This window comes from Hydractinia symbiolongicarpus, chromosome 15, assembly GCF_029227915.1.
Source record: "Hydractinia symbiolongicarpus strain clone_291-10 chromosome 15, HSymV2.1, whole genome shotgun sequence".
In the NCBI taxonomy this organism is placed as follows: Eukaryota; Metazoa; Cnidaria; class Hydrozoa; order Anthoathecata; family Hydractiniidae; genus Hydractinia; species Hydractinia symbiolongicarpus.
In genome coordinates this window covers 8,685,781-8,757,869 of record NC_079889.1, presented here as the reverse complement: position 1 = coordinate 8,757,869, position 72,089 = coordinate 8,685,781, and the positions used below count along the sequence as shown (strand labels likewise).

Sequence of the window (72,089 nt, the reverse complement as noted above, 5' to 3'; positions counted from 1 at the left end):
TTATCAACCAAAATGGCTCCCGCTGTATTTAAATAGCTAATTCCTTTCCTTTCCACTTAATTTGAAACTGCTTTTGGAGGATTATATATTCCTGCTATAAACAAATCCATATGATAACAAATATTTTTTGCATTACAGATTTGGGTACCATTTTGAGTAAATTAATTAATAGCATCTTGATTAAAATAAACTATTTAATTTTACGCTAGTATTATTGATGGTAAAAAATCAGCTTTGACCATCCCTACTAATTCCATTTTCTAAGACAAACAAGGTATCCGAAGTAGCACTTCGTTATTATAAAAATAGATAATTTCTGTCACAATCATTATTTTATTTTTTTTAAAAATCCCCCATTTTTCTTAAATTCAGTGTGTTTTTAATAACATGTCCTTTTTATCAAAACGGCGCTGGAGATTTCTTCGATTAGTCTCGATTATCATTGTTGTTTAGAACTTTCATTAACACATGTCATGTTTTTGTTTATCAGCTCAAACAGCTTTTTCAGTGATTTCCGTATCATCTATAGAGTTGAGTATAAACTGGGTGAAACTGAGTATAAACTAAGGACTGAGTATTGCGCACCTAAGTTATCCTATGAACCAAAATTTCATCGCTAAAAGATGTTTAAATTTTACATGGCACGAAGCTTTGTCCTTTTAATCAAATAAAGTCCTTTTAATGAAACATTTTTGTCCAATACATATCGATAAACAAGATTATAAAGCTAAAGTACTGTCTTTTCAGAAGGAAGTGGCTTTTAAATTAACTCGTTATTATTTTTTTATAAAACTATAGGAAACATATTCTGTTTAATAACTCTTAAACAAAATAAACAAGAAGGCGTCTTCAACAAATTATTGATTTGTGATAGAAAAATGTGTTTACGAAACTTTAGCAAATTGGGCACAAAGTTGACAAACCGATTTTCATCAACGCAGAAAATCTCAAGAATAAAATGATTGAACGTACCCGAGTACATGTTTTCCCTTGTTTATATCAGCCATTAAAATCTGATTAAAGGTAAATAAAGACAGTTTTGTAAAAAAAGGCTTGAATAGCAGTAATCACCATTTCCGTAAAAATAAGCCTCTTGAAAAAATTTAGTCACCTTATTGCACAGTCAATAAATTTTATTGACAAATACTTGGGCTCAAATTTCTCTCTGTTTGAAATTAAAAATGCATAACAAGGAAATCTCCTTTTACGGAAAAATCTCAATTCAAAATGTAGACTGACAATTTTAGTATTCTTTCTTAGTCAATGCAGTTACGAAAGGGGGTGAAAAATTAAGTAAAAAGAACTTTATCGACAAAAAAAGAAAATAAAATCAGTAAAAGTTAGTCGAAAGAAAATTCACTAAAATATTTCATTAAGATTATCACTGAGACAAAATTTAGTCACTGTTTTGCGACTATTTTTACCAAAACGGTAAAAAAAATCTAATTCGCTTTCGATCTTTTACATAATCTAACATCTTATTCAAAGATATTCAGACAAAAGCAGTGTTTTGTCATTTCTCAAATATAAACAAACATGTCTAACGTTCAATACTCAGCAGCCAGCAGCATGCAAAGTCGCTATTTTTGAACACACGAGGTCAGGTAGACGTTGAAAAGATGCTAGTCCTAGTACGTCTGCAGGACGAAATAATCTACGTCGAAATAACCTAAGATGCGAAGTCTTAACTCCACTCTGAACATTGATAGGTACAAAATTCGTGACTCTGATACAAAAATAGCCTATGCGTCTTGTCTCAACATATTTTGACTAAGATTGTAAAGCAAAACACAAACACATGCAAACATACTGTTGCATGTTCTAATTTACCGAACGTTTTGGAGATAGGATCATGAAATACACACGGCACTCTGGAACAGAAATTATTTTCACTGGTAAAACATCAGAAAAAGTTAAGAACAGTCCAGGCTTTATATGGTGTCTGTCAGAAGAAATGTTTAAAAACATAAAAAGGTTAATCACACAATTGCCTTTTCGTCTCGCTTAAGAACGTCTTCTTAGACGTATAAGTTTAAGAAAACTGCAAGGCTTAGTTTCTTATAAAACATTGGCAGCAATCATGTAAGTAGTCAGACAGGAGTTACTTAGTAATTGACAATAGTTCGAGATATTGTTGTTTTCAAACTTATCGAGTTGTTGACATTATAAACAGAGTAATCACCGCTATAAAAAATATGATGTGAAAACAAAGCTGGCAAAAAGGATTATTGTGACGTAAAGGACATTTTTCTTCGATAATTATAGCACTCGGTAAAATCTATAGTGACGCAGCCACAACTTATTTAAGAAGCAACCAAAATACCTTTCCAGCAGATAATTATCGAATAGATGGTATCAATTCGTAAAGAAGCTATTTGCTGCATAATTTATACTTCTGCATCTGCGGGTTTTCACATCAGTATCCAGGCTTTTCTTTCTAACCCTATTCGTTTTTAGGGTAGGAAAGGGAAATTGGGGAAATGGGGGAGTGGGAACTGTTTCACCCGTGCCACTTTTATTCAATTCAATTAGTACGAATAGGGTTCAGACAAACTAAGTCATGTATGAGGAGGCAACAAAAGAAATGTCGTGAAAATGCGACGATACCTCTCACGAGTACAAATAGCACTTAGATTTATAGAAATCATATTTCATGAACGTACGGCTGCACAGGTTAATAAAAATCACTTGGCACTGAATGAACATAAAGCAGTATTCGACAAAATCTAATGATACATCGAGTTTAATATCAATAATGCGCCGAATAACGGTTTTATCGTAATTTCAATTCCACGTGTTTTTATAACATAGTGATAAGAACATTTAGCCTGAGAAATTAAGAACACCATTAACCAAACTTAGAAAATCTCACAAAAAAAAGTGATCTTTATGTTTAATTTTGTCTCTGATAATAACATATTGACAAATCGAAGTTAACACATAAGTTACTGCTGTGGCTGGATCAAAAAAACGTGAATGAACGAACGTCGCGTGTTCTCCTTAGATAGTGAATGTATAATGCTTCGATCGTAGATATCATCTCTAGTTTCGTTTGTTTTTCTACCTCCTAATGCATGAGAGACACTACGTCACAATTCCTGCTACAATTTAAAATCTCTATTTAAACGTTCCGTAGTTAGGCGCATTAAGAACAACATTTACAAGGTTATAGTTTTTTAAAGGCGGGAGGCAATCATTTGAAATAAGTTTTCAAGGATTAATAAAAGTGCTCAGAAAGTTAAAAATTGCTCAACAGTGAAGCCATGCCTGACAAAAAATTTACCCATATCATCTTTTGCCATAAAACTCCGTTTTCCGTCATTGTCACGGCACTTTTGTGCAAGACAGTTCGAGTTCAATCTCGTCTCAATAATAACTCTTTAGCGTTGCCATGGCGTCACATACCTTCGCTGTATAATCACGTTTTTTTTCTTCTTGACCTCTTACGCAATCGTTGAGTTACATATATGTACCGTACGTACGCAGAAGATTGGGATCAAATACGACTTACGTGTTAACATTTTCAACTCATTCTACAGATCCTACCAGCTTCTTGTCTACAGACAAAATGGCGCAGAAAAAAACATAAAAGCTTGATAAAAGAACAGTGAATGACTACCTTATTAATTAAGTTTGAAGATTCAAAGCTTGAGTATAGAAAATGAATGGTTTATTGTAAATCACTAAAAACGCTTCATTTTTGATTTGCTTGTTTGAAGCTCGGAACAATTGCAAGGTACAGGTCCGGCATATTCTAGTGCCACTATTATTCCAGAAGATAAAAAAAACATGTAGCAGCAATTTCGGAGTCTTTTAAAATATAAGATTTTAGATGTACGTATGCTTAAATGTTTAAATTCAAATAAAAGATGGACTCTGAGACATGATGACGCTATTGCAGGAGTTGAAAGTTAGGGTCGCGCGTTGCAGTACTAAACAGACACTGTCAAATAAAATTTGTTCATTATTACTTCTTTCACCCAAATACTAAGATAATAGACAAAGCAGTTGATTAAATTGATGATAGTGGTAATGGAATCTAAAAGTTAATTCAAAACAGAACAGTGTGTTGTAAGCGAAAGAGCACACACACAGACAGAACTCACTAACGTAAAGAAACTTCAATTTGCCCGTCCTTACCATTTTATTACAAGCAATGCATATCTGTTGATTCTCCTCCATCGTTCTAACAAAACACTGTCTGTCTGACCTTCACTTTTTCTCGATTGTTCCTAGGTTTGCTTTTAAGTGTAACTCATCCCCTGTTCTACTTTATCTCTTCAAGAATCCTAAATGTCTTTTTATATCACATTACAAAAAGCCAAACAACGTTAATATCACACAACGTCACAAAAAACACACCTTCCCCGTTTCAACTTGAAAAATAACAATCATTATATTGATAAATGTAATAAATATTTAACAAAATATCTGCGGAGAAGAGTCGTCTTACGCGTTGGCTTCAATTAAGGTTTTTAATGGGATTATGGCATATAAAGTGTGTTACGGCATAATTTTTATAACTCCTACCCATTGATAAAAAAAATGCTTTATAGAACCTTTTTTAAAATGTCTTCGTTAAATATTCGTTTTTTATCATATTCGCTGTCTTTCTTTTCCCATCATCCCACTTGCATTTTTTATTCGAATAAAACATGAGTTAATCTGATTTTTTGCGAACACTGGCCGGCGCACAAGTTACTTCCCTGTACTGCTTTCCTGTTCATTTCTGAAACCGTGAGTGTTTCACTAAGAAATGAAACGTTGCAGACTGTAACATACAAATAAATACTAATTAATTTTACAGTTTATATATAACCTAGAATGTCCTTCACTCCCTCAAAATTTTGTTGCATTAAAAATCTATAATCTTTTGACTTATTCTCATAAAAATAATGTGTCAGCGATCCGATAAATATGTTGTTATAAAAACCATTTTCATTTAGTTTCGGTTATAGCAAGCTGATTGAATTGCCAAGAAAGTTCGAAAGTTAAAAGACTAATCTTGAGTATGAGGCTTAAATCTCACATGAACGATTTCTCAACTGTTATGAGCAAAACAAACACTTTTGTACCACTTTATTGTCAGATGGATATATTTAGTTAGTTGTTGACAATAAAAATTTTGTTCATAAACAAGGCAGGAAATGTTAAAACATATTTCTCCGTGTGTACCCACTCCTCTACCATCGACAACGTTAGATAAAATACAAATTATGTTTTCATTAGATTCTTTATGGAGTTAGACTTCGTAACGCTGGGCACGTCAGTTCTACATGTAAACAATTCCGTTTTACTTTAATTGTACATTTATTCTGTATCGCATCACTTATTCCATGCAGGGACGATTGCAGTGTCCGAATAGTATCATTTACCGTTACCTTAAAACAGTATATAAAAACGTTTATCGTCAGACGATGAACGCCATCACGAATTTTCAACATTATCATAATTTGTAAAAACTGAGTCATTATACGGTTCACCACCAAACTTCATAAATGTAAGGAGCTGCAATATACATAAAAGGTCTTGTACAAGGATTTCCGGGATTACCTCTGACGCAGCAAAAAGAACAAATTAAACATTATTGTCTCAATGATAATTTATCAAAAAAATGTCTTCCTTCATTTTAATAACTTGTCATGTTAACTTTCGATATGATTTACAAAAAAGTGAAATCGTGGTGATAATATCCTGAGGATTTTTAAGCAATGATTTTCTCAGTTTTTTTGCCCGTTTAAATTTTAAGGGTTGCATTTATCATTTGTTTTGATTTTACACTAATTTCTGATTTGCCTAGCTACATGAAAATTATTTTTACGTCTTGGTTTCCGAAAGGTTTTTTTTGTTTAATTTAGTCGATGCGACTTCAGTTCAAGCTCCTTCTAGAGACTTTTATCGCTAAGAGCCTGATTATATAAGGCGAGTTGGCCTTTTAAAAAAATTACATACATACATTTATACATACATAGGTTTATATGGAAAAAGTCAACCCAGGTCAAGACCTACAGTGCTGCAAGTTAAAAAAAAGCGTGTAATTTCTTAAAAATGGCGGATGTCAGATGTAAACAAGCAAGCGAAATTAAATCAAAATCATAATTAAGTATTTTGGTCGCCAAGGTGTTCTGTATTTGTCATTGCTTCGAAGAAATGGCATAAAACAGAACATATTGACATATTTTTTACAAAACAAAAAAAAAACTCTTAAAACAACAGGAAAATCCAGGTAAACTACTCCATAAGTTCTGAAGTTCATTTAAACCTCTTGTCTGCTGCCATTATTATTTTTTTTCTGTTTTGGATCGCAATACGCAAGCTCTTCTTTTTCAACCCGTACCTGGCTCGTCAAAGTGATATTATATGAACCGAGCCAACCCAACTAACCAACCCGTCCCGGGTAATAAAAACGGGCCATCTCGCCTACAATCGTGGACAAAAATATTGAGACTAAAGCAGTTTTTCACTCATTATTCAAATATGGACAAAAGAGTCAAATAGTCAATACTTTCTATTTGTAAAAAATATGTCAATATGTTCTGTTTTATGCCATTTCTTCGAAGCAATGACAAATACAGATAAGTCGCTACTTTTGCACACAAGTAAGTCAGGCCAAGAGCGTTGAAAAAGTTGCTAGTCACATTCTTTAGCACGCCCGCACATCTAAATAATTCACGTCGGGGACCACAAAGGCCCCAAAATTCGTGATTTATGGCCTTGCTGACGTCAGCAACAATTGGCACATTTTATAAATTTCGTATTTACCAAGTAACCAAACATTGACAAGTTCAGGATGTGTGAATCTAATATAGAATGAGCCTACGCAATTACTTGAGGTGGCGAACTTCGAAATTCGTTGTCTTGTCACAACATATTGTGACCACGGTTGTAGGCGGGTTGACTCACCTCATATAATGTCAAATACTTTTAGTAGAACTCTGCCATTATGCTAAGCTGTTTAATTTTCTCATGCTGAGCATGTGGCGAGCCAGCACTGAGCCAACTAGCCTCATATAATCAGGCTCTAACTCATCGCAACTCGTTGATAGCTCATAGTAAACTCGTATCGCTCACTTTCAGAGCATTAAACAGTGACAATCAGATTAAATTATATCCACATTTTATGCATTAGACGACTGGCTGGTAATCATTACACAAGTTTACTGACAATGTTTATCAAGTTAAAAAAAAATTTTGCTCGAATCGTATTTACTAAATAAGGGACACGAGGATCGAATTCTTTAAAAACAAAACAACAGCCAGCCCCAAGTGATTAAAAAAAAAAAAATGACAGAAAGAACAAAAGAAGCAAAGGTTACGGAAACTGTCTTTGTTATAAAAATATTTAGGTTTCCTACGACAACAAACAAAATTTAAAAGCAACAGTTGGGCTAAATTATAGAAACTTATACAACATTAAGCTCCAGTTTATAATTCTGTGTTGATCAATAAAAAAGTTTCTTTACATCTATGGTCTGTAAATACTTATACTAATATTTGCTGACACGGCATTATCTGTTTGCGCAAAATTACTGTTTCTGTTTGTGGTACTACTTTGAATTAGAAAAAGGCCCCAGAGAAGTCAATGAGCATAATATTTTTTGCCTAAAAATGTTATATTTTCAATCTATTTTGTTGTATGTTGGTATATACGATTTTCCATGGTTCGAACATATACGTAGTAACTGTTTTAATCCTTTTTTAAAAAATTATTTGCTAGTGGGATGGGGGTTTGGAGATTATTTTTGAGGCGGGGAACGTCTATTGGTGCCTTGTAATTTATTGGAAGAAACTTCTACCCTTTCGCGAATTGTGAAATTTTTGTGATTAACTTTTACATATTTTTGAAATCAGAATCTATTCTGAACATGTAGAAAGTAAAAGAGAAACAACAATTCAATTTTTATTCTTGGATGTAGCTAATGGGATTTTCCAAGAATATCTTTAAGATTCTTATGAATTACACTATTTATGAGTTTTACGAGTTTTACGAGATATTAAGTTTGATTTGTTTGATTTATAAATGTGCATACCCAGGAACGAAAAAAAACCCTAAAAAACACGAAGAAAAGTCAAAAAGTTGTATTATTAGGTTTAACTTGTGAAAAGCGGGGCGCAAATTAGTGTTTGTAGCAAGGGCGTAATATAGTTGAGCTATTCCTAGCGTATAAACGTCAAAGAAAGAACTTTAATGAAGAAAATCACTAACATATCAAGAAATGTAAAAAATATGAGATATAAGTTTGGTAAAGCTACCTGCTTGAAATTTTAACTTTTATACAATAAAGTTTTGAAAGTAAGGAATTTTAGAAAAATTATTCTTTAGGAACAATATGGTTAATTAGCTTTGACGTTTTTATCATAAAAGTTTTTTAAAAAAAACTTATTGTACAAGCTCAAAGGAAAGACAATCACTTGACTAGCCTTTTTCTTACCAACACATCCAGTAAGCGTGTGAGCACATAAAGATATTATAAATTCGCATATATGCCTCCAAAGTGAAAGGCGTTTAACCAAAAAAGAAATCCGTGTATTTTAATCATGATCGATAGGTCAAAAGGAAGTCCTTAAGAAAACACGAAATTTATTAATTTATTAATTGAGATTCTTTATACACTTATTCAAGGTTCATATTGGAGATTTTACGTCAGAACTTTTCAGCATAGTGAATTTTATTGTTGATTATGGCAAATGTATTTTTGTCAATGGTACATATATAAATACTGAGTTGTAATGAAACCCGGATTATGTAGAAGCATTTTTTTTATGTGTGAATGCGGTATTAGACTGGCAATAAAATTAAATTTTTATTTCGCTGCAGTAATAAAGCGTCATTTAAGCCCCAATTCCACCCTGAATATTATATTCACAAGTTCAAATTGTTTAAATCAAATATAAAACATTCTATGTAATTACTTCTGACAAACGAGTTTCCAAATTAACAGTCTTGTCTCAACACGTTTTAACCAGAATTGTGGGCAGCTGGGTAATTTAACTAGAACTCGCATGAGTGTAGTCATTCTAAGAAAATAATATATAAATAAGAAAATGGTTCAAAAGAAAAAGTATTCCTTTTCTAGCTATTCATAATTTTTCTACAATGAACACAGCTCTTGTGGTTTTGTGAAATTAGTTCAGGAATTACGACAGACACTTCATAATATACTATGTACTATAAGAATATTGTTATTACAAAATTTCTCACCACTACTTTTGTCAAGAAAATCTTTTGTTTGTTTAACTCTTTAAAAATGAAACCTAAAGAATAACAAAGTAAAATAAGAATGAACAAACGAGAAAGGGTTCGTAAAGATATATTAGTCCTAAGAAGAGTGATCTTTATAAGTAGCCTTTTTGTTAATTTTACTGTGTGTTGATCCACGTTAAATATACGTAGAAACAAGCACAAGTATGTAGAAATACAAGAAACGTATAAGAACTAAACCATCTTGTAGCTCTAAAATAAAAATAGGGAAATCAGAAAGTGTTTCCAGAATAGCAATTTTTAGCCGCCTGGTTAACATTCTTTAATTATGTTTAACTACCTGTATTGTTTTTCTTTTAACGTTTTTTTTTCTTATCCCCTATGCAAGAAGACCGGTGTTTTTTTAACGGTAGTGTTTTGAGGACTGAAGTGGCTCTCAGTTATATAAAAACAAACGCAGGAGTAGTTCTGTAAGAGAACAATATTGGTGAGTGTCAATACAATGACACATCAATCGTTAACATAGGAATATGCTTTACCTAAAAGGATTCACCATAGCATTCCGGTTGTGTAAAAGACAATTGAGCCAAATCGACCTCTTTATCCATGATCTTTACAATACTTTAGAAGTTTACCAGTACCAGTGCTACAATCTGACTAAATCATGTACCGTTGTTTCTATAATAAAGGGTACTAATGACCGGACACTGTTGGGCGAATGCATCCCTGGCTTAAGAACTTTGGAGAAACTGATGTGAGGGAGGGGGTTGATACTTCATTTCCGGCAAGGGAAATAAACGCCTCGCTCTCGTACTATATCCCAGAAACGAGTATCCTTGCCTCTCCTACAGCGTATGAAGAGATAGCATGGGAGCGATAATTCAGAAAGACCAATTGCATAACAAGCGAGAGATTGTAAGTTTACTTTCCACTGTTTACCAGCTTTCCACTAGCTTTGCACCACCTAAAAGCCAGTTTGTGCTTGTTTACTAGTTTTAAATGCAGTGTTATTAGCTGATAGGATAGGGTATTCCCATGTCATGATGCATAATAACAAAACAGTCGCTGGCGAAAAAGAAGAGGAGAGGTTACCAATGTTTGTTAACCGTCTGAATTTTGTTAGCAACCAAACTGGTTTTCAGGTATTCTGATTGACTTAGCACGCTTGATGACAGCATTGCCCACCGTCAAGAAACGTGGTAGCTTAAAATTTTAAGTATGAAAATTAAATTTTAAAAAGCATTGAAAATACTTAACTTTTAAAATACATTGACCTGTCATAACATCATCTTGCGAAAGAACAACAACAAATCATGTTTTACTGTTGAAATACTCAGAGACAGCTTCAATATTATGTATAAATCTTTTCGACATTTTTGCTAGCCGGAAAGTTAAATTCAATACTCGCCGTGGCCAAATGTTTCCACATTCAACTTAACACATTCGCCTGTTTAAAAGTACCGAACTTTTGATCATAACAATGTTTTGTTTACATAGATTTATGTTTGTAGTGGCTTTTGATTTTTGCATTACATTGCATCTGAATTGTTGCATTGTGTGTTTACGAAAGTAGTGAGCCACATTGTTGTAAAAACACTGAACTGAACATTTAATTCCTTCTTTTATCTCTAATCACCGTGAAGTATCAAATATATTGCATTTGGTAATTTACACCAACCCCGCCAGTTCAGTCGACACCGATATTTTGCGGTATAACCCGGGGTAGTCGGCTACTAACTTATTAAAGTAACAGGAAGATTCTCTCCAATATTATACTTATATTATTTATTATCTCACTTGCTTTTTCACTTTAAAGTTGCAAATAATGGCGGAAAGTGAAGCTTTGTTTTATTAAATAACCACAATTGTTTGATTAGCGTTCACTACTGCGAAGTGACCTACTTAGAGACGCAACTAAAAACATTAATGATATTTTCTGAATTTATTTCAATATCTATTACCTGCACCTTAAATTCGTACAAAGGGATGTGGCTTATAAAAGGGTAAAGTTGTATAGAACGATATAACGACCTTGGCGCATTTACTGCTCTTGTGCAAGCCACTAACGAAGAGTTTGAGGATAAGATAGTGATCTATTACAATTACCTCACAGAACCGTGGCAGAGGTGGTGTCAGTCTGAAGTTGGGTTTTCTGCTGCTTAGGAGATTAGAGGATGCTGATTGTGAATGTGTGAAAACTTTAGTCTTGGATGTCAAAATGGTGATAAGAAAATGTCATTTTAAATAAAAATGTGTAGCACAAAAAACAAAAGGCTAGCTTGACTTTCATATCGTAGTTAAAGGTTTAGGGAGTTCAGCAAGAAAAATATTCCCAAATTTAGATTTCACATAAGTAATAAATATGTGTAACTTAACACATTTTCTTTACTTTCTTCTTATAAACAAACTTTTGCTGAAAATGCTGTAGTTGTGTCAAGCTACTGTTAATATAAGTTACTAGTCGATAAGACCCGTAGAGAAGACCACTTAGCAGGAGGACTATGTAAAAATTGGTTTTTTTAGACCTTTTGCTGATGTCAGCAGTGCATATGCGAGAACAAGTTGACGAAATTCAGTTTATCCGTTGTCTCTATTGTGTAGAGCTCGACACGCTTATGAAGAGAATGTATGTGATCATGTGATTTTGATGAACGGTTAATGATATATAAGGGTTTAGAAATTATGCTGACAATGGTCCGTCAAAACTTAAAAATTTTTTTCTAGAAATTTGTATACCTGCTGCCTTTATCGTATAGATCTTGAAACGCTTATTGAGAAAATGTATATCCTATACTTTTTCTCAATGTACTACATGTACTTTTGGTAAACGATTGCAGAGATATTAGGGTTTGAAGGTTTTTTGATGACGTCATCAACCCGTCCATTCCGAAACGGATTCGGGGGCCCAGGTTTGGGAAACTTACTCAAATTGGTCCCAGGTGGTCCTTAGTTACTCAGTGAAAAATCATTGACGTCACCACCTTGTTTCCAAGTTATTTGACCTCAAAGTTTTAAATACACTGTAAAGGCTTAATTAACTTAATATAAGATATTGACGTTAAAGTATTGTTATTGACGTCGTGTCGTAACGTCACAAGATTTAACATTTGAGGCATAACTTTTTCGGCTACATCAAAGGAAAATGAACTTATCCACTTTGCCTGTTACAAACAGACAGACACAGTCTCTGTATTATTATAAGAGGTAAAGAAGTCAATACGAATGTTTTCTCTGCCAATATGTGTATTTATAGTTCTAGCAGTGTATCAAACACTCGTGCGCCGGCCTAACTGAAACAGAGGCACAAACAAAATAAGATTTCTTACATTCACAAAAAATTCAGATGCTAAATAAAGTTATATTTTTTCTTACAAGTCTCAGTTAAAACTCCGGGAAAAAAGTAGCGGAAATATTTCTCCATCTAAAGATAACAGTTGTGAATCTCCGAAATAACCGACATTTATCTCCACAATTTAGAGCTGACCTTGTGCAGAAATGGTAGCGCAGCTGAATACAAGACTTTGGATCAAACTGTTGTGACCATGTTTGAGCGCTCGATAAGACATTACAATTATTGACCTAGAATGTTTTTACCTTTACATTTATGGGTCTGTTTTTTCAGAACAAAACGTAAAGTTTGTGCTTGAAAGGAAATCTTTTATACTTAAAGACTTTTTCGTTTAAAATTTTATGTCATTTTGTGAAGTTTTATGGCAAAGAATAAAATACTAAAGAGGGATGTCCTAAGTAAACCGCAGGGCACAACATGGTTTTTAATAGAACTTTGGATAAGGTTTAATCCATTTGTTTTTATTTTATTTTTATACAGCTATCTACAAAAACTATATATTTTTTAAAAATAGTAAAGGAAAATTACATGTGTATACAGAATATAAAAAATGTGTAGAACACGTTAACTATGCCTTTCAAATATAAATAAAAATATATATGGCACTTACAAAGAGTGATAAAATTATTGTAACATTGCTAATTTTTACATCTATAGTTGTATACATATCTGTTAAAATCTAATTATATTTTATTCAATTTAAGATGCTTGCTAAATTTGCTTTTTAATCCTCAAAATTTTGCAAAGGAAATATTTTTTTTTAAGACAAATAGAGTATATTCCAGCTGTAGGTGTTGAAATTTATTTTACAACGAACTGAAAATGATTGCTCAATCCCTGTCTGTGGTAGTATTACTGTTTTTTGTGCATAACACTAGTAAGTAATCCTTTTGTTATATCTATTGTTGTTACAATTGGTACGAGCCTCTTTCCTACAGGTTAATCAGTATCAGGGGGAAGAGCTTAGATGTTACTAATATTATTTAACTCGCAAAGTACTATAAAAGAATTAAATTAGATTTTCAAAACAAATCCCAGCCACATGTATTACATGTTTTTTTGTGTTTGTCCAGTAATGAATGATTTATCTTTCGTTCAGAAAGAACATAACATAACAACACATTGTACTTCCTTTTGATCACAAAAGGAGCCTTAAAAAGGATGGGTGTAGACTTGGGCGTACTGACGTGATTCACAAATAGCTAAAATACCCTTAGTATTAAAACTAATTTGTGCTTTATATCAGAGGTATACCAGATAAAATAGATAAAAGCACAAAGCATAAGATCCCATTGACATAAAAATAATAACAACAGAATGTTGACATAACAACACAATATTACAAGCTTACCATATTTAGATACCTTACCATGCTCTGACAAATTCAATGCAACTGGAGAATCGTCATCAAGTTATTTGCAGCCTTTATCGTCACATGACACTGCCATTTTAAACCAGTCGGGTGATTTTTATCCCGACAGATGGTTTAAACGTTATCAAACACTGCTGTGGAAAAAACTTTTTCAAAATATCACAAAAGAGGCTGTCGTTGTAAGTTTATTTATTAAAGTTCTTTTATTTTATTTCTTCACATGAGAGCAAGTTTTTACTCTATTCATGCTAGGCTTTTTATGCGCCTTATAAATAGAGGGACTTTTTAACTTCTGATCATAAATGTATTTGCAAAAGACTGCTGCAGTCATCAATTTTAAAATTTACGTCAAAAATTTAACGAATTTTGTTTGACCTATTAAATTAATTCTTAGCATAATATATGTCACATTTGTAAAGTGATTAAGCCCTATTTGGTCCGAGATTAGGGGAGAGGGAGGGGGAGGTATTCCGCATGGTTTTTTTTAAATAACTCCTTAATGCTACGTTGCATGGCTAGGATACTTACTGAGTTTCATTATTTATTTATTGGACACCTGCATGACAAGTTTTTAGGCCCCATACCGTTTAGAGGCTTTGATATTGGCTATTACACAAAACTATCCCTAAAAATGAAACGCTTATAATGGGGAAAATATAATAACTCTTGTTAGGATTATCTTAAAACTTGAAACTTACAACATATCTTTGTTTCATTAAGTAGAATTATTTAGCAAGTTCTACACATTTGGTAATCCGATTTCCCGATTTTTTCGGATTTTACCCAAAAATAGGAAAAAAGCCCGGATTTTCAGGCAATTTTTGGCAGTTTTTTATGTGGTTTGTGTCAAAACCGGAATATATGTTAAGTAACTTTTATTTAGATTTTAGAAACTTCAAACAGTCTAGAACTAAAGTAATTGAATTTTAAGCAGAGGGGGCATTTTGAACAAATTTCAAGCTTTTGATGACGTCACAGAAAATGTAGTTACGCAATCAAATATTTATTGCTGTCATTTTGTTCTTTCTGTGACGTTCTATAAGTATTAAGTTTGATTCAGTTTGGACAATCCTATGAAAAGTTATTGAGGAGATGGGGAAGGGGGATTAATATGTTCCAAACAACCCGGACCGAATAACTTTAAAATCCAAGGATATCTAGCAGAGATATAATTTCATTTTAATCCTGCTACCATCTATTAACAATATCCCTTGACCGAAAAAGGGAATTATAAGTCAATTTGAAATTATAAAAAAACTTTTTCACTCAAATATGTAAGTATACAAATATTATTAATAAAACCTTTAAGTAAGATGATAAGACCTAACTCGCTAAATATCTCATATTTTTCAAGAAGTATGGAAAAATGAGACAGCCTGCCTTTCTTTGTGTGACGCAACCTAATAATTACTTGAAAGAAAAAGAAAATAAAAATAAATAGAATTGACCCTTCAAGACTTCAATATAGTTCTATTTACGCTACTTTAATTGAAGAAAATTTCGCGGTTTCAAAAATGCGCAAGAGCTTTTTGAAGTTGATCATACTGTAGTTGAATTTTAAGCCTAATCTGAAAAATAAGATTGTAGCATTGAATACGTTATCGTTGTAAAAATTCGATTATGGAGAGGAGCATATATATACCATGGTTCTTAACCCTGCTTGCAAAGGTCACATCCCCAGTAATCGGGTGCAATAAAAGTCGAATAATCCTCATGTGACCAAATGGTGCACCAATTGCAGCTTACCCAATTCTCGCTAGCTTGTCTACTACTCCATAAAACCCCAATACACTTCACATTTCTAACTATCATTGTCATTTTCGTAATTTGGTATTGATGTCTTTTTCTTCGGGAGACTTTTTTTTTTTTTTTTTTTTTCGATAAGCTTTTGTACAACACTGCTACTATTTTTTCTTTCTTTTGTTTTGGCTGCTTTTGTAACTTTTTTGTTCTTCTCTGTTCTGCTTTCATTCTGCTCTCGCAGTATTTCTTCTATGGCGAGCCTGGTAAAATTTCGGATTGTCCCCCTTCCCTCTTGCTTTGTTTAGCTTTTACTTAAGGAACTGGAAAGATGTTAGAGAGACTGTGTTATTTGCTCATCTGGTTTACCTGCATACTTGGCATAATTAACTAAACATCGTTTGCAGTTGATGAATACGACGTTGGCGGTCTCAAACGAAGCAGACTTCATGAATGCTTGGCAGAAAGTTTACCGACTTTGTCGATGAAATCCTACGAGCTGGATGTCTTTTTAACCAATCAGAGCATGCATTCAGTTTGTATGTGACTTATACCCTTCCAATATTAACAAACTTGGTTTTTAGATCTACAATGTGTATGTTTCACTGATATATTCCATGAAAAAATCACCGTCAACCCAACCACTACCTAAACATTTTCCTAAGGTTCCTGCTGGAGCATGGTCAATTAGTTTTATCCTTCATCCTTTTTCGTTTAAAAAATCACCATAGGAGGCACGTAAAAACCTGTAGCTTTAACAGCTAATAAAATGGTAGCTGTCTGATCTCTCTCAGCACTGGTTACAGTCAAAATATCGGCAAACGCCATTTCTGTTCAGATCAAATTAACGATTCAAGGAAACTGCTTTTGGTTTTCGTATTGATAAGATGCCTTGTTGCTTCATAAATCCTGCCACGAAACCTCGACCTAATGTTTTTATTTTGTCAAAGCAGGGATTGATTTTTTTCGCAATAATCAAACACAACTCCCTGTAGTTCTGTAATTGTCATACCATACCATGAATTGTCCATTTTAACAATATAGTCAGCTAGTTCGTTTTCTTGATTATCACTCAGTACTTTACGATATGCACCTAGTAAATTTATGATAGATATATCAGTCGGTATGGCTTTTAACTTGTTTGTAACACGTCTATGTAACGCGTCTTTCGGTACATCAAAAGAGTTTGAGGCTTTCTGGATTTCTGGATTCTCTCTGGATTATTTTTTACTGCTTTAATGGCAATTTCCATACTTTTACATCCCATGATGCTCTGTTTGTTTTCTTAACATAACCATCTATACAGAAAAAAACAAATAAAAGTATAAATGTATCGCCTATCTTTCCAGTTTCACCACAAAAATGTTAGGCACCACTGGTCACTTTTTTCTCTCATCTTCCCGCATTCACTTCGTGTAATTAACCGAAAAACTCAACTTAATAGACCTCTAACTTTTATATGATATATCACAGATTAATTAGAGAAAGAAAGTGTCTCATCTTCCCCGCTGTCTCGATTTGCCCCGAATTACAACGCAACTCAGGTTGCATCACTATTTTCTTACGAACGTTCCTTCTATACTTCTTAATAGTAACATAATTTTTAAGAAATCATCTTAACTCGAGATTAACCTGAACAAAATAGGATTGACATCATCCATTTTTCTAGAAGAAACCGTATAGACAGGCAAAAGATTCTATGCCACTCAGTCAGTCTTAACATCATTTTTTTTAGTAATTACATCAATTTACAGGGAAGGGGTGTTCTGGTCGTCTGAACGGTACGAATAGAATTGACTTATGAGCAAAAGGGATGAAAAGTTGTATTCAAGCACTATCAGGCGCATACGTATCTTTCCTGGATTACTACGATAATAATTTACATGTTGTTCTATGTCACATTTTCTTATTTATCATAGAAGAAGAACAGTTCTCCTTTTTTTCAATACCTTTGACGATCTTGTTGAGATTTCCTGCAATCGAATGTTGATTGAAATTATTAATGCTATTTAGTCCGAAATTCTACAACTTTTGAAAGGACTTCAACATTGAATCAAACTTGCAGCACTAATTACGTTATAAAAGGAACAATTTTTCTGTGACGTCATCAAAGATTTGTTGAAAATACCACTAGCTTTTTAAAATTCAATTACTGTAGTTCTTTAACGAATTTTTTCGCAGTCTGTGTAAAGTCCTTGAAGGGACTCTTTTCTGGATTTTACATCGTATCAAAGTCGTATAAAAGAATAGAAAGAATCGCCCGCCAAACCGATTTTTAGGTAAAGTAAAAAAAACCCAGAAAATCCGCAGAATCTTCCCATTGATGAAATAAAGTTGTGTTGTAAGTTTCAACTTCTAAGTATAATCCTAAAAAAGTCATTATATTTTCCCGATTAGGAAATATTCAGGGGGTAGTTTCGGTTAATGACCAATATTTTAGGCTGACAGGTATGGGACCTGAAAATTTAACAAGCAGGTGGCTAATACATCAATAGAAAAGTTCAGTGAGTATCGTAATCAGGCAGCATAGCAAAAATAAGTTATTAAAATAAACATCGTAATTCGTCCTTAAACGTAAAAATTATTTTTTAGATTCATATCTTTGGATTGCGTCACAACAGTAATGTAAATTCGAGAGCAAGAATTCATGACGTAAAGATACAGAATGTTACCTTTAACGAGACGTGCGATCCCTCCGTTCTGTCCTCAATGAATAAAGATATTCAGGATAATTTTTTCGATAAACATTTTACAGCGGATAGCGTAAAAAAAGTAAAATACAAAATGAAAGATGATATCTTCACGTTGAATGAATTCGATATCACTTTTGCCATAAATGATCAAATCAGTTATATTGTCACATCTCCTTGTAACTTCGTCACAGGATCAGGTGGGAGTTTGCAGTTATCTGTAGTTGGTTATGTCAATTACTGCCCCTTTGAACTAGTCTGTGGAAAAGTGAAGAAATACGTCAGACTAGAACATACGAAATGTCAACAAAGACCAGGTAAGGTTTAAAATTTGTTTCTGTTTTTTTTTTCATTTGTGTTAATGATGACTGTCAGTAACTTTTTATTTTATTTTCGAATTTGTGTAACTTCATGATAGATTTTTATTCTTCTTTTGTAAATATTAAAAATAATGTTAAATTTAATAATTAAATAAACATTTTAGCTATTTTGACTTTTGGGGCGCCAATGTAAAATATTATTCACATTTTGAGGGGATTTATTACTTGTTTTTTTTTTACTTCCAAGATAGGTCGATGTTCACATTTTCCATTTACAGCTTTCAGTAACATAAATATCTAGGGTTTAAATTTCAAACAATATATTTATGAGGTGCCATAATCGCTAAAACATTTTCCTTTTTAAAATTGTATACAAAAAATCATGCGAAAAAGGGCATAAGTGGACGTTCCCTAAATACAAAAGATAACGCCCTCGAGCGCCAAAGGGCGGTAAAAGCAAAGGGCGCAAGTTATTTGAACATCTTTAGACATATAAACCTAAATAATAACATTTTAAGTTCTTTATAATATCCATATACCAAAATGTTAAGAATAATTGGAACACCGCTTATAAAAATGGGCGTGGTACACCACCTGCTGCAAATTTTTGGAATTTTTTAATTTTATATTTCTGATCCAAAATGATAAAAAGTCAACTACTGGAAGTTTCAGGGTAATACCATTTATGGTTCCAGAGTTATTAACGAAAGTACGCCAGTATGTCGTATATAAGTTTTATTTTTTGAGAAAAACATAATTAAAATTGAAAAACCAATCATAGCGCGACGATAATTGTTTATTAGCAGCCAATCAGAGCGCCGTGTGTCAAATTTTAAATAACTATGCGCGGGAACTGACAAACTTCAAAATTATATAAACAAAAAAATATATAATAATTTTTAGATCGCAATTAATTACGTTACTCTTTCTATTATTTTTAGTACTTTATCCAACGGAAGGAGAAGAAGACAGACTTAAACAAAAAAAACATACGTTATCATTACCTTTCTTAATGTTTTCAAAACCCTCGGATCATATATTCGTAAGCAAAATATTATCTCTTTGCTTTCTAATAATGTAGAAAGAGTTTTAATATACAAAAGCCTAAACATTTTTGTTCTAAAGGTTAATAGAAACGGTGTAATATCAGTGTCCTCTATATCCGTTGGTAAACCATCCATAAATGGCAAGGATACAGTGATGGCTGTTTATAACATGGAAACACCATTCAAAGACGGAATCATAAATTCATACCATATGAATCAATCTCATCTTTTAAAAGCAGCAAATAAGGACATATCACGATACTCTCTCAAATCATTTTTTGCCAATCAAATCATTGTTGTAAACTATATTGGTGTGAAGTATCAGTCAAAAGCACACACGTTCCAAGCTGTCTTTGCAACAGATGGAAATCAAACTTATGTTATATTGAACTACTACCGACTTGAAAGTAATGGTGCAACCGTTGGATTTTCCGAACGCGCATGTGGGCACCGTTTGTATTATAATAGTACTAAAAGTAAGTCATTAGCTCATACGTCAAACGTTGGAATGCCCGGAAGACACGTCCTGTTATTGACAACTCGCTGTGCAAAAGCAGGTATGGTATGAAGATATTGTTAAAAAATATTTTTTTACTTCAACCAATGTTGTGGTTTGTTATAACAAAAATAAATTTGGTTGAGTTTACATAAGTATAAAATGTAGTACTTCTTTAAGTAACTCTAAATAGAGAGGACATGTAAATAGATCTGGGAGGACGCCTAACAAAATATTTCTATTTGGTGCAGACAATTTATTTCTTGATGTTCGTTTCCGTGTAAAAGTTATAATACGTGATTCTATTCCCTGTTTTTCGTCTCATGTTTTGTAAAAAACATGCACTTATTTTTGATTTTTCAACTCTCACACGTGACTAGCTCATTATGTAATTTAGGGATTCCTATTAGACACTAACAAGCTGAGATCATCATGTCTTTATAGCAGTGCATATTTTATTTAATTTAAAGATAAGACACTGTATTGAAACGAATAGGCTTTCGTATCAGGAAACAGATTTTGCTATTTAAATGTCTATCTCTATTTTTCTGTTTAGAACTATATCCCTATGGAAATTCTTCTGGCGATGTAATGCTGGAAAAATGTGAATCTTGCATACGTACTGTTCCTTTCCGCCAGCCATCTCTCTTTAACAACATGTTAGTTTTTACCCAAACAGTAAGTGATAAATTCAATAATTACCTCCAAGAATATTGCCAATAACTATGTTTTCGGTATCCAATCAAACACAAGTGTAGCTGTACACAACAAAACGTTCCTTAGAAAACACAATCTTGCGAAATACGTTTCAAAATTTCAGTGGAATCCTTAACTTTAAAATATCCTAGCTATTTATTAAAAATTGAAATTTCGTGTTAAATCTTCGCACCCGACAAAAAGTGTGCTTCACTGCAAGACGTCTTTAAAACTGTTTAACAAAGACGTCCACCAAACGTCTAAATCTAGTCCATTTTGTTTTTAGACGAGTTAAGTACGTCTATTACAACACGTTTAAAAAAAGTTTAATCAAGATGTCTAACAAACGTCTTTTAGTCGACGTCTAACAGACCTTTTGCGAAAGACGTCTTAAAAGCGGACAAAATAGACCAGATTTAGACGTTTTTTAGACGTCGTCGCATGCGTCTTTTAGACATTCTTAAGACGTCTTTGTGCCGGCTGGGAAAGGTCCACGGATTTAAATAAAATGGCTAAGCTATCGTTAGCAACAATTATCAATCTAGGATCTAGCCAAATAACCTAAGATCCTATGTCTTAAGGCCGCTTTAAACATTGACAAGTTAAAATTGCGTGTACCTTGTATAAAATGACCTACGTAATTAATTGCGCAGAAAGCTTTCCCAACTTTTTTTAATATATCTCGTGTATGGTTGTAACTGAAACATTTAAAAAATTTACCTTCATAACATGCTGCCACCTGTACTGTGTAAATATGTTGCGCCTACTCTTTTTGAAATTCGTGTAAATGCTCAGAAATAACTGACTGTTTTTCTTTGTGTTGCCAGCATTACACCAAGAAGACTCTTTAAACATATATTAGTATATTCATTATAGTAGTATGCTCATTATAATTCATTAGTGCATCCAGTTTTTATGTTTGTTTTGTTTTTATTTCTCTAACTTCTATGCTATAGTGAACACATTTTTTGCCTTAGAGTGGATTTGCTGTGCAACTGTTACACCGAGATGGTTCAAACATTTTCATCTTCCCTTTTTACAATTTCGATTCCATATCAGTTTCAATTGCTGATAGCATTTACTACAGAGAAACAAACGAAACAACGCTAATTTCAGAAATAAATTCTGACATAAAGCTGGTTTACGCGCATGCGCCAAATATGAGCCGCGCAATCATTATAACATTTAAGGACGTACACGTTAATACATTTCCTACTCATAACAGCACATATCAAATAGTAATCGCTCATGACGGGTTAAAACAAAGTTACCTATTTCTAACATACGATTATTTAAACACGTTTGGGGAAATTTCCGAAGCTGCAATCCTTCTGCAATGCTCTGTGATAAATGTTAAGTTACTTTACAACTACGGAAATGCAGTGTATCTAATGAGTAACACGAATATGAACAAGCTTGGTAGATATATATTTCATTCCAGTGGAAGAGACGAATGCAAAGCAGGTGAGTTTTTATGTTATTGCTGCGATGTGGTAATGCCTGCAAGAGGCATTGCTTTTATCATTTTTGCAAAATTAATTTGATATCTCTATTTTCCCGGAAACAGGTAAAAAATAGCGAATATAAACTTGGAATAATTATTCTCATGTACTGGCTCAAATGTCATCCTTCTCTTCTTTTCTTTGTTTATTTTATTTTTGTCATTATGTTAACTTTTTTTGTGTTTAATATCTTAGGATGCTCTCCTGTACACGGGGCGGCCAACTTGTTTATGTTAAAAGACGTCGACTTGCAGAGATTTGCAAGACTGAAAAATTTTGAAGAAGATATAAAAATGCAAATTCTGGGAAAAGTTTACGGAAACATTACTGAGAAACTTTACGTATGTAATTTAAAATGTTTCTGACCTGTCACTTTGGTTCTGCGTTTAACATTGTTGTGCAGAATGTGTTGCGGTCAATAAAAATTGCAAAATATCTCTCACTTTGCCATATTAGATTTTGCATTTGATTAAAAACATGAAAATTCACTTTAAAATATATAGTCTCCTTTTACCGACAGTATCAATTAAAACGTTTTATTTGGTCCATACCTTTTTTAACCGATTCGCGATTGCGCGTCCTTCTTTCATGCATAAACTCCAACAAATATATTTTTTTTAAAAAGTTACAGAAAAGAAACTTTGTGAAACCGCTTAATTACATGAATATATTCATTTGCTTTAGATAACGATTTTTGGAAATTTACCAAATCGGCATCAAGGTTTCAAACGTTTTTACAATCTCACTGTAACAAAAATGGCATACACTGAAAGTTGTAACCTGAATCAACTTTATGTTATTAAAGATGCAATTAATACTATCCAAAACAACGCTGATTTCCAACCTACAAAGTTTGTATTGGTTTCGTATAATATACAGAAGATTTGGTCTCCCCTTGATGTCATTTTTGCATTGCATGGCCATTTCACTATTGTTTTGATACATCAATGCCCCAAAACGAATGTAACTATTAATACCGTTGGGTATTTCAAAAGTTGTTCCTTCTTATTGGCATGTTTTAATGAAAGCAGTCATCCGTTTGCAATCTTAGACCATTCCACATGTGCACGAAAAGATCTTAGTAAGACTTGTTTCTCAACTTTAATTTCTCAGTTCGACGTCTCTAAATTGTCAAGTAGCTGTAAAATAAGTGTAGCTGTGAAATAAGTGTAGCTGTAAAATAAATGCAGCTAAAAAAATTTAGTTTGTGTTAGTTTCCTTCTATTTTTTGATATTATTGCATTATTTCTCTTCAAGTTAAAAGTCTTTAGGAAATTTGAGTAAATAATTAATACCGTGGGATTGGTACCAAAAAATGGCTTTCATGTGTTTTTCTTAAAAAATGAAGTTTTAAGCAGAATTTTGCCGAAAGAAGGTTTCGATCAATTGATGAATATTTTTTGTCGTCATTCTATTTTATGATGTCGACTTTCGTTTGGTGCAAAAAGTGTCGTCCGTCGTAATATCCAGCCTCCCCTAGATTCCACTGGCAAAATTCACTCCTGATTATATTTTATTCATCAGTTAAATAAATCAATTGCTATAATAAAGTTAAATGATGCAGTTGACATGTATTCAATATTTTTATACAGTATTGTATCCTTATGACACAAGAACGTACCAAGACGACAAAAATCAAGCAGAAGTGAAATTTGCGTGGCACAAACCTTTTTTGTTGTTTTCAACACCTGCTAAAAGTATGATAGTAAGTTAAATTGATTAAAACTATCTGATGTTAACGTATTTGGACTAATATTTGTACTAATAATGGGCTTTCTTTGCCTTCTTGATCGTTCATTTTCTGTACAGGCTGCAGCAAAGGTTCTATACTATCTTTTTACGAGGTATAAACGGACAGGCTGCAAGAAGGGTAAAATAGCGATATATATAATTTGTGGGAAAATGTTTTTTCGCTCTTTGTAACAAACAGCAATGCTTGTTTAAAAGCAAGAATGTTTAATTAGTAGGTAGAAGCAAACCTTCTGCCCACTGAACAACAGCTTGATACGAAAACAGGTATTAATATTCATTATTGATTTAGATTGGAGATGGATATTTGGAGATACGTTCAAAAAGCAAATCTCGACCGACATCTGAGAAGAGAATATTAGATGTTTATCGTTTACGTGACTTGCAAATGAATAACTTATCTGACGATTTTATTGAAAAAAAGAAGATCATTTACGAGTACTCCATTAAACCTAATTTATTGTCAGCTGCTAGCAAAGACATTTCTAGCTATTCGTCAGAAAGCTTTTCAGCTAAACATCTTCTTATAGTAACATTTGCTGTTCTTAAAAAAGTCGACGGCAGCCAGTTTACTTTTCAAGCAGTAATTGCATCAGATGAAAGGGAAACGTATGCAATCTTGAATTATAAAGAGCTCGGTGGTCGCGCCATTTCTGTCGGTTATGAGGAGCCCCTTTGTGGAAAAGGAAGGTTCTCTAAAGCAGAATTCAGTCAAGCGTTAGTTAATACATCAAATATAGGAATCCCAGGAAGACATGTGTTTCCCTTGACTTCGTTTAATTGCACAAGAGCAGGTAGGGATTTTTAGATAACAAGTCCACGATGAAGGATAGTAATGTGTAACATTTGTTCTTCTGCACTCACATGTTGAAAAAATGTTCAACGAAATACTTCTTCGATTGCACCCTTGATGTTAATGTACTGAGATAGAATATTGTCTAGGTCACTGTTTTTGTTTGCTTCAATTATTAATCGCTTAAACCAAGATTTATAAAACGACCCAACATCCTTCAGACCTTGAACTTGAAGTAATAAAGAATCTTAAACTAACTGATAAAGAAAACAAAAGCTAACGTTTTCATGTTCTATCGATGACTATGGAAAGTTTAGAGTTCTACAGGAAAGTGTCATGAAACTGTGTTAATCTCGTTTACATTACCCAATTTAAAACTTAGTTTTTTTTATATTAAATCAATTTTTAAAATTGAGGCGTAGGCAAATGTTACATTTCTCATCAGGTACGATCTTGTGCGCGAAAACCTCCAAAGGTTCATGTAGTTAAAACTGTTGTTCAGTTAGTTAAATATCCTTGTTGTCTATAATCTCTTTTCGAATCATAGCATTCTATCCATATGGCATTGCGGAAGGCGACAGGGCGCTGGAGAGAGGTGATAATGTCGCTGAATCAATCTTATTGAATACGCCTCTTCCACTTAAGACGAAACAAGTTGAAAAAATATATGTAAGTATATAATTACCAATTAGCATTAATAAAAATCGTACCTGAAACTTCAGTAGAAAAATCTGCAGTATTTAGGCGTCAGTACGACAGTGCGGCATCAAGCTATTTGCAACACTTTTAAAAAGTTAACAAACATTTTTGAGACAAGCATATTTATGTAATAAAATTACGTAAATATGCTTAAGCGTAGAATACTTCAAAATTTAATACCTTAATTGTTGTTAAATAAACGTAGTGACACGTGTCAAAGCTTACATGTCATTGGTTTAGCAATTTGAAATAAAATACAGTAAAATTCACCTTCATTTCACGCATCCTGAACTATAGAAGTCAATTGTTACAAGGCTGGTTACCTTATAAGAATTTTTGAACATTTAAAATTTACCTTTCTATAATTTGTTTTTGCCTTTAAGGTCACATCAAATGGCTTGATATCAATGGAACATGCCATTCAATCTTCCGTTCAATATACCCACTATGTTCAATATCCATATTCAATTATCGCTTCGTATTACATGGATTTTGATACCAGCTTCAGTGGCGTAATCTACTATAGACAAACAAAGGATAAAGTTATCACTGGTCAAGCAAAACAGGATATAAAAAATGTCTATCATTTAAATGTGGATATCGGTAATGTTGTCATTGTAACCTATGTTGACGTACCAAGGCGTCAGTCTCCTTTACACAAACATACATTCCAAACAGTGATCGCTTATAACAATAACAATCAAACTTTTTTGATTTTAAACTACAAAAAACTAGATACACCTAGCACATTAGTGATGTTTTCGGAGTACCCATGTTGTAAGATAAATATAACATCGAAGTTTGACTACGACGTGACTACCTATCTTACAGACCATACAAATGCAGATGGATTGGGAAAATATGTCATTCAAATCACTAATAGCACGCAGGGTATGTGTTAGGTCTGTTTGTACACCATCTCTTACTCAGAAACAGGGTTCCAATATTCCCAATAGGTTAGAAAGAATTAAGTCATTTTTTTTACTTTAGGTGTTTAATTAAAATTATATTTAAATATAATTATTATATTAAAATTATAAAAAGCATAAGTAATATAGAAATCAAGTTTTTTTTATATTTTTGCCGTTTGAAAAAATAAACTTGATAATCTCTATTTCTGTGTTTTCTTTCATTTCTTTGAAAAAGTTGTTAGGTATTAGAAGCGGATGCGACAGATGAAATTTCTAAAAATCACCCTTTACAGCCGAACTGAATTATTTTTAACCTTTGAGACCTATATTTACTAAAAATGTGAAAAGATATTTAAGAAAAGAAAGTTTTATTAATAATATTAATGAAAAGCTTGAAAATACACTAATTGTGTGTTTTTTCCTCGAAATGTCAAAAAAGTTATTCACAAAAATACTTCTTTTTGACATACCTTTGACATGCATAGGTTGTTATTATTCATCAGTCATAATTTTGGAAAGTAGCAACTTTTCCTATATTGGCCAAAAATGTTCCGTACTTTATGACATAATGTCACAGTTAACATATAACATGTGAAGGACATGTGAGTGTTCCATCATGGGCGTGTCCGCCATTAAAATAAATAATCGAAATAAACAAATAGCAAAAAATGAAAGAAAGTGTACATTGACAACTTACAAACAAGCGGGATATTTGTTTAATACAGAATAAGTTCGAGATAAAGACTGGAAATTAGCTTGAATGTGGTGAAAAGGGACTCACGTGCGTGTTTGTTACGCTCAAATTAGAGAAAAATTGCAAAAAGGATTCACTACATTTCAAATTTTTTCCTACTTTGAAACACTGTACTACAACAAAAACTTTATTTTTTTAGAGAAGTGGGCAAATAATAAACGTAAGAAAATCTCCGAATTAATTATTGGCTACGATTTTGTTCGCATCAGATGGAAAATAGAGGGAAATAGCACAGCTATCATTACAATGAACATCATTGGTCAATGGCAAGTCACATGGGTTCGTTTTCAATGCAAGGAAGTCACAAGCTATGAATTTGAAGACCTCTACCAAACGAATGTTTACAGAATTGAACTGATGGACACTAGTGGTAGCCTTCCTGCTTTGATCGAAGTTTCTCCTGCCAAATTTGGTACGCCTCATGAATCATTTTTTCCGTAAATACTACTGGAGAAATAAGTAGGGTTATTTTAAGTTTATGAAGATAAAAAGAAAAGTTTTCTTACTTGTCATTACTTCAGTTAAATTGAAATAGAATTAGATGTTTTTCAACTTTAAGAGTGTTTGGTCAAACAATTAGCAATATCGTACAATAAACGCCAATGTTTTTCTTGCTAATCTAGAACCAGTTAATAATGTTTACATAACACAAGATGGTGATCAAATGGTGTTACATTGGACAACACCTACAAGACTGTTTGGAAATGATACTGCATCAAAAACCATAATTACACATTGGAGCAAGGATCGTCATCATGTATACAACCAGACTTTTATAAAATCTATCTATGAAAAGCAGTATTTATTCAATGCCTCAACCGGCTCAAATCACAAGCTTACAATCGTTCTTTCAACAGCAAATGGCCAACTTAGTCCCGCAAGAATAATTTTTTATACATTTTCTGGTAAGCTTCTGTATATCTAAAAGTAAAAAGCTTCATTATCAAGACCTTTACTGTCCACATTATTTGCAGTTGTCTACCCGAGAAAATGCTCTTTAGGAGTTACAAATTTTCTTTTCAGCATAAATCTTATGAGCCTTGAGTTCTTTTAGAAACACAAAAATCAAGAAATCAAATTTTCCACCATAACAACTACTCGGATTATTTCATCACCGTTCACTTACACCCCAGTAACAATTAATCCATTTTGTTTGTAAAAATAACATGATGCCGTAGCAAACATAATTTTAATTGATGTGTGGTGTGGTAGTATCAAGAAAGATGCAGTAGAAGCATTCATTATTTTCTTTTTACATTTAGAGCCACCTAAAAGTTCCCAGGATTACACAATCATCATAAGTGCAACTGTCTCTTCGTTGGTTTTCATAACATTTGTGTTAGCTGCATGTTATTATCGAAGAAAAAATCAAAATAAAAATAAATACTTACAGCCACAAATAAAACAACCGGTAACTTCTTTTTCTTTTAACTGAAATTTGACAGCGAAAATCAGGACTGTTGAAAAGTTTTTGACCTTCGCCGACGCGAAGCTTTACAAATGAAGCGTTACACATCTACAATAATAAACAGCTACAAGTAGAAAAAACTTCTTAGACGATAAAAAATGTCTGCACATGATGTTATCTCTAACAAGATTTTACATTATTATGAATTTTAGGTTGATTTTGGCCGCAGCATTCGAGAACAAAGTAGCAATTTAAGCTATGATTCAAAATACGAATTTCCAAGGACACACATCTCTCTGATTAAAGTCATAGGAGAAGGAGAGTTTGCACAGGTATGGATAGCGTCAGCTAAGGGAATAGAGAAATTTCACCCACGAAAAGACAGAACTGAGAAATTGGTGTCGAGAAAAGTAACTGGAATTCACCAGAACAATATTGTTGTTGCTAAAACCCTGAAAGGTAAGTTACAAGAAAACTTGACATCTGATCCATGTATGCAAATTTACATGAACATAAAACTAACTACTAGTGATATCCCTTTAATTGTTTGAATGAATTTCTAAATAAGAAATTTTTTTTGTAAATAGACGACTTCTGTGCCCGCTCTTTTATTTTCTTTCGTAGTATTAATCCGAATAATAACCGTTTACTTCTAAAATTATCTTCCAAAGCAATATTTAACCCCCGGGCAATAATCTTCGTTAGTACCTGGCAGTGTGATGTCTTCTTTATATCTGACGTTTTTACTAGCTTATATCGACCACGTAATTGGGCGCTATTTTTCTGTAGCGACTGGCTAAAATAACCGTACAAAAAAATATTTTTTGTAAAATTTGAACGCTGTCAAACCTCCAAATAAGATCAAAATTTGCACTAATTGATTTAAGCTTTTCGCAGTATGATGAAATATATCAATATAGACTCCCTCAAAACCTGCAAAGCAGCTAACAAAACTCACCGTTTTCAATTGTTTTACAACTTGAGTTCTTCAAACAGGGATAAAAGAAGTCCACTAAACACTTCTCACGAAAAATCATTATCAGCTATCTCTTTAAAAAAAACTCTTCTAACTCTTCTAATTTTAGAACAAACACAACCACCAGCACCACCACCAGCGGTAATTTCAGAACTTTGAGAATAGGAATTTGTGTTCGAATTTGTGTTCCTTCGCTTGATCGGACGTTTATATTGTCAACAGACATGGTTCCTATATAAACAAGACGTATGATATACGTAAACAACCTCGCGAATAAAGTTTACAAAAAGCTGTCTATTAAATTGTGATTTCTGTTACGAAGTTAGACACGACATATTTTGCTATTCAGATGGGCAATAACATTTCTTGTGGACTACGCAGTTATTTTTTGAAATTGATTTGTGAGATCTTCTTGAACGGAAAATTCCTCGAAATTTCAATTTTCGTTGGGTCAGTCTGGGGTAAACCGACTGACAGAAAGAAGAAAGCGAGAACGAGTAATTCTTTTCGCTACAAAAAGAATTTCGTTCTCGTAATTATTTATATATGGTGGAGCGTCTTCGTTTTTCTCTTACGTATTGTTGTGGAAATTTTATTTTTCGCAGACTACTTTCCAGGCATTTGGAGAGACCTTAATTCTGCCTATATTCACTTTTGAAAACTTTGGTGGAAACACCTTTACTTTACCAGTTAGTTAAAAAAAGCTTGTGAACACTAATCTTATCTTTTTAAAAAATAAACAATATGCAGGCGCTGCATAAACTATCTCGCTATTGAAAATACACAACTATGAAACATCCACAATGCAACCCAATTTTACAATTTCTGCGAATAAAAAATACAGCATATCATTCATGGTTGAAAGTCGCGCGATTGAAACGTTTATGGTCTTAACGGCATTTAGTTGACAAAAATCAAAATTTTGATGCCACTATCATATTCAGCATACTTTTTTTGTTAACTGTGCCAATTTTTGTCGAAAATAAAGTATTTTAATTTTCGAACCAATTTTGGCCTAAAATGACATTTAGGTGACAAAAAATCAAAATTTTAATGTCACCATGTTCGGCATACTTTTTTTGTTAACTGTGCCAAGTTTTGTCGAAAACAAATACCAAATTTGGCCTGAAACGTCATTTAGATGACTTCCAAGTACTTAGAGAGTTTAGGTACGAAATTTAAATCTGTGACGTGGCAATTGATTATTTCGGACATAGTTAGCTACGAGTTAGTAAAAAAAAAAAAAAAGTAAAAATAGTTACCAAGATGAGATTCGAACACACGACTACTCCCGTGTCGGTGCTCAGAGAGGCAAAAATTTCCATTCTTGTAGGACACATTTGCGTTTTAATACAAGCTCACGAGCTTGTAATAAACAAGTTGTATTAAATTTTTAATCCAAATGCCAAATTTTTGTGACTTAGATATATTTTGGCTATAGATCACTTCAATGGACCTTTTTAATAATAGTGTTACTATTATTAAATTTATGACTGCGCAATGCAGTGTGGGAAAATCAGTGTATCTTATGTAGTTTCGGCGAAGTTTACTTACTGTAAACATTGGTAAGTAACTGTCTAACAATGGAGTATTTACAAGAAGAATTAAACAAGTGGAGTGTTGAAAACTTAAGGAGTTATTTGTTAGCTTGGGGGGGTCCTTTAAGGGGGATACTTAAAGCTGATTTAATTAAGAAAGCGCTTGCAGCAGAACTGATTAATCTCCCTGTATCTTTATCGTTGGCAAACCAACGTGTCTAAATTAACTGTCGCATGTATCAAAATACCCTTTCCAGAACAGATAACCACTGGACAGATGACTGAATTACTATCCTGGTATAACAACCAAATGCCTTCTGGAGTATGCACAGAAAAGTCTGGGTGTCAAAGCTTAAAATGAGGGAGAGAATTTAATGAATGATGGATATGGTAAAAATGTTGAGTTCAACAACATATCTCAATGTCTGCGTTATTGTTTTGTTCGTGGAGGTGTTATACCACAAACAAGGGTTAATGAAACTCCTTATAAAACCTGGGTGTATAAGAACACTGATAACCATGAAGTTTTAACTGGCAAATGTGGTTACATTGCTGGATACAGTGAAAGCTGCAAACATGTTTTTGCACTGCTTCATTTTGTTGTACATCAGGTTGTATTGGGTTTAAATAAAACATGTACGTCCAAAACTCTAGTTTGAAACAAAACAGTGGCTAAAGGTTGACAAAAAGTTCATCTTTCTGCAAAAATGTCGTCAATATCTTTTAAAAGACCACATCCCAAGCATCTACCAGACCATGTTAAAGTACCACGGACTTCGTTTGATCCTCGTGCTGTGCATCAATAATATTAAATGGCACCTTGAAAATGCCCATAGATACAACTCTATACCAGAGAATACTAAATGCTGTTGCAAGAACTTCGCCAAGTAATGAAGTATCAGAGGAATTGAACCAACTGTTTCCCCTATGAGCCCGTTAGCTAACAATACTCCTAATTAAACGGCTTTTTTCACTGCAATCAATTGGAGCCAGAACTATTTTTCTAATGGGGGTTGCATATTAACAATAGCTGCAGCAATTGTCCAAATGTGATCACACATATCGATCATTGATATTGGTAAGATGTTTTACAATAATCAGAATTCTTTCAACCGTTCATTAACCCTTTTAATATGTATTCTAGAACACATGTCACTTGGGTCAAAAACAGATCTTGAACATTGAAACCTTTATCAAACAGAACCATAAAACCAGGATGAAATTTTGAAGCAACATTTGTATCTTCAGTAATAAAACGATCTATGCTAGAACCAGCATAGGCAGGAGATACGTAAGAGATTTACCCCGATTTTGTACAAAATATAAAATTTTTTTAGCGTGTTTTGGCTTTTGTAGGTGCTGTATGTTTGGTGTTGTGCTGCAACTTATTTCGAATGTTCAACATATTGTTTAGTGCAGTCACCTTTACTTTCCCATTTGTTACAAGTACCAGAAAAATGATGGTGCTTATATGGCTGTGTTTTATCAGGTATTTGCCAATATATTAGTTGTTCAAGTTCCAAACTAAGAAAAATGATGAATGTTGTAATAAGGTTGCAGGCATGTTCAGTCGATATTCCAAATCTGAAAGGTAAGTCAACAACAGGCACATAAAGTCTCATCAACGTCATTAAGATTTCATCCTCTAAGCTTAGAGAACGGCTTGGACCAATTTGGCTGGACTATACTGATACTGTTTAGTTCTTACAGAATTGTCACCCTTGTAATATTGGAGTATTGAATGTTTCTGCCGAACATGCTCAACATAATTGGAAAAACTTTTGATATGGACATCCCGTGTACAATTTTATAATTTTTTTATTACTTTGGATGCAATCCCATGACATTCTTGTATTAATTGTATTCAATGACAATTTGCCGGAAGTTGTGGATGCTGTGGACAACGTAGGTGATAAAATATTGGCATTACTAGTTGGTGATAACATTGGAATATCTAATTCTAAAGTAGACATTGATGAGGTTGAGCAAGTGGGTGATAACAGAGTTGTCCCACTAGCTGGTGATAATAATGAAAGATTTGTTGATGAATTGGTTGGTGACATTAACAAAAAGGCATTTTTAGGAGAAGTTAGATCAACTGTGACACAAAAGTCAATTTTATCTTCATTGTCTGGTTCTGTTTTGACACCATCTGAAGCAGTTGAAGATGGAACAAATTTATCTCTTTTGCATTTTTTGTTGAGAAGAAAAACTTTTTTTTTGGTGCTTTTCTCTTTTTTGAGTTTTGATCTGTACCATAGCCTTTTTAAATACAATGTGGGTAAAGGACTCTGTCGGTTTCTCATATTCAAAATGATTTGAACAGATCACATGATATTTTTTAAACACAAAATACTTTTTGTTACAAGTGGGCCCCCACTTATATACTTGTATACAACTTAGGGCTTCTACAAGTGTAAAAACGTAGCTCAAAACTCCCATTAAATGCAGTGATGTGCGGCTTAATGACATATTTTTCTGGATATTTACATTGTTACATACTCCCACAGCACAACGATCATTAATTCCCATAACGATAATTATTCTTCAATAAAACCACAGAACAACAGTAGACATTAAAAGCGACTACCTCCTTTCAAGGTTTGTTTTGATTTTAGATACCCTGATCTTCTCATGACCTTCCCATGCTTTGCGCGAAGTCATAAATTTAAAAATGGTAGCACTATAAGCAAAAAGGTCTATTCATTTGTTTTTATAACGATGCCAGGTACGAAGTGGATAATAAACCGTTTGGCCGGGCGCTGCGTGGACAAATAGCAACCAAATTCTCTGCTTGATATTCTTGCCATTCATTTTTACTGAAAGCTAAAAAACAAAATAGCTTGTAAGAGCAGCTGTAATTCCCTTCCACAGTTTTTTAATGTATTTTTATACTTTATAATTCGTTGAAAAAGTTCCGTTGAATATCATTTTATAGTTTTTTTATATTTTTTTTTCAAAAAGGAATTCTGCGCAAGCTGAATTTCTTTTGGGTGAATAGCTCTTTCTTATGTTTTAAAGAAAATAAATCAGTTGATGTACACGTTCCGTTTCAGAAAATGCTACAGAAAAGGATCACAAAGATTTAGCTAACGAGCTTAAGCTTCTAATTCATATTGGCGAACATAGAAACATTGTCAATTTGGTTGGAGCCTGCACCAAAGCTGATAATATTTTGTTATTGACGGAATACTGTGAAATGGGAAGTTTAGCTAAATACTTGCGCTTGAATAGAGATTATTTTGAACCCACATGGCATCGCAATGGGAAAGAAGAATTTAATTGTTATCAAGTCACATGGATTGCAGTACAAGTAGCAGATGGTATGAGCTTTCTTAAAGAGAGAAAGGTAAAAGTCTATTTCATAGAATATTCGCAAATCTTTTCTCTTCCTTGTCAAAGTGTCATACTCATTGGACGTAATGATCTACTTAAATGTTTATATGAAGTACCATTTGTTTAGTCATATCGAGTTCTGTTTTAAACCTAGCATCACTTTTCTCCCTCCACAAGTCATGTTGGCTGGTATTGAAATTTGATGTTTAGCATAACAATATATTGCACAAAACTATTTTGTTTTTAAGTTTTGGTAAAAAAGAACTTTGTAAATATGAATTAAGAGCGCTTTAATTGCAAATTGTATTTAATTGATTTATTCTTCTGTTTTGTAAAATTTTTACGAATTTGCTTACCATACGTAAATTTTGCGTTAGAAGCTGGTAATCCCGGGGAATATTGCACACTAAGTAAGTGTATGTAAGTTCCAACCAATCGTGTGGCGCGAAAAATTGGCAAATACATTCCAAGTCGAAGATTTGTGGACCCATCCGTCCAACTTCGTGTTTGCCACGAAAGTTTTTTTAAAAATGGTGATCAATTTTGTTAACCGAGAAAATCCAATCAAATGCTGTTAGAACTCTATTTGAAGTGATTCTAAATTTCAATTCTAAAATCTAGTGTCTCTGAATGAATAAACATTTATTTTAGTACGTCCACCGTGATCTTGCGGCTAGGACTGTATTTCTAACCAAAGACATGCATGCAAAAGTTGCTGATCTTGGACTGATGAAGAACGCACCTGATAATGATTACTATAAGAGAGAATACGTTGATAAATTACCGATCAAATGGATGGCACCGGAAAGTATTTTAGAGAAGAAATTTACTACCAAAAGTGATGTGTATGTAATTTTTTAAATTTCTTTTATCTCATAAAAAGAAGATTGAATTTAAACTCTAATCTTAAAATTGATTCATTCCATTTGACTGCATTTTTCGCCATAGCGCAACTTTGATAAAGTGCGCACGTGCCATTAAAAAAACCTTCCTGAGCTTTTGCAGTATAGCGATAGTTGCAGCCCAACAGAAACGTGTCTTTTATGCATCTCATTCATATATATATAAGGTGAACTTACTTGCATCTCCTTACCCCATTCCCCTGCCCTTGTCTCTCCACCGGTAGCAAGCTGACCAGTTTTTACGATAGTTAAAAGGCAAGCAGATCGGCATGCATAGCAGTCCTACTTGATTAATGTTTAAACTATACACTATACTATAGCCAGCGCTTTTTCTGGAACTATAACCATCAAGAAAACACAAAGAACTTTTTGAATAATACATAATCCACTTTTTTTCCTATGTGGACTTAAAGATCACAATTTTATAATGGTGATCTTTAAGTATTCTGTTTGTATTCTTACTGGTTGACAATAAAGTAGCTTTGTCGTTGGTTACATTATTATCAAAGGCTTCTTTACAAATTTGTTTGCCTGGATACTGATATTGTCCTTGTGTTTTGTCTAGACACTGAGGCCATTGTATGAATGGGTGGGTGACAAATTAAAAATACATATCTTTTCATGATGTCTTTATATTAACACGTCTGATTTAAAATTTTCTGCGGCATTCATGTAATATGCGTTCAAAGCTATCAATAAAAAATAAGAAGGAATAGATTTATAATATATTCTCGTTTTTGCATAGCATTCAAGAAAGGCAAGAAGAAATAGCATAAAGGCGAATACACTATGTTTTAACACCGGCCAAAAAGTATGCAACCAGGATCAGACAATAAGTTATGTTCAATATTTTCTCTTGGTAATACGATTTAATTATTGCTTTTTATTTTTCAGTTGGTCATTTGGTGTTTTGCTCTGGGAAATTTACTCTCTTGGTGCTCTTCCATATCCAGATATTCAAGAGAGTAAAGATTTGTTAGCTTACTTGAAACAAGGTTCACGCATGTCACAACCAGTGGAATGCGCAAAAGAATTTTACGACATTATGTTAGAATGTTGGTCATTTTCGGTAGATTCAAGACCATCATTCAATGAAATACGAAACGATTTAGATCGACTTATGGTGAAAAAGGTAAAGAACGTTAATTTATTGATAGCTTGCTACTGGTTTATTAAACGAAACATGGGACGGAAGATAGTTCCGTAAGAAAGTGAATACGTCGATCGGCGGTTATGACTTTGTTGTTTTTTTGTTTGTTTGTTTGTTTGTTTTTTAGTTATTTTGCTGTTCTATTTCATTTTAATTCACGTTTCTTGTGTATGATTTTCTTTCTCTTTGTTTATCAATCCTAAACAGTATTTATTATTATTACTTTGTGTAAAAATTACCGAGTAACAAAGAAACAAACAAATGAAATAAAAAATGAGGGTGAATTTTTTATAAATATTTTTTGTAGAAACGAGTACTTGACAATCAAAGATCTGTTAAGGCAACACCAACACTAAAGAACGATCTAAATGAAAGGTAGTAAGTATTAATATGTTACAACCAAATTAAAACTGCTAGCTAGTAAAACTATAATCTATAATTCTTAAGTTAAATTCATTCTTCACTGCGTAAATATATTTAGGGATTAAATTCTCGTATTTCAACTTTTACCCTGCGAACGTTAGCTTTCTAAAATTATCTTCATGTCTGACGTTCTTGTGAGCATAAAAACACGTATAACTCAACCTCCATTTCTATCTTTTCTGACACCGGGAAGGCGAAACAAATATGGCTCTGGACTGATCCGATATGAAACCTGATTGGCGCGGATGTGCCGCATAATTATTGCGCTACAAAAAAAATTTAGCGAGGCAGCGAGTCTGGGACAAACAGAACAAAGCTTAAATGGCGGAGGAGCTCTAGCGTGTTTTTTTTGTGAAAGTGAAGAATTTAATAAAAAGCATTACTAAGCAATGACAGTGCAAGGTAAAGTGATGCTGTATACGTAGAAATATCTTAATAGCTGGTAAAGTCCAGTGCTGGAAAAGTAAGTTGCTAGCTAGCTACACTTACTAGCAAAATATCATAATAAAACCAAATGGAAAGTAAATCAACTTGTTTTTAAGTGGCGAGCGTTAATTTGCAGCTTAATGCAGAAAATGACATTACATAAAATTACTAGCTGAGAAACTGATTTTCGCTCACTACACATGTGAATTGTGCTACAGCAATTTTTCAAAAAATGTCAAAAAAGTGTATCACATGTTTTACTATTAAAATATTAAAATCCAATAGGTTAACTGTCAATAGCCATTTTATCATTGCATGCACATTTATTCAAGAAAATTAAAAGTGCAATAACTTTGGTAAATACTCTATAAAGTTATCGACTGGAAACTTGCTATGGCGTACTTTTAGAGCAAACTGATAAAAAATAATTTTGCACGAGGCATAAAGAATTTATATATAGCCATTTTCAGGAAGAGTAAAAACTTTGAGCAAACAATAAAAAAGGTAAAAACATTTTTGGTAAAATGATTTATTTCAGACAAAGCCACGCTTTGATTGAGCACTTAACCAAATTTATTTGTCTAAATTTAATAATCCAAATGTAACACCACTTTTTACTAATATTACGTCTTTCTCGGTTAGAAGTGCCAAAATTTCAGTAAAAATTAAAATATTGACTATTTTTTAGACTGGTTTGATGAAATTGAGCAAAAAATTAGTTTCGTTATTATCATACTCTCTGAGTTACAGAATTTATTCCTTTTTACACACGTTTTTGACAGCATATCAATTTTTTGACAGCATATCAATTTTGACTAAGACAGTTTGGAAAATATTAAAGCAATTCCAACCTAAATAGACCAGATAAAGTTTAACCTAAAATTATGCCAGTTAATTATGCCAGTAAACGGAAAATTTATTGACAACAAATATCTTTTGGCTCAGATATAATTTTGTAATTGAATGCTTTGATGATGAGAAAACTGAATTATTCTTTACTGTTGGTTTCTCAATTTTTGTAGCAAAATAATAACAACAAACATAGAAGTGTGTGTGTCAAATAAAATGCGTTCTTTAGCATTGTGATTAGCTGCAAAAAAATTGGGTTTTGTTAAACTTAGGCGGCACACAATACGTTAGACTTTATATTTATCCGATTTATCCAAGCATTGAATTACTATGTGCACTATTTTGTAGTGACTATTCGTCTGTGGGTAAATCATTGTATGATGAAGTCTTCCACGCAGATCGAAAAAGCGCACATCTGTCATTAAATTCTGGAGAATTTACAACAGACAGAAAAGCTGCTACCTCCGAGATAGAGAGTGCAAAAAACCAACCTGAATATGATTATGAAGGAAACGATAATGCGTACCTTATGTTAACTCCGGACGATTGCGGAGATGAACAGATGGGTGAAGCGATGAAAGAGTTTAACAACACCATACTGGATTTTGTTGGTGATGAAGTGATGGAAAAAAAAAGCAAAGAAAAAACGCCAAAAGTCAATTCGAACGAAAAACACCATGAGTACGTTAATATTGTGCAACATCATTCAGCAGAGAACAGCAATGATAGTAAATATAAAAACCCTGATGAAGAAAATTTCGATGAGCACGATGATGAGTAAAATAAATTTGTCATGAACACAAAAAGTTACCCAAGAGAATTTTCTTCACAAACTCTCGCACGTATTATAATTTTAAGCTCTACTATGCAAAATGTACAAAAATATGTTATTGAAGAATTTTTAATGACGTTTTAGCTATTAATATCGGCCATTATAACAACGATTTCCCTTTATGGTATTTTTGTCAAAACCTTTAAAACAAGAAAATTATTTTCTTCTTTCGATTTGTGGGAGAGAAAGCAATATCCTGTATGACCCGATTTTCTGCTATTTTGTTTTCTTTCAAAAACTGTTTCGTCGGTGGTGAGAAAACTATATGGCAGAAATTTTTTTTTTTATAATACTATAAATATGATTTTTTATCACACCCACGTTTTTCTTCAGCCAATTAAAATATGAAAGGCTATACAAAAAAATGGCAGTCTTATGTTGCACAAACCTACTAATTATCAATACGTCAAGATCGATCAGATGCATTAAAGTTGGTAGAAATATTTATAACTGTTCACAATTATTTACAATGAAATTGAAGTCTAATATAGAACTGCAGAAAGGCTCTGAGAAAACAATTTCTGGAGAGCCTCTCACGCCATTAGCTTCTCAGCATTCGCCTTTTAAATCTCCTTAACTTCTCGGTATTCGTCTTTTAACTCGCCTTAACTTCCCAGTTTTGGCATTTTGACTCGTATTAAAGTCTCAGTATTGGCCATTTGATTCACATTAACTTTCCAGTATTCACCTTTTAACTCGCCTCAACTTCCCAGTTTTCGCCTTTTGACTCGCACTAAAGTCTCAGTACTCGCCTTTTAAACTCGCCTTAACTTCCCAGTATTCGCCTTTTGACTTGCCTTAGGAACTGTCTTCCCACTGTTGTAGCTAGCATTACATAACAAATTGCGTCCAACATAAGCCCAATATAAAACGCAACACCAAATACATATACTAAGGTATCAATATCGGGCACAACTTTTATCGTCATCAAAAAATATACGACATCCACAAGAACTACTGTCACAGTGAACGTAAGGATCAGTAAGGAAGGCAACAGTAATCTAGCAGATCTCGGTTTCGATTTCTGCGTAGTGTTATCTATACTTATTCCTGACTGCTCAATATCTCTCGTACTACTTCGAGTTATTGTGGTTCCAGATGGCATGATTCTTGAACGAGAACGAAGTTTATGAATAATATAACTGTACGTAACAACGGCCACAGCAAGAAAGATGGAATCAATAACAGGAGAGAAGTATAGGATGTATGAGGTGGAGATCAGTGCGTATGCGGTATTTCTCGCAATATGAAAGTACAACAAACATGCCATTGTAGCAAGTGTCAATGATAACCATGTGGCGCCAACGAGGTAGCCTGTTTTTTTCGATGACCAATATAGTGGATATTTAATGTTTAAGTAAATTTCCGCTAATCTGTCCAAGGTTAAAAATATCATGAAAACGTAATATGTCACTGAATATGTGTAAAATAGTATATAAAAGATTTGAAAGAACACGTCCTCTGTACCTTTATAAGCTCGAATTACTGTTCGTATCAGCGAAACCAGACACATTATCATTTCGCTAACGCTTAAATTTAAAATGTATATTCTTTGACTACCATTAATGTTTGCGCTTTTTGTGTATAGTAAAAAGAATCCAACAGAATGTAACAATAATGGTAAAATTCGGCATATCCATAAAATCACCCAGATAGCTTCCATCTTTACAAGCAACACGTTGTTTTAGTCAGGGCGACGTCTTGTTTTTATAAAATGAAAGAATCTTACATTAGGAGTTCCGTACTATATAACAACGTGAGATCTTTGAACTTCTTTACTTTGCTGTTATCTATAAAATAAAATTTAATAATTTAATGTTTAATTTCACTTCCTTTTTATATAAATTAAATTACCATCTCAGTGAAAAGTCAGTACGCGAAATTTATATATGAATTATACGCTTACAAACAATTGTTTGATTCAATAAAAAGAATTTACGTATACTGCTAATAAAAAGTGAAAACAAAAATCTAAAGAAAACTGAATGTGCGTTGTAGTGTATACTTTAAATACATTGTTTCCTTAATAATATTTATACGTTAATTAAAAAAAATTTGGCAATACCACTTTCATGTGCCCAAATTTTTCTGTAAATTTTCTAAAGAATTTTCACGCAGATGTTCATGGTCATAAAAACATGATATCTTCCCACAAATACATAATCACAATTATGAGAAGTTGAAATATTTTTATGAACGCAACGCAAAGATAACAAAGTGTATAATTTTTTGACAACATATTTTCATGGTTTTATTGGACAAGATGTGATAAAAGGCAAAACATCTGTTACAAATAAAACATAAAAAAAGGCTCGTCAAACAAATTCATATCTTACAAAAGAAGAATTTTGTTTGTGTTTCCCATATTTTTATAAGAAGACAACTCCAAAAACTTAACTACTTCAAAACTTCGTAAACAGGACAAGGCGAAAGGCTCTCCTGGATGTCGGTTTAAATCGTAATTTAAATTGTAATAGTTTTTTCCTTTAATATACATTATATATACTTCCATTTGCACGTTTTTCGGTCACTTTATAGGGTCAGATAGGCGTTGATAGGGTCACATCAGAGTCCTTAAAGGCCTAAAATATGAGAGAAACTGACAATGCTGACGTCATCAATAATAAGGCATAAGTCCAGTCAACGTACTTAACATAGTATAGAAAGAGAATATACCTGTGGAAACGAACGTTTCTACTTTGTCTCATTCTATTTTGTAGAAGACTGAATTTCATTAAAACATCTAGCCTGAGATTTATCTTAAAATTAGGAACACCTTTTAACAGAACACGTACAAGACAAGAGAACGTGGTGATAACAGGAATACAATATACTTTAGTGTAAAGCAGCGTTTAATTTTCTTACACCTTTAGGTGGTAGTGTTTTAAAGGCTCTTTTGGAAACGAAAAGTTTTTTGATGGTGCGCCGTCTATTCATTTTTGAGCAAAACGCGCTTTTTTGCTTTTACAGGTCCACACCTCCACACTTGCTTGTAAGTTTGGCTTAGTTTCTCTGTCATTTTAATCTTATTGCACATGTGTTGGTTGTTGGTTGTTATATATACACTGGTTACTTGATGTGGACTTTCATGTATGTATCTTAGTTTTTCAACTATGGGTTTATATTGATTTCATGTCATTTTGGAGCTAAACACATTTTTATTGCATCATTTTATCATATTTTAACAAAGTTACATCATTTTTGGCCAGCAATTGAAAATGGGCATTCTTTAATTTTTGGACTAGTTGGTTACCAAATAAAAAAATATAGCACTTCTCGTTTCAAAGTCTCTTTTATTAAAAGTTGTCAACAACAAAACAGCACAAAATATAAACAATACAACTCAAAAAGAATCAAAAAACAAATGTAGTGATGATTGTAACATCTTTCTTAATTAATTTTATGAATTAATTCGAAACAAGTTTCTTATTTCAGTAATAGACATAGAATGTAGTAGTAAAAGTTTCCTAATTTTTGAAGATTCTACATGTAGGTTTCTTATGAACATGTTTCTTATAAAAAAACGTGTATTGGTAAAAATGTGATTCATTCTGTGGTCAGGTCCTAGTTAACGAAAAATATTATAAAAGAAATTCAGGCTGGGCATCATCTTTTTTCTGGAATAAAATTAACACCAATCAACGAATATATTTTTATACCAGCTTAAATGTATGGAAGAATTTTATTTTAAAATAATTGAACAGTATTTAAGTAAAGATTTGACTCACCAATCTGGTTAATCTCTAGGTGTTTAAACACGTTCGAATCATGGACACAGGTTTTACATGTGTTGATTGCAGACCTTATTCATAAGATAACCTGTTAAAGCAGTACTGGAACATCTTCCTAAAATTTCCAAAAAAACTAGACATTACAAGCTACAGTGTATAATTGACTGTTCGGAAGTTGATGATTTGTTTGTTTGTGCTTTGTGATTCAACCGACTAAAGCTTTATCTTAATTTACAAAAAAGCGGTACAAGGCGGCATAAAATTTCTTTTGTAAAAAAAAATAACTAAGGTAGTTACTGTAACTAAAAAAATACTTTAAGACATTAACTTCTGAATCTGTTAGGATTTGAAGCTGGAGCTCTTATGTGCCTTCATAAGGAACACGTCATTAGACCACTGGAGTGTATGTACCTATAACAATAACCGTTGTAATAAGATAGAGTTGTCTCAAAGCCAGCCACATTGAAAATAAATGAAGGTCTTAGAGTTCCTTTGGGTTGAAATATTAGGTAGCTATAAATGCAAGGGTAGGTAACAACTGACCATATCCTTTCATGTTCCATAAGCCAACCACAATTCAAATGACATGGGCCAGGAACAAAAGAATTTCCTAGTTTTTCTTGATATTCGTGCTGTAGATCGCTTTAACTTCCTGAGAAGATTTTATTGGCTTGATATTATTTTCAAAAGCAGCAAAAACACGAGCAACTAATTCTATTTCCCTTCCAGAAACTTTCAATGGAAAGTAAGAACTTTTTTTAATTAGTCTACATTCATTCCATAGACATGATCCTAATCAATGATACTTACTAATAGCTATAGCGACCATAACCAAACATAAATAACCCGAAAATTTTCAACTGCAAAAGTTTGTTACAACGCTAAAATTTAATCAGACTACTTTTCAAAGTTACGGCAAACGTTACCCAAATTAGTGTATTGATACATGATTTTTGTTCGTCACGTTAGTGTGACTAAATAGACTTATTTTTGACGACGACATTAGTTAATATCCCAAATAAATAATTAAGTATAAAAGACTATAAAGGAATAAATTCAAATTCCTTCCTACCAGTTCATAACAGATTTTTGCGTCTCGTTTGCCATCGCTAATGCTGCAAAAATCTTGGATAAGAAATCACCGGTAGATGCAACCTTTGACGTTAAAAAAATGCAAAACCATTCACCAGTTCGTCTAGAATAATGATGATTTCACTTTTCAGAAGGAATAAAATGATACAGAATACTTGACCTATGCTATAGGAATTACCAAAACTAGGCAGAGTGAATTGCATAAAAAGAACAGAATGTTTACACCGAAAATGCTTGAAATGAAATTCCCCGTTGCCCAATTCTGTTGTTCAAATTTTATCTATCGAAGCCTTCGTTAAAATTTATTATTATTAATCATGTTGAAATATTTGGTTTAAGACTACGCCTCTCGGCATAAAAACAGTGAACAATCTGCTGAAAATAAGATAATTGACTCCCAAAGCAAACAACAAACCACTTCAGCCAGAAAACCATTGTTGAAAATATTAGAAACATCCTGCATATCAAACTCTGCAATATTATCAATAACTAGTCACTGTCAGCGGAAACTACCAAGCTATATCTTTCGCCATCGATTAACATCAGCCTGTTCCACATGAAGAAGTTGCAATTTTTGATCTAAAATCTTACGATGATTCACGCCTAAAAAACCCAATCTTTATTTTTATTCCAGATCTCTCCACTGCTTCAATTTTTAACCAAAATTGCACCGTTAATGTTCTTATCAAATTTAATACCATGCAGCAGTCCGTCGCCAAAAAACTCATAAGAGTTACTTATTTAAATGAATCATCTTAAAAACAGCAAAAATGTCAATTTTAAGTTACGAACATTCTCACACTTCTCACACCAATAAATGTCTCTATCACCAATAACAGTCGCAGTTAAAATTTAATAACATTAAGAATAAAAGTCACAAAATTCCTTACACGCACATTTTAATAATCAAATTTTTATTAATAACTGAAATACTGTTAAATACTAATATCAATGCAATGCAGGTGCTATAATGAACGTAAATATGATCTGTAATCACGTATGTGTATGTCGAAACAGCAGTTGCCCAGAGGGAGTCGGACAAAACGCCTGTACGAAGATGTCAGCGCTGGATAAAACAAGATAAAGATATTCAAATTAACCCAAGTGGCAGGACAATAAATGTCGATATAAAACTATTGATTACAAAAGAAGATATTGAGAAGGCGATAGCATCAGTACAAAAATCTTGCCAAATTTTTGATGTTCAAAAACTTAACTGTTCCGAAGTGTAAAAAATCGAAGAAGGCAGTGTAAAAAATGGTAGAAGAGGGCTGGGAGCTAGGAGGTTTGTACTTATTCCCACTGACAAGTAAATATCTTCTTCTCGGATTTGGTACAACGACCGAAGAACCTCAAAAAGGTAAACAGTAATAATCACAGAATAGAAAAAGTTGTAGTGTAAGTATAATTCAATAAAGTGTGTGTACGATTTAAAAAAACAATATTTTTAATGTGCTGTGAAATTATGCCATTTTTAAATAACGGAATTGCCTACTATACGAGCTTAAATTTTTGCAACCATTAATTTTTGCGGATAAATTTTTGAGAATACAACCTTAAAATAGACATTTTTTAAGGAACAAATTTTTGCCAATCACTCATGCTGGCAAAAAGTGCGAGACCTGTTTATGTGTTTCAAGGTTAATGGGTTTTGAAGGTTTTTTGGGCGAAATATGTGAAAGAAAACAAAGAAATCATCAATAAGAATTACTGTACTCTTTAATCAAATTTTTTTATTTATATTCATCAATGCTATTAAATATGTCGAAGATGCTGTTAATTTGTTCTCCGCCTTCAGTTGGTCTAGTTAACTGTTCGATTATCATACGGCTGTTTGACGATATCATTATTAAAAAAGAGATTGGCAACCAATTGAGGGTAAAACTTTAGACTGTGTTCCCGAAAAGGATAAACCTTTTGACTTTTTTGAAATACCTGCTTGACCGTGGAGCAAGGTTATTGCAAATAATGCATCATGAAACCACTGTGTATAACTTCTAGTACAGGGAGGGTGGCAAGCTTAAATTTACATTGCTCCAACTTTCATATCTTCAAAAAACTATATGGAATCGAATAAAGTGGTAACATTATCGACGGACGGAGAAGTAATCAAACTTTTCACATTATTTAGTTAAAAACATGAAGCAAAGTCTCGATCAAAGTAAAACGAAAAGTCAAAAATACCAAATGGAACAACACAAAAACAAGAGCTTCTTGCGTCATTAAAGTAAGTGATAAAAGCAATTAAAACCTTTTGATTCACAGTTCTGTAGCATTGAAATATAAACATTATACAAGGCTGTTTTTTGTGATATATTTTGGAAAAAAATTGAAAATATTGCGTAATAAGTTTTTGCGATTGGGGCGAATTTTAGACATTTTTGTGGAACAAATTTTCGCGAATTTCGACTAAATTGCAAAAATTAGTTTCGCAAAAATTAATGATTGCAGAAATTCGTGCCCTTAAGGTAATTTCTAGTTACCTAAGATCGTCAAAAAGTTACATATTTATTATTATAACAAAAAATTGTTTGCTTGTCACTTCCACAATAATTCTGCATAAAAGTTTTTTTGTTTTTTTATTTGTTTTTTGTTCTCTTCCTTCTAACTTTTCTCGAAGGCGCCATTGTCCAAAGATGCTAAGACTTTTTCCATTCCAGCTTCTTCCGCTTTCTCCTTTTCATGCTTTTTTTGAGATCGTTGCCACTTGAAAAAGTCCCATAATTCCGTTCGAAATCCTTTTCTTGTACATGTGCACACCAAAAGTAAAATGGAAACAAACAAAACAAAAGCAGGAACAGCAGTTACAATAACAAATATCCAAAAGCTGATTGGTGTACCCCGTTCTAAACAAGCAAAGGTTTTCACTGCTTTAACGCTCCGGTAATTTAATGAATGAAGATAAAAGCACAGCTATTGTCAGCGTTTCGAAATTAAATATTTTAAAAATGTTCAAGACATTTAGTTTTTAGCCAAGACTATTTTAAATGACATTTTCGTGGGAGAAAGCATATTTGTGGGCGTAGCCCTTCTGCACCTTTTACCCAACAGTCTGTTTATTCTACAAAAATATGGTCCCATCTGATCAAAAGCACATTTTAAACTGTAACAAAACCAAAGTACTTCGTTGCAAATAGAAAATTTAGACGTCACATTAGTTCCAAATAAGAAACCTCGTGTTTATTTATATCTTTAATACACCCATTGACTTTTAAACAAAATATTGCCTACTTGTGAAATAATTAGTCCTAATAACAAATATTTTAATGGTTAAAAACGAAAATAGTAAACTTGTTTTGGTTAGTATAAAAAAGAAAAGTAATAAAGTCGAATATAAATAAACACGCTCCAAACCTGGCACAATGATTTCATCCTTTGTAAAAAACTCCACAGACATATTAGTCAATGGCAATTCATAACCACACAGTTTGAAAGTGTTTGAGAAGGTGTCGATAAACTCAGATGTCCAGTAGGTGAAATCAATGGTCATATTGAAATCAATAGTGTCGTTATTTCTAAAGTGATAAAAAAGTAAACTAATTTTAATAATTCACCATCTGACAAACTTTTTGAGAGGGAAGTCTTCACACTGACACAACCCTATTTTTATTGTTTTACTTGGCTAATGCTAATTTTATGGGAGAGCTTTACTCAAAATTGTTTGCAAGTTTGAACCTTAACCCTATTCGGTCCGGGGTTTTTCGATCATACTATGACCGGGGGGGGGGGGGGGCGGATTCCGCCCCCCACCTTAATAACTTTTCATAGGATTGTTCAAATGGAATCAAACTTGGCACAGTTATAGTACGTCATAATAAATTATTAAATTTTTGCTTGCGTCAGCACATGTTCTGTGACGTCATCAGAAGCTTGAAAATTGTTGAAAATGCCACTATCTGCTTAAAATTTATATACTTTTGTTCTAGAGCCAATTTTTACATTCTGTTTGCAGTTTCTGAAAGCTAAATAAAAGTCATTTAACATATCTTTCGGTTTTTACAAGGATCGGATAAAAAATTGCCAAAAGTTGCCCGAAAATCCGCTTTTTTCCGATTTTTGGTTAAAATCCGACAAAATTGGGAAATCGGATTAGTCACGTGTCCACATTATTTAAAATGATTCTTCTTGATGAAACAAAGTTATGTTGCAAGTTTCAAGTTCTAAGGATAATCTTAACAGAAGTTATTACATTTTCCCCATTATGAAGATTTCATAGAGATTTTTAGGGGTAGTTTCGAGTAATGGCTAATATCAAAGCCTCAGAAAGGTATGGGACCTAAATATTTAGCATGCAGGTGTCTAAGAGATAAATATTGAAAATCAGTAAGTATCATAGCCATATCACAAAGCAATCAGGAGTTATTAAAAAAAACCGTAAGGGGGGGGGGCGGAATCCGCCCCCCTGACCGAATAGGGTTGAAATTCCAATAAAATGAAATGAAAACACAGTGTGGAAAAAAGGAATAAGATTAAACTTTGTTTACGGACCTGTAACTAATATCTAGACAAACAATTGTAGCTTCTCAACAACATACATTAGATACAAACAACCGGAAAATTGAGTGAGAATTTGAAGATTCGACATGTATCCTATGAAATTGCACTTACTTTCCAAGGACAATCTTGATCACATTTCCTTTTGCATTGGTTAAGAAAAAGTTCTAAAAAAGTGAAGTATACTGAGCTACAAAATATGAAATAAAGTAAGAACTACATAAAAATACACTGGCTGAACGAAATGATAAAATTAAGCACAAAAACAATAAATAGAAGGATCTTTTCTTCAAAATAGGGTCTTTTTTTCAATATCAGCCAGTCAAGGCTTATGTGCAGCATGTTTCATAACTAATCGTTTTTGCGGTAACGGCGATGATTCCGTGAACTTGCTGCGCGTAATAGCTAAGGTTTTCTTCAAAACCAATAAGCTAAAAAATATTGCCGTCAAAAAAGTCAAAATATAAGTTGACAATCTCTGGCATCTCTATAATAATAGCCATCGTCTATCTGTCTCTGCGCGGACCCCCCGCTGAGTTAGAAAATGATGTTACGGAAACACGAATATCAAATGCGGTATATTTTTATCCACTTTGTTGCGACGGGTAAATATAAAGGACGGGCGACTCCGTGGATTTTTCCACGGGCAACGAATAGTCTATATAATAATACAGAGACTGTGTCTGTTTGTAACAGGCAAAGTGGATATGCTTATTTTCCTTTGATGTAGCCGAAAAAGTTATGTCTCAAATGTTAAAATTTCTGACGTTACGGCGCGACGTCAATAACACTTCTTTAACGTCTATGTCCTATATTAAATTAATGAAACCATTATAGTGCACCTAAAACTTTGAGGCCAAATAACTTGGAAACGAGGTAGTGACGTCAATGATTTTTCACCGCGTGGGTAACTAGGGCCCACTTGGGACCAATTTGGGTAAGTTTCCCAAACCTGGGTCGCCGAATCTGTTTCGGAACGGACGGGTTAATGACGTCATCAAAAAACCTTTAAACCCTAATATCTCTGCATCCGTTTGTCACAAGTACAAGATCCTATACATTTTCTTGATCAGCGTTTCAAGATCTATACGATGAAGGCAACAGACATACACTTTTTTGAAAATTATTTTTTGTGTTCTTACAGGCCTCTGCTGACGTCAGTAAAATTTAAATGATGGTTGTTTTTCTCTGTTATCCTGCCTAAGTGGATTTTTCTACGGGCCTTATTGACTAGTAGTCAATAAATCACAAAAAATACATCTTCAAAGGGGTCCCCAAACCGCAATGTGTTTTTTCAAAATAACAATTTTTTTAAAATAAACATAAAAACAACAACATATAACCAATTACAATCATGCCGTTGCACAGCTTTTTCGGCGACCTAGCGGGGCTACTTTTTAAGAACTCACTTTTGTCCAAAACCATGTTTTACTCTCACGGAGACACCAACCCTCCATCCTTAAACAATGTTTCTTCCAACTTCGGCTAGTTAAAGTCATCTCCCAAAAAATGAAGCCAAAACACTTCAGATCAATTGAACAGGGAATCCGTAATATTCTACGTGGTTAATGTTGATAGTCTCAGTAGTAAAAATAAAATAAAAAAGCGCACTTTATTGTTCTTTTACCTGAAAACCGGGCAATAAAATGTTTATACGACAGTTGATATAATTACTTGAAAAGGGAATGTGAAAGCTAGCCACAACAAAACATACTTGTAGCTACTTAAAAAATTACCTGGTTATATTTAGGGTCCGTACAGTTCTTAATATTTGAACCAAATTTTCGGTGGCATTTGTAATACCTGGGATATTCGTCATATAACTCCGTCTATGAATAAGAATATATGTGGTAAGTCAACGAACCAACGAACGAACAAACAAACAAGCGAACGAACGAACAAACGGGTCATTTATTACATTAACTTGATATTGATCCCATGTGATATCTTCGACTGGAGAGAAATCTTCTAGACAACGTTTCTTGAAATCGTTGGAATTAACATTGTTGCGCCACATGCTAATGTAATGCTTCACTTGATCTACAAATTTAATGCGGCAACGCCCTTCACTGTCACTTTCTATCGAAGGCTGTATGATGCTGCCTTGGTAGGTGCTTGTAGAGTTGCACCATCTTTGTGCTAAAAGTTAAAAAAACAGTTTCAAATAAATGAAACAGTTTCAACATAAAACATTTAACGTGAATTTTGCAGATAAAAAGACTCTGCGCAACTGTTTATTGAAACGCACCGTTGCGGGAATATAAATGCAAATATTTTTTATGTCCAAATTTGTAGGATACTGGTTGCGGAGAACTTGTAATACTATAAGATTCCTTCACTTATGCAGAACAAAGTGTCTATAGCCGATTTAAATAGCTATAGAAGGTTTTTTATATGTGTCCTTCTCTTTGGGTATTAAAACTACTAAATTTGCTTGCAAAAATAAAATCTTCAATGGTGAAAACGTTTTACATTGCCAGGACAAAGATCGGCCAAATTGTCATTTATAAGTGTTACAGCAGATATGACAAGGTAACAAAGATGGCTGTCTCATTTTTATGTGAATTTACGTTTTTACGTGCTGACGTGAGCAAAAATACGAAAAATGGCTATATATTGATTGTCGCGCACTTTTTCACGACAGATGTAAGTACTCAAGTGTAATTGTTACTTACACAAGGAGACCTTTAACTTGTTTTTGAGTGAATGTACATACCTACTTGCCATCAGATATCACACTATACACCTTGAAAATGTAGTTATTAATTATTAATTGCAACAGTAGCGCTGGGATAACGGTGTGATTTCTTAGTGCGCATGCAACGTAATTTTATTGCATCAAGCATATTGTTGTCGCGCCACATATGTAGTAAAATGAATGCAACAATATTTAAAATCTCTGTAGGAGGAAAAATTATGTCGATCCGTTGATATTTCTATTAGAACAGCTGTCTAGATATATATTATACAGACCATAACAGTCACAACACAGTATAAAATGCCTTTTACAAATTCAATGGATGAAAAAGAGAAAAAAGAGAGTTGTTGACTTAAATTAAATCACCGTGAAAAACGTTGAAAATGCTATACATTGACAAAAAGTATGTAATTTTTTTCCACGAACTTAGGATTTAATAAAGACGTTCAAAGTCTTGTTAAAAAATGATAAAAAAATATTCTACTCGTGTTTCTCTCTCCCAGTATAGCTGTTCTTTTTGGTTTTGTCTGTTTGTTTGTTTCTTTACATTTAGCGTGAAATTCTGCCCTCTTGATTGGTTAGTTAGCAAGGTGCACGATGCGCCAAGATGCAACATTTTATTATTTCTGCTGCATGGCGCATGCAACACTAACCTCTTCCCAGGGTTTTTTACCTTTTTAACATCGGGGCCGGCGACGAAGAAAACCATGGTCAGGCTGGTGAGCTTTCTAAGCGGTGGACTTACATCCGACATAGATAATTTATTTAGGTTGTTTTTAAAGCTTTCTAAAATACATGACACTGGCATTTAGCAGGATAAGAAAAGACATTAAGCTAGCTAGCTATTTTGCTAACATGCATACAGGTAGGTAATAAGCCATTACAAAGTAAAATTAAATCTTATTTTCGATATCCAAAAGTGTAGTTTTAGTCAGACCAGCTAAATGCATCTTCCAATTTTAAACAACCGATGTGACTGCTTAACAACAAATTTTGTTGGTCTGCCATGTATAGCTAGCTAGTAGTTATGCAAAATTTAGCCGCACACGAATGAAAAACTCGATGATATTACAAATTCACAAATCATACACTGATAATATGAAGTAGCAAACAGATTTATTAAAAAGAGAGAAAGTCGTTCAGGAATATTCGAATCTTTCCCATAGATCATTATTATAAATATCACTGAATCTTTTAAGGGGGCTGGCAGCACATTTTAAAATTTCTAGTGTGCTTATCATTTTTTATACTATTGTAGTCGTGTAATGTAAATGTGTATCTCTTTCTACCTTTTGGTTCCTGATGGAAATTTTTATCTAAATTTTTATGCCAGTTAAACAATGCAGCTTTTCTAAATTACTAAAATATCGAAACATTCATCGTGATTTTTAACATTGAACTATGAGATTGTTGACGTCTTGAAGGGCATTATCCGCAATGGGGACGCCTCCAGTAGCCACTATACAACGAGAAGTTTATATATGTAATTTTTTCATGCGAAACGAAATTAATTTTATTTCGTGCATCAATGTTTTCACTTGATTTTGCTGCATTGCTTGAAAAAAAGCAATCCACCCAGCGTGCTTTCTATTTTCAACATAAGAATTTAAAAATCGACACAAAAATAAAGTCTACTCACAAACGTAAAAATACTCCGTTACTGGACATTTTAAATTTGGATCTTCCAAGTCAGCAATGGTAAAGAAGGTGATGTTAAAGAGACCATTTTCTTCAAAAGTCTGAACAATGTCTGAGTAATTTGCACCTTCCATTTTGTGCCAAGTCGTGTCGAATATAATTCTGGCTGAGTGTGTATCTGAACTATAAAAAAAAAACGAATTTAAATGATCTTTCTACTAAGACAGAGCGTGTAACTATCCCGTTGGTTGTGACGCTTTTTATCACTTATAATTTTTCAAAACTCCATCCTTGCTGACGATGTGTAACTTAGGGTCAATTTGGTAAATCAATAACGCGAGAAAAGACATTTCCTTTTTTTGTTCTCTTTATTTATTTTCATCCAGTTATTATGTAATACATGCCGTATTACTTAGATCTCTTTTTCTGCAGATCCTAGTACAACTCTACTTTGCTGCTATCAAGATCCTATGTATTATGCAAACAACTATTTTAAATTATTTTTTGTATCATTTTGCTATTAACGCCATTTAGTGCTGCAATGAAAAGTGAAGCTGGTAAATCTCTTAAAAAAAATTGTGTCTTCACTTAAAAATCTTTATGACAGCGTTATTCATTCAAGTTGAATCATACTGCTGTTTATAGATAACAGAGAGGAACACAAAATTGTACTCGCAGAGTTGGACTTCCTAATATTATGATTTTCGTAAGTTTTAATACAAAACATGGGAATTGTAATCTATTTTACACCCGTCTTCTGTTTAGACAATAATAACTAATGTGGCTTCCTAGAAGCCCTAGATATGGACGGGGACTGGTACACTTGCACCAACAATCATTGCAACTCCTTGCTTATCCGTTATTCCCAGACTTGCTATATGCCTAAATTTCTGCTTTGAAAGCTTTCTTTTTAAAAATTAATGATACAAAAGCTACTGACGCTCTTTTATTTTCTATTTTACTCTTACTAGTTTCAAAAATCTCTTTATTCGTGTATTACAGGTAACAATCGCCTTTGTGTTAGATAAACATATTTATATCGATTAGTCTATGAAGAATTAACTTACTCTCGACTTAATTGTAGCATGAGAATTAACTTACGTACTTGTATGGTTGTGTAACTGCAAATCTTGTAATGTTAGGATTTGAAAATAATATCTTAAAATATTTTCCTTCGACAGAAGTGTCCACATCTTGAAAGGATTGTTCGTTATGATAGCACGCCCTTCCTGTTTTTCTTGACAATGCATCACTAGCTGCAGCTGTTGTAAATGAACGATGCTGAAACATAGCTTTGATAGGAATACTTGCATTTCTCCATGTTGTTGCATCAATCGGTGTATGTTCTTTCCAATATCGTATAGGGTTTTTCTCAAATGCAAAGGCGAGGTTAAAAATAAATGTTGTGCTTATCCAGTAGATCAGTAACTAAAAAAAAATGTGTCAATAATAAAAAACAAAACACATAACTGAAAAAAATCAGTTTGGGAGAAAAAAGTTGTTTGTTTTTTATACATACAAAACGTACACGAGTATGAGGTTGCAAAAACTATTAATAACCAAAAAGTTAGATTGACCACTAACAAACATTGAAACTTACCTTTCCCGCTAACTTCACCATTTTAGCAATTGCTAAGCATTTCCAATGAAATTTTGAAAATTAAGAAAGTGATTCACGTTTTAAAGATAAAAATTTATCTAAATTATTTTTCATATTCGTTTCCATGCACAACCCGATTGAAGTACAAAATAAAAAATTATGAATAAAGAATTATGTTACATAATATTCAAGTAAAACTATTCAAGCATTTAAGAAGCCATTGAAATAAAATTTTAATAATGAAAGTATTTGTTTTTGACCATCAATTCGCCATGTCATTTATCATTTAAGGGACTTCGTGGTCATAACAAGGTCAAAGTACACTTAGGATGAACTCATGAAGTAAACACGCTTGAGACAGATGCGAAAAACTGACACATTGATGTCTATCTAAGTACGCACTGGCGCATGATTTCTTTGCAATTTTGAATTGTTTATCATGCACTAAAAAACCTCTTTTAAATTATATCTGTGCTTCATATTGTTTACCCGTATAGTGTTCACAAGCTATTTGGCCTATTTTCCAATTTGGACTTTTTAACCACATGTAAATTTTTAGAATTTACGCTAGTTAAATTTTGAAAGTTCGTTCATCTTCAAATGATGCATATAGGATTTTATCAATGATGTGTCTTATTATACAACCTATTTAAAGATGAGAAACTCTTTCTTGGTTGTTTATAATATCAGCAATTTTAAATATCTACAATTCAAGACATAATAATTTTGCAAAAGGTTGTTTTGGCCACTACTCTGCAGCCGATGCTGCAAAAGTTGTAGTCTTTGGCAGACGTGTAGGTCGAGTAACCGACGTGAAAAATACCCTTGGTACACTTTTCCGAAGGTCTGCAATACAGACCGACCCACTGTGTTACTTGCATAAGAACAGACTTCTAGATTGCTTGTGGCCAATGTGAAAAATCCGTCCTCTTTTGCAATAATGTGATTGTTTGAGAAGATGTTTTCTGCTGAAATTTAGGCAATCCATCGAAAAAAAAAGTTTGAAAAACATGGAAATCAGATAAAAACGCGAAACATAACTTCTCAGACATTTCTGGACATAATATTTTTTAGCGAAAGGCCGTTTTTAGCAATTTCTCAAAATAACCAATCAGCATCACTTGACCAGCACCCTTCATCCGGTATGTAACGCGAGCATCCGACGTCAAAAATACCCTAGGCGCACTTTCCAAAAAGTCCGCATTATGGAACAATACGCATTATGGAACAATTATTCAAATCGCTTACATACTTTTATGTAAGTGTAGAAAAAGAAGAATGTATATAGTGGCTTATCAATGGCTTATTTTAATACATAAGTTAATTTATTCGGCAATGCTTTCATTCGAATTTAAGTAGAATTTCAAAAAAAATTGGACGTGTTTGCTAGTCATTTTTAAATGAAAATCTAACTAAAATTCATACGTAATTCAAGCATAGGTTTTGGTTGACTTTTAAGTTAAAGCTAAAAATGTAGCTCGCAAAAGGTAGAGTCTGTTCAACTTTATCTCAATCTTTCCAGCGTATACAAAAGTGCGGTGTCAGCGAAATTATTCTGATAATGCGCATGCGTGGGTCAAAAGTCACGGTGCTTTTTACGAGTGAAAGTTAAATACTTCTGGCCTTAAGATGCAAAGTTTTACGTCCACTGTGAACAATGACAAGTAAACTTGGACAGGTTCCGTGTGTGTGTTTCTTACAATTGAAAATTTATCCTTCTTTGCAACAATTTATGTTCGTGGAACAATTTATTCTCTTCGATTTCCATAACATATTTAAACTAATGTAAAATATTAGTTAGAACGAGAAAAAAAGTTATTTTGCTTTCATCGCCATTTTTTTCTACATTTTTTGGCTAATTCTAGGCCATACTCATTATTATTACCGCTATTAGCCTTGCTATATCATTATAACAAACCGCTACACAAACAAGTCACAATAGTGGCACGACGCATGTTTGAACTAAGAGGGTAAAAAAAAGTGAAGGAGAACAAACTTTCAAGCGCCGCGTGTTATTTTTGACTTAAAATTCGATTTACTTTGTTTAATTATATCAGAACTTGAATGTGGGTTTTGTAAACAAGTCTGTTGAATATACGATGCAGCATGAGAGATAATGAACAGGTGGCGCCTTTTTCTAATTTGTCTTGTATACCTTTTGATCGCCAAAGTATTAGCAGGAAAGACGAGCTTGTTATCACATGTGAAATCTATGATTTTTGCTATAAGTTGGACCAACTTTTTATCTGTACTAATTTAAGATAACATTAAGTTATTTATTGGTATTTTTATTTGTATAGTTTTATTTTAGGTCTTTTTACTGTGTTACGATGTGGTTTTTCAATTTTTAAATTATGGCCATAGATTTTTCAAGTTGTGTGTCTTGCTAACAGGCCGATTATATATCTGCCATGGAATAACACGTGCTTTGAAACCTAGCCAGCATGAGTTCTATGTTACATCTATTATCAGGATGGTAAATTTTTTTTATTATCTTAAATTTTGAAATTTTGCAAGGATGAATTTTCTAAAACCTTTTGCGCTATATTGTATACGGTCCTTCTTCACCAAACGTTACAGAAAATGTCAAAAAAACGGTTTGTAAACCCTGAATTAAAGACAATTAATTCTGATATATACCATAACCAAATCTCGGTACAGATTACGGGAAATAACAAAGCACGGTCTCTTTGTTACATGGTGTATCTGTAACGAATGACGCAATGGCACAAAATGTACAGAACACTTCGATAACATACACATAGGCAAGCAATGTACACATAAAATTTGGTATAGATACATTAATGATTATACCAGCATTTATTAGTTAATACTTAGTAAAATGGGTTAAGTTTGAGTATTACTTTTTTTCGCTATAGCTAGCTAGAACAAGTGTGAAAAACAAGGCTGAGAATTTTCTTTAAATCGCATCACAGTTTTGTAGTCCGCCATATAAATAGCTACACATATTTGAGAACACTTGCAGGAATTTTCATTGTTCATCACGTATGGGTAATATGGAAGATTTCCTTATAAAAGAACGTTGGAAAGAATTTCATGAGGATTACTTTCGCATTATCTAAAAATCAAAATGTTCAACATAAACTTTTGCGATTTTGTGACTTATAATTTTTTAAATTTCTCGCAGAGAAATTTTTAAGTTTAAAGTCAATGTCCTCCATAGTGCGTAAATTTTCGTTCTTACCCTAATATCATTAAGCTATGTCCCTGCAGCCATTTTGGTGTCAGCGGGATGAAAAACATGCTTTTTGTTACAAGTAAATGTCATATAACTTCAGTAAAAATTGAAACAATAATAACTTAAGTTAGTATTATACGTTTCGAGACCAGTTTGATGAAATAAATCTAAAAAAATTTTCACTACTATCATAGTTCCTGAGTTCCTGAATTTAGCCTTCTGCAAATTTAGTTGTTTAGCATTTTTCATCTTAATAAGTTCCTGTGGATATAAAAAATATAGCGTGTAGTGCAAGTAAAGGGGTTGCAGATCCAGGTGGACACAAAAGTAACTTTCTCACAAGTTTGATTATACGGCATAAAATTTGTATTTAATATTTCGCACTGTGCTTTAAAAGCACATCCCCACTTTCTCTGGGCTAGGTAAAATATTTGGTCCTAAACCTAAGACACATTTTATCTGTCTGAATCCTTAGAATCATTTTTAATGTTTTCTGTAGTTGCATCTTGTCCAAATTGTCCAAAATAGTCAATGGGCGTTTCCTAGAATGTAACAATAGGTTTTGTCACAAGTCCTATAAAGGTTGGTTTATGAAACATATATTACATCTTTAATGATGTATTTCTATAAGCGCTCCACTAGATTTGTGACACATTATATACCAAGTGCCCTACGCGTGACACAGTTTACCCTCTACTAAATCTTATACTGGATGACACTTCAGGTTTTCCAGCTATAATGGAATATCACTTCTTAATATAGTGTTAAAAAAAAAATAAGTCATAAAAGAAAACTGAAAATCTTCAATAATTAATTTATAAAAAGTAGGTTCATGTTCGATAAAAGAAACCTGAACATTTGCAAAAATTTATTTCTAAAAAATAGGTTTCTGTTTGTTGTGACAACATATTTAACTAACCTACAATGTCTTGCATTCTTTGCTAGCTATATACTTAAGTCTTGATTGTTCACTGTTATGGGAAGATAGTAAAAGAAAACACACAAAGGTCTAAAATAGCTAGCTAGCTACCTCTACTCAATTGACAGAATACTTTAAAAAGTGCCTCCGGAGTGCTGGCATGGTACTAGGTAGCTCAAAATCACAAAATAAATATTGTACAGGTGTGTCCATCCGTCATCATCAGACACTAGAAAGGGGTTTCTGTTTTTTTTAATTTTTATTTTGAGGTCTTATAAATCCAATTAATTAAATTTTTCTAAACTTCCTCTTCTTTCACTTGCGTAGTGCAAGTGGAAGAAGAGGAAGGCATTTCTTTGCATTTCCTCAGTTCCAAGTCATGATTCCTTCCAACAGCGATGTTTAACTGTGTCGCTTTCACAAGTTTCAGCACTAGCCAATACGACAGACAACATCGATGAACCCTGGGTAATTTTAAAAACATATGGTTCTGCCTTATAATTTTTAAATTTTTGCTGTTGGAATCAGCATATTTTAGCCCTCGAGTCCTAAAAATTTTCTTTAAAAAAAATCAGTTCTTTAAGCAACTTGCATAATGTCTTTACCCATAAAATCTTACACAAAATTTTAAATTTCATACATTAAAAGTAACAGCTTGTATGCCTCAAAATCTAATTGGACCAAAAATTTTTTTTCATTTTGCATGTGGTCCTTTTTTATTAAAGTCACATTATAAATAAAAAAACAAACAGTTTAAGTCATAATGTTAAGACAACCACAATCAATCTACAGTTTCCAAGAAGTAATTCTAAATCAACCAAAATCAGTTATTTTGGTAATTTTGCATACAGTCCTTCCTTACAAAAAGCCTACACAAAGAACGTATTAAATTTAAATTGAGAATGTCAGTCATTTCGGTATGTCGCCCACAGTCCTATCCGGTAAAAGTTTATGCAACATATAGAAAAACACAGCTTGCTGGTGGTACCAACTTAATCTTATCCTGTGAATCTTTCTTGTTGTTGCTAGTTTTTATGACGGGTGTCTATCTTGAATTATTTTATGCGGATTATTCTAATTGTAAACTTCTTATTTACGTTCGGTGGGTTCAACCCTATTCAGGTTGGTGTCTGAGTGACCCGGTGAAAGGTTGGGGGGAGGGGAGGGGGGGCAAAAATGCCCTACCCTTATATTTTCTGATCTACTTGCTTATTTTGAAAAATATTCGGCCCAAATGTTAACCGACATAAAATAAATGAAGTAGCGGAAAATTTTTAGTTTTGGTCGCGTAATAAATTGCTGACGTCTGCAAAATTTTTACTATGAGAATTTCAAAACAGTTTCTATATATTACTTAGCACGTTTGTGTTTCAATGTTATTTACGCCAACACTTATGTAATAGGATGCCTATTGTGTCAAAACTGTTAGTTAGGCCAAAAATGTAGTGCGAAACGGATAAAAAGTGATTTACCGCAAAAAAACGGGCATAAATTACGCCAACATGGCCAAAAATAATATGTGAGGGCGTAATAAAGGCGTAAAAACCACAAAAATAATATTAATATAATATATTGATCACATATCGTAAACTGCGCTTAATATTTTGAAAAAATAATTATATTTAATTTTTGCATAAGGGATTTTAGAAATATGGGCGTATCTGGCCATCTAAGGGCGCAATTTTTTTCTTTTTTTTGCTAAATCAACTTTATATAGATAGAAACCCAGCTACTAAAAATTTCAAGTAAAATAAGCCAGGCAAACAAAAGTTACAAGTAAAAAACGAAAGGAAAGGACATTTTTACTAAGTAATCAATTGAAATTAGTCCCGTGGGAGAATTAGGAAACGATCTTATTGATTTCCGCCAGCGAAGGCGGAATCTTTAATATCGCCTGGGAAGATAGAGAGAGAGATAGATAGAGACAGCCCTGAGCCTGGACGCCTAAAACTTATCCAGGCTAAAGCTGAAATCCTCGTTTTGACAGATTTTTTTCTGAGAACGAGGCTAAAATGAGTTTTAAGCCAATAAGAATCCTAACAGTGCAACAAATTGTTTTATTATCCAATGAACATTACTTTATTTTAAAGTTTATAATCGAAAGTTAAAGCTTGTGCAGTGTAGCATAATGAAGATCGTCTTATAAGGCGCCATTTTTGATATTATATAATTACGTCATTTCCTTCTGTACTACAATTTTGTAAGCACGTAGACTAAAGCTTTATTCAGCAAAACTAATTAATTATCAATGAATTTTAATTTAAAGAGGAAATGTTGAGGCTGGATATTTTTGGTGAAAGATAATGTATTATAGCTATAAAATCGTGACATGTATGTCACGATTTATATCTTTTTTCAGATTATTGCTAATGGCGGAAATCTTTAAGCCGCAGGGCTTCTTGTTCCCATTCAATCCGGTTTCTGGTTCAGACGCTTTTGAAACTACAAAATTGAAAATGAAGAAATCACATTCATAGTTTCCACATCCCTAACATTTCTAGATACAAAATCGGAAATAGTATTTTTCCCAGTTATATATAGCAACGTAGTTTCCATCATTAAATCAAGTATACCAAAACATAAATCTCGCATTTTATTTAAAGTGTAGAAACACGCTAATAGCTTTTTGTCAACTGTGGCATACTTTTCCTCTGTATCAGATAAAATTCTACCTTCCAAAAAACACAGGTGTGATCCGGATGACCTGAAATATTCGGGTTATTTAAATACTCCTTAATCAAACGAATCCTAATTCAAACACACTGGACCAAAAAAAGTTCTTCCTGGAGAAGATAAAGCAAGGTTGCAGTATGTTCTGCAAAAATTTGTAACAAACTTGCTAAAAAATGAAGAAATTTCTAATATTGATCTCTTTATTATTTTTTTATCAAAACTTTGCTGTCAAATATGGTTTACCATTTTCGGTGTAGCGGCTACAATACTACTAATTTTGACAAAACTAAATAACTGAATTGAATCTTTCGTTTCATGTTGTAATTCATGTGGTGATTGTAAAAATATGCATATTTAATTTTATATATTTTGAGCCGAGATATGTTTTACTAAGAAATTTATAAAATGCAATAATTAATAATTCTATCTTATAACATAATGATTCACAAAAAGAGATTATATATGTGCCCTATATATGCTTATATCATACACTGTGGCCGACTAACTTCTCACTTTCTGTATGCGACATATTATAATGCAAAAGAACAACCGTTATAATTATTATTATTATTTTTTTTTTTATTATTATTATTCATATTTACACAGGTTGACTACGTCAGAATATATACATATCTGGTATCAATGCAGGACCTGTAGAATTAGAATGAATTAGAACAGTGATTGATACGCAAATAAAATTAATTAATATTTTATGCAAGAAATGTTTGATTTGTCTCCATGGCTTCTTAATGCTGTTGTGATGTCCTATTCAAATAATAGAATGGTACTTTGACCTTAACTATGTTAACAGTTGTCAATATTTAGTTTTCGTTAGCAACCCACAGCAGCAAACCAGCATTCTTTCTCTGCGCACTTTGTTGTTGTAACCATTGTAGAACATATTCATCTTCAATTTCACAAGTTTCCATATGTCCTTTGACAACTCTCTTGTCCGTATTGCTAGTCTCCACATGAATATTGGATCCATCATGTTTGACATTTTTATCCTCATTTTCTTTATCATTGTTCTGCGGGAGATCTTCGTTGTTGTTCTTCACCTGAATGGTAATGCTTTCGTCATTGCTCTTTGTATTTTGTTTCATAGCTTTTCCTCCTTCTTCTTCTGCTCTTTCTTCTTCTTCCTTTTCTTCTATATCGGCATCTGTCACCTTCATTGACTTCGGTCTCTTTGGTCTGTCATCAACTGGAGGTTGATATTTTGCTTCGTATTCAATGATATATCCTATTCCGTTTCCAGTTTTCTCAATTAGTTGGTCATTTAAGCATAGTGGGTTATCGATAAACCGCTCAACGAGTTCATGAAACGTAGAATTTTTTGTCAAGCGTGCGTAATGAATGTTCAATTTAAATCCGGTATTTCGAGATTTGTACGCTTCCCATTTTGAATTTTCATCCTCTGATGTTGGCTCGACATGAAACAAATCATTTGTAATCTCGTCAGTAAAACCAATGTAGAAGTAGTTCTTTTTTCTCTTATATACCCTCTCAACGACTTGTCTTGCTTCATACTGCTTGAAATGTTTCAAAATTTTCATACTACGTATTACTGGCTTAACGTTTGCAAAGCATTCGCTTATATTTTTCTTCACTTCCCTTTTAAAATAATCCTTCAAACGAATTTCACTTTTATTGTTAATTTTTTCTTCGAATTCGTTCAGCAATTGCAACCAAAGGTCTTCCCAATCTTTCTCGGTCATAGGTACTTCGATAGATTTGCACTTATACGCAGCCATGTTCACCCACGTACGGTGTGCACTGAACGTCCTCGTCGAAAATTAAGATGTTTCAAGATTTCGTTGAAAGTACCTGTTTTCAGAACCTCGTAAATTATTTAGAATATTAAAGAAGAAATCTCCGAATGTTTGATTCAATAGGGAATTGTTATCAAAATATTAACCATGCTATGTCATGCAAAATCTGATCGTTAATTATAAATAAGCGGGGTAAATTTTATAAGTATGGCGGTTTTAAAGAACAGTTATCGCGGCCATGCTGGCGCACAAATTTAGGCAAACATTAAAAATAATTATTTTCATATTTAAACAATTTTAAAATATATGTAAACCCATTTTTTCCTGGGGAAGGGAAGTATTTTGGGTTGAAACCAAGCTTCTAATAACGTTCCAGACCCGTGCTGTCATAAGCAAAATAATTCGCTTACCATTGTGTTCTTTTTATGACGTAACGTATGCAGAGTTTGGTTCAATTTGAAGAAGCTTGTCAAAAGTTGTGGAAGGGGGTGGTTGGGATTAAATCTATCCTTTTTTCTGACGAATAATTATTATAACACTTGAAATAAAAAAGCGGTCAAAATTAACATTAAGGACCTAAAATAATTATGCTTAATGGAAATATTTATTATTTATGTGTCAATAATTCTATATAAGTGTTTAAAACATTAATGAATTTAACGTGAAACATTTCAAAGAATTTAAAGAACTTATTTGAACTTAATTAGCTACTTAAGGAGGATATAAATACCTGACTGGCTGCAGTATTTATTCCATCTATATTATAATACCCGTATACGTCTGTCTGTCTGTCTGTCCGTCACGCAAAATGGTAGCTTAGCTGCGAAATAGCGAGAAGCACCAGGGGCGGATCTAGGAATTTTTTTTGGTTAGGCAAAATTTCATAGATTTTTTGGCAAAGTAATGTCAAGGGTTGTGGTGTTGTACGAGGTAAATCGGCCGTTTTGTGTTTTTGCTGTAAAAGGAACTAAAATTTTCCCAAAAGTAAGGTTTTTAGTTATTAAGAATCCTTCTAGATTAGAAACGAAAGTTTCTTTATATCCAAACAAATAACAGTAACCCCCGTAGTTTTACCACTTTATCCTTGTTAAAACATGCGGATGGAAAATGCGTCCGGTTAGCAAATTCGATTTAAAACAGGGTTAGCGTTTCCATAATTTCTTTGAATCACATACTGGTATTAAGTATCTTAGCATCTTTTTTCGTTTTACGCACATAATACGAGAACAAGTAATAAGTTGGGGATTTGCTTCATTTCAAAACATGCAATAAGTCTAATAACTAACAATACAACAAAAAATTACATTACAAGACAATTTTAGGAATAGATAGTCAACAGTAGTGCAACGTAGAAATATTGTTTGGAAAATTATAGTCTGTGTTAAGAACCTGCAAATGCACAAAGAAAACCAGCATATAAAAGAATGAAAGATTTCCAGTTAGACTTACAGTGTAAGATCGCAACATATAATAAACGTGTACAAAAAGTATATAGTAATCACCTCTTCATGAAGTTAATACAGTTTAGCATTAGGGTTACTGGTGTAGTTTTGCACCAATTTCTATTAAGCATTAATTTTAATGCTATGAAATTCCCACAAGAGAAAGGCAGTTTATTAAGCCAGAAAAGAGTTAGAAATTAGAACAATAACATCAAAACATTTAACATGTCTCATATTATTTACCCTTACATGTCCCTGTCAACTATGTTTAAAAAATATTTTAATACTGTAAAATCTTTAAGAAAGTTTTAGTAACTATAAGCCAATTATGAAGATTCTCATATAAAAAGCAACATATATACAAATCCTACTCATACCCATAAGTTGACATGACATTTTGTTAGTTTACAGTCTGTAACAGAACGTTTTTTAACATGCAATTCTTGTTTCGATCTGTATATGTTTTACGTGAAAATCATTTCTATGATTTACTTGAATATTCACAAGTTATTTTGATTGATTTTTTTCACCAACTTTGTGGATTATACCAGATATATATCCATTGTTTACAGTTTTCCAATATTATAAGGATTCAGAACAAATCTTCTGTGTTATTTACTTGAATATTCATCATAGGTACCAGGGTGACATCAAAATACAAGTTATTTTGATTGATTTTTTTCACCTTCTTAGTTCCTCTTATGAAACACAACTTTGTGGATTATACCAGATATATATCTATTGTTTACAGTTTTCCAATATTATAAGGATTCAGAACAAATCTTCTGTGTTATTTACTTGAATATTCATCATAGGTACCAGGGTGACATCAAAATACAAGTTATTTTGATTGATTTTTTTCACCTTCTTAGTTCCTCTTATGAAACACAACTTTGTGGATTATACCAGATATATATCCATTGTTTACAGTTTTCCAATATTATAAGGATTAACAAATCTGTGTTCTTTTAATTGATGGTGATTTTCGTTGTTAGAAGAATATTCATCTTAGGTACCAGGGTGACATCAAAATATCTTATCCTAAAACAAAATTATATACGTTGTATTACTCAGCAAGATGAGAATAAGAAATATTATAAAACAAACTTGGACTATTCTTAGATTAGGTATTGCTTCATTCTTTTGTTTTTAGCAATTTTATTACAATTAAAAGTAACATGGGAAAGTCAAAGAGATCTTCTCGTGTTCTTAAAAGTTTTAAAATGAGCAGTGGGATGTTGCATAAAAAATGCACTGTTTAAAAGTTCCCACAAAGTCAAAGTTCTTAGGGACAATCACAATAAAAAAGTATATGCTAAGCGTATAAATTTGGCGGTGGGACGAGGTAGAATCCTTTGCCGTTTAATTATATCTCATACTGTATACATCGATTTCTTAGAGAACAGAAAGTATTAATAACTTTTAGTGTCTACCTGCTTAGCAGGAACACATGGCCGAGTGCTTATGGTTTCAAGGACTGACAACATTCAAAGATTACCTTTTCTGATTTGATGTTTAGGGGAGGGAAAGGGGATCTGCAGATCTATTAACATTTAGCTTGGACTTTTGCGTTCATGAAAGAGCTGTCCCTTAGTTATCTTACAAGAATGTATTCTCTCCCTAACAGAAACAAAGATACACAGTTGCATAAACGGCTACACAAAGCCTACACGAAGCCAGTGACCCTTAAGACGTTAAAGAAAAAAAACTAACAAAATTCCAACTAATACACATACAGGTAGCTAGTAATACTCTATACCGAATTTAACATACACATCAAAACATCTCTCGACCGCCAAGACAGTGTTGACATAAATTGCCTCAGTTAGCTATCTCGTTTAGCATTGGGCTTTTATGTTTATAAAAATGCATTTGATCAAGGCCAAGTTAAAACCTTTTGTTTTGATAAGAAAAAGATTTAAATTACACGTTTTGTAAGAACATCTGGTGGTTTACCACTTTTAAGAATAGTTCTTGACACAAAAGTGCCTAAAATTCAGGAGCAGCTAAAACTAAAATATTTCAAGTATTACTGAATTTATTGTCTCTTGCAGAGGAAGATAAAGGTTTGGTTTGAGACAACAACACGGCACACGTGGCCAAAATACTTCTCTCCAGCATTTCCAATCCTTTCAATATCTGAAAAGGTTTCCAAATTCAAAACTTCTTTATTTAACTTAGGTGGCATACAATTGCTTTAATATTCTAGACATTTGAAGTGCTCCCTGCAATTGGACCTGATCCAGGTAAACCATGTTGAAAAAGAAACATCCACTCCATGTAACCGTACCCGTGGTCGTTTTAGGCGTTTAAACTTTAAAACCCACGGACGTTTTAGGCGTTTTTTCTTCACATTCCAGAATTTCATTCATTGGAACTTGAAAACCCGCGGACGTTTTAGGCGTTTTTTCTTCCATCTGTGATTTTCATTCATTCGGAACTTTAAAACCCGCGGACGTTTTAGGCGAATAGACATTTTGCCTAAGATCGCCCCGGGTTTGCTTATTTGAGTAAAATAAAACACGCACGCCGCGCATCGTCATAGTCGAAATCGGCGGATGCCAAAAATAAATTGATAAAAATAATTTAGTTTTTTTTATAGATTATTCTATCTATAGAGAATTTTTTTTCTAGTTCACAAAACTAGGCTTAGGCAATTGCCTAGGCTGCCTAACCCTAGATCCGCCCCTGAGCACGCAATGCGGTATAAAAAGGACGGGCGAACCCGTGGATTTTCCACGGGTTCACGACTAGTTTATTTAAAATTTGATTATTTCACAGTTTGTACAAAAAAATATAAACAGAGAAAATATTTGAAAAACGCCTATAATTTATAATTAGTTATTTATATGTTATCTATTTTAAACATCTATTGATCTAACGATATGTTATTAATATCCGTATTCCGTTCTGTTTGTGCGCAAAATGATACCTAAGTAGCAACAAGATCTCGTTAAAACGGGCGAAAGGCGTCTCGAATTCGGAAGAGCGTCATTATATTACACTGGTGGTTTTTTTTATAGCAAACTTCCTGTAAATATCCGAAATTAAACGAATTTTAATATGTATAAAATCTTAATGAGAAGTTATTTCAATTGTTCCTAGTTTTTTGTTGCTTATCTAACATTATACATATACTTTTGTTCTTATATTTATTCTTTGTGCGCCTGTGTCGTATCAGCTTGAAACTTTTTTACCCTTATATCTTTTTGTGGTAGTTTCTATCCTACTTCCAGTCACGTTTTTTCCCCTTTTAATCCTTCTAGTATTGTTTTAAAGTCTTTTTTCTTCTCGGGCATCAATTTTAATGTCTGACAATTTTATTTTTCACAGGACCCATGTTGACAACGGAATTGTATATGTGTATACTTGTATATAATCTGAATTGGTAATCCTGTATAATAAATAAATAAATAAATAAATAATTATCTTCGTTGTTTAAAAAAAACAGCTTTTTTAACCAGTTTGTTACTTTCTGTATGAAGCAGAATATGCTCAAAGATTTACTAAAATTTAGCATGATAAAGTTGTGAGTCAAGAGTGAGTCAAAAAAAAGTAGAAGAGTTAAGAGCTATTTTTCTTTTTAAATGGTGTAATTTAAATGAAAACATGATTATATTTGCAAGTGATCGTATCACGGATGATTTCAATAGAAACAAAAGAGTTCAATCTTCTTCTTTATTTCTACCTCCGTGCTACAACGTTTGGGCTTTTACTTTAACAACAGGCCCACGCTACGGGGGGTGGCAGGATGCCTCCTTTTCGACTCAACCTCGTTCCTATACTGTTTCTGATTCTCAAAGGTCCTCAAGATATTTCAAAAGCGTAAACAAGGTCTAGGAGCGAGGTGAAATAGGATATTGTGTTCTTAACCTGATTGTGTGTTCTTAACCTTAATTGATTTACAATATTTGTTTTTAGGTTTTACATGATTACTGCTTACTGCATGAAACATGACCAAAATCACAATAAGTCTTGCTTTTAATTCATGGAAAAAAAGCACCTGAGTGTTTCAAAATTCATCAGCAAACAAATTGCCACAAAGCATCTGCTGCGCTGGAAACTGTTGTCGCCCAATGCCCTAATATTGCGGAATTAACCAATCAAAACATTGTTGAATCGCAGCGTAATAAAAGGAAACATTTATTCGATGTAATACGATGCCTCAGATATTTGGCAAGACGATCGAAGCATTCTATCTTGAAACTTCAACTGAGCATTACTGCATTATGTTTTTTGTCGCTATTGATACTGTAGTCATGGCAATTAAAGATCATTTCGAGGAACCAAGCTATCAGTTCTTTTCGACCATAGAACAATTGGTCATAAAGGTTATAAACTCCGAATCCTATCAAACAGAAATGTTGGTAGCTGCTTGACAAATACAGAGTTGATATTGACATATCAGCATTACCTGACGAGCTTTTGATCCTCCGCACTGTGTTCGTCAATAAAGGTATTATTCATTTTGAAGAGATTAAGAACAAAATTATCGATTTGAGCAAATCTGAACAAAGCCTTTAGGAACATTATGAAGGTAATGAAATTAGTTCTTGTTGGTGCAGCTACAAGTGCCACCCCTGAGAGATCTTTTTCGTTGACACGTAGGTTGAAAACATGTCTTCGATCAACAATGTCACAAAAGCGCTTCAATACATTGGCTATACTAGCTTTTCATAAAGATTCCACCGACGAAGTATCCTTGACAGACGTTGCTAACGAGTTCGTAGCTTCAAAGCCAAATCGGATAAATGATTTTTTGATAAATTTTCGGATCACGATTTGTAATCTCTGAACAAAAGTATCAAGATACTATGTAAGAAATATTGTTTTCTTTAAATTTTTAAGATTCTTTAACCATTGTTTCTCCTTTGCCTGATGACCAAAAATTTAAACAATCAAGTAAAACATTTTTTAAGCCCTTTTACATACTTATTGTTGTCACTTCTTTTGCTAAAAACAAGTCCCTGAAATCGCCGCAGATTCAGTTTTAGAGGTAGTAGAATCCAACATTTTCTTCGTCGTCCAACCGGTGGGCGACAAGGTTTTTAGGCTTAATTACGATTACTGCTAAAAACTGCCTTCCTCACATTTGAAAACGTAGCGTGAGTCCTGAACAACAGGTCGAAGACACTTTTAAATAGCAATACGTTGCACATTTTGAATTTTAATAAATGTCGACGAACCACAGAATTCAGAAATTGATTTTCTTGTACCACACAATGACATTGACACACCAGAAAAAGAACACAAAGGTATATAAACTCCTCATTTTATACGCTATACACAATTAATTGTGGCTGCCTTAATCTTCTTGCAATATGGTACCTCTGTTTATTTATTTATTTATTTTTTAATTTTTTACCAAAATGAAATTATAAATATTACTTTGTAGAAAAAAATGTAAAAACGAGGCTACTATGGTACAAAACGAAGTCAATCCATCTGGTAGCGCGAATGATGTTGAAGGTAATCATTTTCGTCAGAGTTCTTAGCAATAACGTCAAGCATTAAGGTCTGAAATTGATAAGAAGAATAATAGAAAAAATATTAATAAGCTACTGTTTACAATTTATTCTTTTTCTGTTTAGAAAAAAAATGTGATGGCGTAGGAAAATTAATTTCATTTGCTAATGAAAATGAATTTGACGGTAATATTTAATTAGGTAAAACAATGTTTGTAGATTAAAATTGAATCTTAGTGGTGCATAATTTTGGTTTCTCTTATTGCAGAATATTAATGAAACAACGAATGAAACGAATGAAACACGAAAATCACAAGCGTCTTAAACATAACAACGTTAATTAATTTTAAAGTCAATGAGTTCTACCGTTTATTTCGTTTATTTTTGCTACACTCAAAGTTTTACTCAATTTATTTCACTTTATAAAGACTTCTATTCATAAATTCAATACGAAAATGAGACTACACATGGATTTGAGGCCAGGGCTGCTAAAAAATCTCTTTCTTTAAAGCCGGGCACAACAAAGTTGAATACAATTATCATGTTCAAGCTATAATAGAGAATATCTATTTTGCCGTAAAATTTTATGATATCTCCATAATATTGCGTGTGTTTATAACAATCCCCATAATAAAACGAAGATATGACAACTAAAGCAGCTCAAGTTGCCAATTGTTAGTTGTTCAACTAGAGAAGAGAAGTCTAGATAGATAGATATATTATACATGGCTAGCCTCACAAATATCGCGGGATATATCCTGTCTATTATTTCCAGGAGGAGCTTTGGCTTAGATGGAGAGTCCTAGAGTATTTAATGCTCATTTTGAACTACGCAGACCCAATTAGGGCCCGCGCTTTACTAGACAACTCCCGGCAACATTCTCAATTTCCTCACATGGCTTGGGTTAACCCGGGGCTATAGTAAAATTCACTCTATCATGTTGAATCGCCGTCAAGAGGAATCGAACCACGGTCTCCCAAACAGAGTACGAGAGCTATAACCACTAATCTACGGCGCCGCCCACTAATCTACGGCGCCAACATGACGGAACTTTAACTTTAAATTCCACACAATCAATTATACATCTTGTAGTTGGAAAATTTTCTTTCATTGAACTAGGCATTAGCATTTGTATTTTTTTTTCTGTCTGGCCAGATGCACATTGATCCCAACTTTAGATATATAAAATGAACCCATGTGATCACTGTGTTGCTTACTGTCCCTTCAGAAGAATCAAAATGGTATGACAGATACTTAACAGGAAAATTTCTTCGTAACTTTACCAATGTGATCAGGTAACTTTCTAGTGGTGAAAAAATACGTTTACGTCCACGATTTGAATCCCCTTTTATTTCTTGGTTGTTAAAGAGAATTACGTTTTCCTCAATCTCTCCTCCATCTAGAAATATCAAGACTGAGCGAAATGAGGCCAAAATGGGGAAATCCTGTATAGTAGTTGCAGATACTATCACTGCTTAAGCAATGTGCAACAAAGTTACATTTTACTGATGATACGTGTTTTATTTCCTGATGTAAACTTTTAACTGTTTGTTCAAGTTGTTCACACTTTGTAAAATTATTTTTTCATTTTTCAAAGAAACGTTATCATTTTTAAAATTTTGGAGTTCTTCTTTTATTTGATCCAATTCAGATATCTCTGGTGTCTCTGCTACTTCAACTTCTTTATCAGAAAAAGAGTTGCAATGGTGTCTGAACTCTGGAATTTTTCCTGGGGACGCTCCTAACATTGGTTGTTTTCGTATTTTAAAATCTTTTTCAAAATCATTCCATGCACGTAATAATGGCTTTGCTCCATCCATCAGTCTTTTACGTGTCCCTGCCGGTGGTTTTAAAATGACACTGATGTCAAGGTGCTTCTCACATATGCGAGTGCTGTTTGTAATATTAAAACCATCTAGGCCATCCTGTCGTTTAATTAAATTGCACCACCATCTCTTTGCAAAAGTATCACCGGGAAAATTGAAAAAACTAACATTATTTCGCTGTCTTTCCCCATTTAACATAGTATACTCGCGAGGTGAGCAGCCATAAGCAGCACATTCACGACCTAGAGATTTTTTTGTCTTTTTCTTTAGGTTCTCGTCCGCCATCTTATTTGTTTATGCAGCCTTAAAGGGGGATTTTCACGAAGCGAATTGAACGGCAAAGTCGACGGCGAATTGTATCTGAGCATGCGCAGTTTTAT

At 33.1% G+C, this 72,089-nt stretch overlaps 3 protein-coding genes across 4 annotated transcripts in view; 1 reads left to right on the top strand and 2 right to left on the bottom strand.

The window, feature by feature from the left end:
* LOC130628519 (uncharacterized) overlaps positions 1 to 5,425 on the bottom strand; it is a 7,527-nt gene extending 2,102 nt beyond the window's left edge. Inside the window, exon 1 of the mRNA XM_057441454.1 lies at positions 4,141 to 5,425. Within this exon, the coding sequence (XP_057297437.1) occupies positions 4,141 to 4,182 (42 nt within the window). The 5' untranslated portion in view covers positions 4,183 to 5,425. The remainder of the gene's footprint in view (positions 1 to 4,140) is intronic.
* Positions 5,426 to 13,302: 7,877 nt separating this feature from the next.
* On the top strand, positions 13,303 to 39,403 carry LOC130628517 (uncharacterized). Of its 2 annotated transcripts, none has more exons than XM_057441452.1 (22): positions 13,303 to 13,428; positions 13,912 to 14,102; positions 18,256 to 18,670; positions 19,615 to 19,715; positions 19,799 to 20,276; positions 20,772 to 20,893; positions 21,889 to 22,375; positions 22,609 to 22,754; positions 23,098 to 23,494; positions 24,006 to 24,118; positions 24,455 to 24,956; positions 25,503 to 25,624; positions 26,038 to 26,545; positions 27,459 to 27,731; positions 27,943 to 28,224; positions 28,582 to 28,730; positions 28,940 to 29,186; positions 34,298 to 34,590; positions 35,229 to 35,422; positions 36,374 to 36,611; positions 36,937 to 37,004; positions 38,676 to 39,403. In XM_057441452.1, the coding sequence occupies exons 1-22, from the start codon at positions 13,374 to 13,376 to the stop codon at positions 39,106 to 39,108; spliced, it is 5,814 nt and encodes a 1,937-aa protein (XP_057297435.1). In that variant the 5' UTR covers positions 13,303 to 13,373; the 3' UTR covers positions 39,109 to 39,403. The 2 variants fall into 2 exon arrangements, with proteins under 2 accessions (XP_057297435.1, XP_057297434.1); XM_057441451.1 differs by having other exon boundaries at positions 36,937 to 37,007.
* A 6,273-nt stretch (positions 39,404 to 45,676) lies between these two features.
* LOC130628518 (uncharacterized) lies at positions 45,677 to 54,564 on the bottom strand. The gene is made up of 8 exons (XM_057441453.1): positions 54,413 to 54,564; positions 53,918 to 54,240; positions 52,814 to 52,995; positions 50,395 to 50,615; positions 50,213 to 50,305; positions 48,591 to 48,643; positions 47,337 to 47,497; positions 45,677 to 46,828 (listed from the first exon to the last, which is right to left on the bottom strand). The coding sequence occupies exons 1-8, from the start codon at positions 54,431 to 54,433 to the stop codon at positions 46,587 to 46,589; spliced, it is 1,296 nt and encodes a 431-aa protein (XP_057297436.1). The 5' UTR covers positions 54,434 to 54,564; the 3' UTR covers positions 45,677 to 46,586.
* Between the last annotated feature and the right edge of the window lie 17,525 nt (positions 54,565 to 72,089).

Bases quoted from the DNA above. Each gene is read 5' to 3' on its own strand.
- LOC130628517 (XM_057441451.1), top strand. From the start codon at position 13,374: ATGATTGCTCAATCCCTGTCTGTGGTAGTATTACTGTTTTTTGTGCAT. The intron at 19,716-19,798 runs GTAAGCAAAATA...TTTGTTCTAAAG, and splicing joins AACCCTCGGATCATATATTC to GTTAATAGAAACGGTGTAAT. The intron at 28,731-28,939 runs GTAACTTCTTTT...TATGAATTTTAG, and splicing joins AGCCACAAATAAAACAACCG to GTTGATTTTGGCCGCAGCAT.
- LOC130628518 (XM_057441453.1), bottom strand. From the start codon at position 54,433: ATGGTGAAGTTAGCGGGAAAG. The intron at 54,241-54,412 runs GTAAGTTTCAAT...ATTTTTTTTTAG, and splicing joins TGGTGAAGTTAGCGGGAAAG to TTACTGATCTACTGGATAAG. The intron at 52,996-53,917 runs GTACGTAAGTTA...TTTTTTTTATAG, and splicing joins GCAGTTACACAACCATACAA to TTCAGATACACACTCAGCCA.